Source organism: Physcomitrium patens, chromosome 9, assembly GCF_059467195.1.
Source record: "Physcomitrium patens ecotype Gransden chromosome 9, ASM5946719v1, whole genome shotgun sequence".
NCBI classification, from domain to species: Eukaryota; Viridiplantae; Streptophyta; class Bryopsida; order Funariales; family Funariaceae; genus Physcomitrium; species Physcomitrium patens.
The window spans coordinates 6,545,923-6,618,011 of NC_143418.1; the positions used below are offsets into that span (position 1 = coordinate 6,545,923).

A 72,089-nucleotide genomic window follows, 5' to 3' on the forward strand; every position below is an offset into this window, starting at 1 on the left:
GAGATATGACAACGATGAGGACACCGCTTGGATTGGTTAGAATGTGCACTCTTCCTCAAGGCGCGACCAACTCAGTTGCGTATATGATGAATGGGATGAATAAGGTATTGAGAGATTTTATTTCGGAAAAGACTATGTTTTTTCAAGATGATGTTCCTATAAAAGGGTGCAGAGAAGGAGACAAGGATGAAACTTTAGATACGAGGAGGTGTCGCAGATATGTTGTTGATCATATACAAGATTGTGAAAAGATTTTAACTTGGCTTAGAGAAGTTTATCTTACATTATCGGGTATGAAGTCCGTATTTGGAGTACGAGAAGTTGTAATTGTTGGACATTTATGTGGATCCTATGGAAGAAAACCAGATCCAACTAAAGTTGATGCAATTGGAAGGATGAAAGAGGATTGTGATTCTTTAACAGAGGTTCGCAGGTTTTTGGGTGCATGTGTATTTTATCGAATCTGGATCCCTCATTTTGCTCACATAGCGGATCCATTATATGAACTGTTACGCAAGGGTTACCGATTTGAATGGAAAGAAAGGCATATTCAAGCAATGCAAAGATTAAAGAAATTATTGATGTCACCTCCAATATTGAGGAAGGTTGATTATAAGTGCAATAGATCAGTGATTCTTACTGTGGACGCTAGTCCAATTGCCGTTGGATGGGCTGTGGGTCAAGATGATTCAAATGGGAGTAGATTTGCAGTTCGATTTGGGGCTAAAGTTTTAAGTATTTATCAGCGTGCATATTCGCAAGTCAAAAGAGAACTTTGGAGAGTCGTTTCGGCTATGAAAGCTGAAAAGGACTATTTGATTGGGACAGTAGTAGTAATTGAAACAGATTGCTTGCCATTGCTTGGAATGATTATTAACTGTTCAACGCCAGATATTGCAATGTTGAGATGGATTGCTTATATTAACTCACTAAATCCAGAATTTAAGCATATTACTGGGAAAGACAATTTAGTAGCAGACATGCTATCTCGAGCAAGATACGAGAGGGAGGACGAAATGGTTGAAGACATTGATGACGTCGAATTGAAATTCTATTCAATATCAAATCTCATCAGAGAAGACAAACTATTTCTTGAAGAATCTTATGAAGGAGAATTATTGGATATTGGTCATTACTTGAATACCTTGACTAAGCAGGGGAATTGGTCTACAGAAAAATTCAAACAAATAAGAAAAAAAGCATATGGATTTTTACTTCGAGATGGATTCTTATGGAAGAGACCGAAGAAAGGAATTGGGATGCCACAACGAGTGATAGGCAAAAGGGAAGAAAAACTAAAATTATTAAAGGAGTTTCATGATAGTTTATGAGCAGGGCATAGAGGAATCTTGGCTACTTTTGCTAAACTCAAAGAACGATATTGGTGGAAAAATATGTATCGAGATGTGCTCTCATTTGTAGAGTCATGTGAAATCTGTCAATCGTATTCTAATATCCGACATCGAGATGGTCTTCATCCTACGTATCCTCTGGCTATTCATTTTAAATGGGTTGTTGATTTGGTTATTATGCCGGTTGGGTTATGGCAGATGAGATATTTGGTTTTAGCTCGTGAAGATTTATCAAATCAAGTAGAAGGAAGAGCATTGAGGACAAAATCTACAGAAGAGATTTGTAGGTTTTTGCTTGAAGATGTCATTTGCCGTTATGGGTGCGTAGGAAAAATCACTGCAGATCATGGAGAATTAAATGCACAAGAAGTTTGTAAGTTCTTTGAAAGATGTGGAGTTAAACTATCACTGACTACTGCTTATAATCCGGAAGGGAATGCAAAAAGCGAACGCGGTCACCTGCCGATTGTGAAAGCATTGGTTAAAGCTTGTAATGGGAAAATTAAAGAGTGGCCACGGCTTTTGTCATCTATATTATGGGCTGATCGAACAACCTATACTTCGGTGACAGGATATATGCCAGTAGAACTTATGACAAGTCAAAAACCAATTATGCCGATTGAACAAAAGGTACTTACTTGGAGTATGCTACCATGGGAAGATGGATTGACAAGAGAAGAACTTCTGGCTATTAGGATTCAACAATTGGAGCACAGAACGGAAGATGTCCAGATGGCATTGGGAAGGTTAAAAAGAGCAAGGTTACAAAACAAGGCGCGATTCGATAAGCAACATCGATTGAGACCAAAAGTAATCGAGGAAGGTGACTGGGTACTTGTTTATGACAATAGTCTGGATAATCAACATAGTACTTTGCGGAAATTCTCAAAACGTTGGTTTGGACCATATGTAGTAACAACTGTTCATGATAATGCGACTTACTCATTAGGGGAGTTAGATGGTACAAAATTGAAAATACCAATTGCAGGGAAGCGAGTAAAAATATTTAAACGAAGACACGCAAAGATGAATATAAAAGACCTTAATGAAGGTATAGAGATTCTGCAGCAAGAAGATGAAAGTGATTTGGATAATGAAGGTGACGAAGACGAACTAAACAAAGACGTAGAGGATATATTCTGAATCAAACAGCAATTGGGTAAATTGGTGCATACCGAAGGATGCACAGGTTCAGAGGGGGTGGATGTCGTGTTGTAACACGAGTATACAGTGAAAATAAAAAGAAAGGGGAATTTTATTAATATTCAGTTACCTCGAATATTGGGAGCATCGACCAACTCCTGTACAAATACTGAGTGGCCAGGTTTAGTCACCCCGTTACAATCATTCGGGGCATACTGAAATGCTCCATTCAATTCCAATAACGGGAGTCAGTAGGAAGAGAAGGACCAATTCACACGACGGGTTCGAAGAGGCAATTGGATCCAATTTCGAGAATCCAATCGGGGTCCTCTTACCCAATATGAGACCTGAATTGGCCGGGCAATCCAATGTAGACCCAATTACGTGAACATCCAGGTTATTACGGGCATCTTACCCAATATGGGACCTGAATTGGTCGGGCGACTCAATGTGATCCCGATTATGGGGTTTTGATTCTGTTTCGGGCTGTCTTGTTCTCTGTGCCGTTTCAGAGAACGTTGTTTTCGGTAAAAGGATCTCTTAAAGGTAAAAACGGGGGGGGGGAGAAAGCTCTGATGACGAGAGCCAATTTCGGATCTAAGCCTTGATGGCGAGAGCCAATTCCGGATCCAAGATGGAAGATTGAAGAAATTCAGAGGATGATTTTAGGAAAGAGAGTTTTTTTTGGCAGGGGGGGTTTTTTTTTTTTTCTGGGAATCGAGGGGAGCTAGTTTTCAAGCTTTTGCAAGGTTACTAGTTTGATTTTCATTAGATAGTTTTGAAGGGGGGGATTAGAGAAGAGGGCTTCATGCTTCGGGTCGGAGAAGGAAAGACATAGAATTTGGATTTTTCTTCTTCGTAGAGTTTTGGGAAGACTGAGGCAATCGCTGCTGAAGTCAATATTGTAATGGTGAATCGGGATTTTTAATGAAGTGGGTTTGAATACTCTTGACTGTTTTGTGAAATCGAGTTACGTCTTTGATTGAAGGATTAAAAGGGTGTCTATAGGATTGAGTATGCGGAGTGAATGAAATTTATTGGGTTAATCTAACAAGACAGTCAGTGGACACAAGATCGTAAGTACAAAGCGGTATTGAAGATTAACAGTTTGGGTTGTTTGGGGTTCTCTGTAACGTCTAGAGACCTACCGGTTGGGGCAAAAAAGACTTTGACAAGCAGTCGAAGAGCATCCGTATAGATCTACGGTACATTGTTGCAGTCGTTTATATTCCAACAGTCAAAATTGATAGACTGCTTGACTATCGGTGAATCTCCATACTACCTTCTACAGCTAGACGCCCGGCGCGTTCTCGAGTAGGAAAGCATGTAATACGACACCGGGTTAATGTAGCATACAGACGTAGCCGATTCCTATTTATACGCGTGGTAAATTTAGCACCCATAAAGTCTTCCAATTTGACTGAGCCATTGGGAAAACCCTCAATGACTCTATACAGTCCATGCCACCGAATTTGAAATTTTCCTAGAAAATTTTCAAAACGACTGTCATAAAGCAGTACCAAATCATTGGGCATAAAAAATTTTGGTTTTAATTTACTATCATAATAAATTTTCTATCGCCTTTGAGTGGCCTCCTGTCTCAATATGGCATTGGTTTGTGTTTCATCCAACTGCTCCAATTATGCGAAACGAACTTGTAACGACTCCGTACCCCCCAATCGTTCCTCCAGTGCAATACACAAACTTTGAACTTCAAATTCGATAGGTAATATTGCTTCGTGACCATAAACTAATTGAAAGGGTGTGGCATTAGTCGTAACTTTATATGCAATACGGTATGCCCACAAAGCGGCAAACAATTTAGTGTCCCAATCCGTGCCTGCACCAGATATTATCTTGGTGATAATTGTACATAATATGCCGTTGATCTTTTCTGTTTGGCCATTTGCTTTGGGATGATACGGTGTTGTCTTCCGGTGTTTAATCTCATATTTAGCACTCAATGCTTCAATTGTACTATTAATGAAATGGGTTCTTCGATCACTGACCAATTCTTTTGGACAGCCAAATCGTGTAATAATATTTTCATATAAGAATGTGGCTACATCACTAGCACTATCAGATTTTGTTGCCTTCGCTTCGGCCCATTTGGTAACATAGTCCATGGCAACCAATATATACCGTTTTTGTCCATGGCGAGAGGCAGGTGCAATTGGACCCACGAAATCAATACCCCATTTTTCAAAAGGTGTCTACCAAAATTGGAACTAACGGCATTACGGATGTACCCGTAGGACGACCAATTTGCTGGCACGGGTCACAACGACGTGCAAAGTGGTGAGCATCCGCAAACAGTGTTGGCCACCAATATCCCGCCTGTAAAACTTTACGTGCTGTGCTGTCGCCTGCAAAATCTCCACCACAAGTATCCAAATGACATCCTTCCAATATAGTGCGTGCTTCATTCTGATAAACGCAACGGCGTAAAATACCGTCTTTCCCTTGTTTATATAAAGTTTTGCCAATCATAGTATAAGGTGCGCTTTTCAAAACCAATCTTCTCTTAAGCTTCTCCGTAAAATGGAAAAGAAAAGTTTGAAAAGTCAAATACTGTATCAATTTGCTATATTCCAGCGTAATTAGGTCGACAAGAAATAACTCAGCGTCAGGTAATGCATCAGGAATGGGTTCATTTTCCAATATATTGGACAGTCGCGATAGATGGTCCACATTGGCATGCGACTTCTTCGACCGTACATTAATAGTAAAATCAAATTCTTGTAAAAGCAATACCCATCTTGCGATGTGGCCACTCAACTAGGGCTTGTTAATCATATATTTTAAAGCGTCATGATCCACGTGGAAGACAAATTTATATCCAAGAAGATAATGCCGAAACTTTTGGACAGAATAAATCATTCCTAAAGCCTCTCGCTCAGTTGTAGTGTAATTCCGTTCGGCAGCCACCAACTGACGGCTTGCATAATAAATAGGATGATCGTGGCCCTTGTCATCCTTTTGGCTCAATACCAAACCAATCGCAACATTAGAAGCATCAACATAAACCTCAAAAGATTTTGTCCAATAAGGGGCAACCAATATTGGTGCAAAAATCAATTTTTGTTTTAATGTTTCAAACGCAACTGTACATTCCTTGGTCCAAATTGGTTTGAGACTGTCCGGTAGTTGTTTTTTCAACAAATTTATCAATGGAATACAGATAACAGCAAATAGATAAATAAAACGTCGATAATAGCTAACATGCCCAATAAAGGTGTGAACACCTGTCACTATATCGGGTATTTGGAGTTCTAGTATAATTTTTATTTTATCCGGATCAGTGGCGATACCTGTTTCCGATACGATATGACCCAATAATTTTCTTGAGGGTACCCCAAATTTACATTTTTTTGAATTCAAAGAAATTCTAAATTTAGTACATTTGCCTAAGCATCGGCCCAATTTGTCTAAGTGTTCTTCTCTGGTGCTAAATGTGCAGAAATCATCTAAAAAGATTTCCATTGAAACCCGTAGCTCATCTTGGAATGCTTGCATCATCACCCTTTGAAATGTAGCTGGCGCATTACAAAGTCCGAAAGGCATGACCTTATAAGCAAAAGTTTCCCAATCCGTAGTAAACGTAATCTTTAATTGATCCTCCTTTGCAATTTGTACCTGATTATATCCGAAAAAACCATCAAGAAACGAATAACATTCGTGGCCTGTTACTGCGTCTAAGATACTATCCGTAAATGGTAAAGGAAAGTAATCCTTCTTTGTAGCAGCATTCAACTTTCGAAAATCTTGGCAAATTCGGACTTTCCCGTTCTTCTTGGGAACCATAACTATCGGTGAAACCCATTCACTATGTGGTACAGGATATATAAATCCCACCTCCAGAAGCTTATCCAATTCCTCCTTTACCATCAACGAATATTTAGGATTCAGTCGATGTTGCCTTTGTCGTACTAGTGTAGCCATGTCCTCCAATTTTATTCGATACTCACAAACTTCAAGTGAAATACCCTTCAAATCTTTATAAGACTAAGCAAAAGCTGATTTATGTTTTATAAAATAATCTGTCCAAAGCTCTTTAGTTTTACTTGTTATACTATCATAAATTTGAATCAATTTGGGATTATTCTTTGTGCCTAGATTTATTGATTGACACTTTGGTCCATTAAGAGCTTCAGCGATAATCTTCTGCTCTGTTTTGGGATCTTTCATAAACTCCGACAAATTGGAGCTTTCCAATTCGGGATCTATAGCACCAACTTGATTAACATCTCTTCGCTGCATCCAGTGTGCAATCATATGATCTGAATCATCAATAACGTCTGGAGGAACAAAATATTCTCTTGGTCCTCGACAATGATAAATATTCCTATTTTGTACTGCAACTTCTCGTGCCTCGACAGCCTTTGATTTGGAAACAACTAGTTCTTCTTCTGTATATTCCTGTTCGCAGTCCAATGTATATTCTGGACTGGTAATTTGAGTTTCTCCGTAATACTGGACAGGATACATTTGGAGCACTATTTTATCCTTACTCTTTCCAATTGTTAGCGTTCCACGACCCCAATCGTTTCGAGTTTCAGCTTGATATAGCCATGGTCGACCCAACAAAATTGGATATGACAATAGTGTGCTTTGCAATCGAAATACAATATAATCAATTATGTATGTAATCCCCACAACAACTGTATCAATTCCTCGTAAAGTACCCATAGGTCGGACTCGACTTGAATCTGTCATTCGCAAAACAACCGTAGTTGGCATTAATTGGTCCAATCCCAATTCTTCCATTGTATCCACATTCATGAGGTTAACGCTAGCCCCGCCATCCACTTGTACACCTTGAACTAATACTCCATCAATTGATACATCAATAGTCGGCGCGCCTGGATCCGGATTCAAACTTACTTCACAAATTTCTTTTTGACGAGTTCTTCGTCGAATCAAAGAAGAGTTTAAGGTGTTACGGCATTCTGGTGCTACTACCAATAATTGCTTTATTGTGATTGTTGGTTGAATTGAACCTAAATCCTTCAAAATATCATAGGGTTCCATATAGGTCATGATTCCCAATGTTTTTTTTTCTTACGGATTTTGGATCCCGGTCCCCGTATATTGGTACTTCCAATATCAGGAATTGGTACTTCCTCGATTTCTGGTTGCAACTGCTCCTTGAAAATTGGATCCTTTAACTGGTGCGACTGTCCACCGTATTGGTGTAATATTGGTACTTGTGAAATTGGTGGACGCACCAATATATTGGTCAAATTGGGTTGTGACGGTGACGCTTCGTCCAATAATGGAGCAGATTTTGGTATTGGTTTGTTGACCGGGGCTGGTATCGATTTTTCCAATATTTGAATTGGTTCTTTGCCTTTTTGCTGATTTCTTGTCAATACTGCGTGAATCGCTTCCACCCGATGTACTGATGATTCCTGTGGTTTGTTTGTTTCTTCTATAATTTGCACTGTTGATGTCATGTGTTGGTCCCTACTATTTGGATTAAAAGGCACATTACATTGGTAGTTGTAATGATCAAATTGCTTATAATTTGCGCAAAGAGGTGCATATTCTTCGACAAATCTTGGGTTGTTGCAATCACTTGCATAATGACCCAATTGGCGACATCGAAAACAACAAACTGGTTTTCTTCCTGTCCCATCAGGTACATTGGGAGTCTCCGTCGGGACATACCTTCCAGGTCAGTTCCATGTTGGTGCAGTAAAGGATCCAGGTTGACTAGTTGTCGCCATTGCTGAATTGGTCTGTTGTATTGGCATCGATGGTTGATTTTCCATTTGATTTTGGCCACCATTCTGCATATTGGTCCCGTAGGACTGATTATAGTTAGGATTTTGGAAATTTTTGAAACCACGATTCACTCTATTATTTCTATTTCCATTCCATCTACCCATATTTCCTGTTTGCACTTGATTTACATCCCATACAGTTGGTTGTATCATTGTTTGTTGTCTTGGTAAGTACCAACAATTGGCAGTGTTATGCTTTCCTCCACAATACATATACTGTCCCATCTTCTGATGAGGGGAGGGGCATTCCGTATCAAAATGTCCCTGCCCTTTACAGTTGTTACACCATACATTAGGTCTCATATTAGAAGGTTTATGCCTTTTCTCTTTATCTTTAGTCATATGCACGGCTAATTCTTCCATTTTCTTCATTAGATTTAACAATAGAGTTTCATTAGAATCGTTAATTGTTACATTCATCGGTACTTCAAGTTGTCGATATGCCATCGGCGAAGGATAAGTTGCCACGTGTGGTATCGCCTGCAAAGGAGTGGCATTAACTACTCCTTGAGAATTGGGATTTTTCATACTAGGCGCAATCATTTGTGGGTAGCTCCCTATCATCGTATTGGTCATTGGAACTTGATTTCCTACACTAGGAATCATTGTGGTTCCCACCATCAACAGTTGATCATAATGGCACTCCTCCCACACCTTTGCACGTGCTAAAGAGGCAGCTACCATAACTAGTTGAGACTCCTTAACAAACATCTTCAATTCTGGGGGATGCAACCCATTCACTATTATTGACAATATAAACGTGTCTGGCATTTGATTGTTTGGCCATTTACGTAATATATCTGCAACTCGGCCATAATACGACTGCACCAATTCTCCCACAAATATTTTACTGTTCAGCAAATTTTCTCGAAGACGATCTTCGAATCCTATTTGTCAAAATGAGTTAAGAAAGCATTTTTCAATGCTTTTCAATTAGGAAATTGTCCCACTGGTTGTCGAATATACCATTCAAATGCTATATCCTTAAAAGTCGCTGGCAGCCATTGCAACCAGACATCTTCAGTTCTGCCATTATTGGCTACACACGCTGTCAAAAATTGGGACAGGTGTTGATCGGGATCAGAACCCGGCCATCCATTAAACGTGGGTAATGGAGCCACGCTGGTGGTGCGATCTCTAATTGCTCCCATCTGTACCGCTATTGGTACTGCGGGTGCTTCTTCTGCCATTGGTACTTGCGCTGGTCTTCTTGCTATATTAATATGAATTCTTCTTTTTGTTCCAATTTGATATTTGCTCACTCTTCTTTCTTGTAAACTATCGCTATTATTCAATTCTTCTGTACTTAAACTTCTTATAATTACTGAACTTGACTCTAACGCTTCGTTACTCGCGGTAATTTCTCCAATGGTATATAATGGTGCAATATTGCACTTCTTTCAGAACTTGGATATGCTCGAATATTCGCACATGCATGCAGCCACGGCTTTATCCAACTCCATCGACGTTTCTTACGTTGAATCCCTTCTTATTGTTATCGTAATAAATTTCTGAAATAAAATCGCTCCTGTCTTTCCTTTACTTGTTGATTCCTTCTGCGATTATCATAGTCGTAATCACCGCTCATACTCCTTCGATCTCGTCTTTTGTACCATCAATTCTTTAACATTTCATACTGTTGTCAATCCCCGGCAGCGGCGCCAAAAATGTAATTGTCGTTTGACTCGGAATCAAAACACCAAGATATTTAATCAGTATAGGTGGGTTCGATCTCGGAGAAAGACTCGTTGTATGAATTGGATATGTTATGTCACAATTGATTATGTATTAATTATCTAAAACTTCCAAAGTTCTCTTCTTCATCTCAATGTCACGGCCATAATCATGTAAGCTAATAATTACATATAGAAATAGGTAGAAGTAAGTAAAAGTAGATAAAAGTAAGTTAATTGTATAATATTTAATATAGAAGCTTCCTAGAAACTTCCTAGATGCTGCTTTGACTTCATAGGTATCTTTAATTGACTTTTTGGATTAGAAACGTGGTCAACAAGTTGGCCATGTGCCACACATGTTGTTAGCTTGAAGATCAAGCTAACTATGTGGCCCACACGTAGAAAAACTTGCCTTGTAAGTCAAGGCATGTGTCCTACAAAGTCAACACATATTGGAGGTCCTATAGAACGTCGCCACGTAGCCCCTAGTTAGATAGTATATATAGAGACAAGAGTGAAGGCTTCTTCACTCTTGTCAACTCCTTTCTTGCTTCTAGTCTAGTTTCAAGGGTCTCTAGTTTTCTTGTATTTTGGCAATAGCCATTCCAGTTTCTTTCTTAATATACATATTTCTATTTTGTCCTATTTCTTTTTGAGAAAAGTCTCACTTACTCTTTAGCTTTCATCGAGTTCTTGTCCTTGACAGATTGACAAGAGTACACTTACAATATCAGAGCTTTGTTTTTTCTTGAGTAAGAGTGGATTACCCCTTTCTCTTGACAAGACATAAGCGTATTAGAAGTTTGCGGATTACCCACTTCTAAACTGATATTGTTCTTAGTATCTTCTTTGTTATCAAGTCTTTCTTTTCTTTTGTCTTGAGCAATATCAAACAAATTTTTCTTCTTAGTGTCATTATGGCAGAGCTTGTTGAAATGAAGAGTGCAATGGCACAAATGCAAGAGCAAATGAGGGAGTTAATACTTGCGATGCATCAACTCAATTCACCAACATAGGAAAGAACAAGAATAGCAGAAAGTGGAGATATAGAGATGATCGGAGCTGCTTCAACATCTACAACAAATCACGTTCCTTCTCCAATTGTACAACACCCTATAAGCACTAGAGAACCAAGAATTGCCTTACCTGAGAAATTTGATGGTACGAGATCAAAGTTTCGAGGGTTCATCAATCAAGTACAATTGGCAATTGAACTTCAACCGCAAAGCTATCCAACTCCAGGATCACAAGTCAGGTTTATTGGCACTCTACTTTTTGGTTCTGCATTATCGTGGTTTTCGTCTTTTCTTGAACAACGAAATCCAATATTGGACAATTTGGAAGCTTTTTTGGCAGAGTTTCGATCTATGTATGGTGAACACGATGCAACTCGTGTTGCAACAAATAAGATCCGAATTCTGCGACAAGGAAATCGCTCAGTAACAGTGTATGCTTCACAATTTCGACAACTTGCAATTGACATCAAGTGGGATGATGCTGCACTCATCAGTCAATTTCTTTATGGATTGCAATACGAAGTAAAGAAATTGATGCTCAACTTACTTGATCCTCAAACTTTGAGTCAAGCAATCGATTTTGCGGTAAAATGTGATAATCGACTTTTTGAATTTCGATCTGAGAATCATTCTCGGGAACCTCAACGTTATTACTCAATGGCAACATCAACATCTTTGCCAAACGTACATTCGGAAGTAGAAGACATGCAAATTGACGCGGTACGTTTTAAACCTCTAACTGAGCAAGAAAAGATTCGTCGTCGTCAAGAAGGATTATGTTTATATTGCGGAGAGCCTAAGCACACTGCTCAACATTGTCCAAAGAAACGACGCAACTATAAAATGAGGGGTACGACGGTCAAAGAAGACAACATGTCGGAAAACGGATTCGTCCAGCTATAATAGGGACTGTGCAGCTGGAACCTTGTACAACTCCTAATGAAGGTCCTATCTTCTCCTCAGAACCCTCTCCTTATTTTATAATAGACTTATATTTAGGACCTAAGAATTACAAAGCCTCTGCTTTATTAGATTCGGGAGCCTCAGCATGTTTTTTAGATGAACAATTTGTTAAAAGTCGTAAAATACCCTTTGTACAGAAACCTAAACCAGTACATGTAGAAGTCATAGATGGTCGTCCCTTGTCTTCTGGAGATGTCACTCATGAAACTCATCCTATAAAAGTAACAATAGACGGTCATGATATCTACATAGCTTTTAACATAATTAAATCCCCGTCCAATCCAGTTATTTTAGGTTTATCCTGGCTAGAAAAATATAACCCTCAAATAGATTGGAATTCGCGTAAACTTGACTTTTCCAAAAGCGTTATTAATAGTTCTACAAACCAAGTAAAAAATTATAAGTCTAGTACAGTAAAACCCGTACTGATAGGTGCAAAAGCATTTATACACGCAGCAAAAGAAGGATCAACTTTTGCTATTTATGCTGCACCTATTTCTGAAAACGTAAAGACTTCAAGTGGCATTCCAAGTCAATATCAGGAGTATCAAGACGTTTTTGAGAAAAAGAATGCAGATATTCTTCCTGAGCATCGTCCATATGATTGTTCAATCGACCTCAAGGAAGGAACTCAGCCACCATTTGGACCAATTTACAGTTTATCGCAAGATGAGATGGCTGAACTCAAGACATATATTGACAAGAATTTAGCGAAGAATTTCATACACCATTCAAAATCTCCAGCAGGAGCTCCAATTCTATTCGTAAAGAAAAAAGATGGATCTTTACGAATGTGTGTTGATTATCGAGGACTCAACAAGATCACAATCAAGAACAGGTATCCATTACCTTTGATATCAGGACTCCTTGACCAGTTGAATCAAGCTAAGATCTATACAAAAATAGATCTAAGAGGAGCATATAATCTAGTACGGATCAAAGAAGGAGATGAATGGAAGACTGCGTTTCGAACCAGGTATGGACATTTCGAATATAATGTCATGCCCTTTGGACTCACGAATGCACCAGCTGCTTTTCAACATCTTATGAATGATGTATTTCGTGAATTCTTAGACAATTTTGTCGTCTGCTATCTAGACGATATCCTGATCTATTCCAAGAACATCGAAGAACATGAAATACATGTTCGTCAAGTATTACAAAAACTTAGAGACGCAGGATTGTACGCCAAGATGGAAAAGTGTGTATTTCACACTACTCAAGTTGACTTTTTAGGATACATCATTTCAAATGATGGCCTCATGATGGATTCTAAGAAAGTCCAAACAATCGTGGATTGGAAGATTCCAAGGACGGTAAGAGATGTCCAATGTTTCTTGGGATTTGCCAATTACTATCGGATCTTCATCAAAGATTTCTCACGAGTTGCAGCTCCACTTACACGCTTGACTAATAAAGATAAATTTCAATGGAATCAAGAAGCGGAAGCAGCATTTGAAGCCTTGAAGACATCGTTTGTCTCTGCACCAGTCTTATATCGTGTTGACTTTTCCAAGGCATTTTTTATGGAAACAAATGCATCAGATTTTGCCTTGGGTGCAGTTTTATCACAAATGGGAACAGATGACAAACTCCATCCGATAGCTTTTCATTCAAGAAAATTCTCAGCAGCCGAGATCAATTATGAGATCCACGATAAAGAACTTCTTGCGATCGTGGATTCCTTTCAAGAATGGCGTCATTATCTAGAAGGCACTTCTAGTCCAGTCACTGTATATACAGATCACAAGAACCTCGAGTATTTCATGTCAGCACGCGTGTTGAATCGTCGTCAAGCTCGTTGGAGTATGTCTTTGTCAAGATTCGAGTTCATTATCACTTATCGGCCAGGAAAACAACAAGGTTTATCCGATGCCCTATCTAGACGTTCTTATTTTGCACCAAAAGAAGGAGATGCAGCTTTTGAGCAACAAAGAACGGTCCTCTTGAAACCGGAGCAATTTCATCTTCGAGCAATGAAATCAACATTGACTGTTGATTCAACTTTTCTCAAGCAAATCCAGTCCAGTATGTCCTCAGACCCTCTTGTTTATGATATCGAGAATAATTCTTCCAAGTCTCATGATCCTTCTAAGTTTGAGTTCAAGAATAATCTATTATATTTTGAAGGACGCCTATATGTTCCAGAAGGAGAAGCACGTTTACGTGTTCTTCAAGCACGTCATGACTTTCCAGCAGCAGGGCACTTTGGATATAATAAGACTTTGAAATTCATATCAAGAGATTTTTGGTGGCCACAAATGTGGAAGTCAGTCAAAGACTTTGTACAATCATGTGATATTTGTTCAAGATCAAAAATTCCTCGTCATCGACCTTATGGACTTCTTCAGCCATTACCTATACCAGAACAACCATGGTCTTCTGTTTCTATGGATTTCATCACAGATCTTCCAAGCTCAAGATCTTATGATTCTATATTTGTGATAGTAGATTGTTTCACCAAGATGGCACATTTTGTGCCATGTACAAAATCTATCACAGGTGAAGAAACAGCTAAGCTTTTCATTGATAATATCTATCGCTATCATGGATTACCTAAAGATATCATATCGGATAGGAGAACTCAATTTGTGTCAAGATTTTAGAGGACCCTTTTCAAGATTTTAAAAGTGGACATAAAACTATCTTCGGCTTTCCATCCTCAAACTGATGGACAAACAGAGCGCGTAAACCAAGTCTTGGAGTAATATTTAAGGTGTACTATCAACTACCAACAAGATGATTGGACAACCCTTCTGCCATTGGCAGAGTTTGCTTATAATAATACGGTACATTCTTCCACGCAACAAACACCTTTCTTTGCCAATTATGGCTATCATCCACGACTTGATACTTTTGATTTTTCAAAAGTTGATAATCCTGCAGCAGAAGATATGGCAAATCGGTTGTCAGAGTTACATGCAATAATGAAGACACAATTGAAGGAAGCTCAAGAACGACAAAAGATAAACGCAGATCTATATCGTAAGGAGCAACCCTAAATCAACGTGGGTGATAAGGTATGGCTACTTCGTCGCAATATCAAGACTACTCGACCTTGTGACAAGTTGGACTATCGTAGGTTTGGCCCCTTTTCTGTTTCTGAACAGATCAACCCAGTTGCATATCGGTTACATCTACCGGAGTCAATGAAGATCCATCCTGTATTCCATGTATCTCTTCTTGAACCATATAAGACAGTGGATATACAAGGAAGAAGACAAATGCCACCGCCTCCTATAGAAGTAGATAATAATGAAGAATTTGAGGTGGAAGAGATATTAGACTCAAGGCGGCGCCGAAATAAGCTGGAATATCTTGTTCATTGGCGCGGATATGATATTAGTGAACGCACATGGGAGCCATCCAGAAATCTAGCAAATGCATCAGCTAAAGTCAAAGTTTTTCATCAACGACATCCATCAAAACCAAGATGAAAATCTCTCTTATAAAAGAGACAAGATTGAGGCAAGATAACATTCAATTTCCTATCCTTGTTTGTAACTTCTTTACATTTGTGACGCTAATTAGATGGAGAGCCAACAACCAGCGGATTCAACTCAAGAACCTTCGTTTGCTGACCTGCCGGACGAGACATTACGATTGTCACAACCTTCAAGACGACGCAATCGAGATGAAGATCTTCAAGAACGACATGTTCTTCCTCGAACAGATGGTGAGATACAACGCGTTTGGTATCACGATTTGGGAAGGGACTCCCGATGTTTGGTGATTTTGCTAGAGGTAGGAACAACTCCTGATGGTGTTCCGAATATTCTATTCGAAGGAAGTTATGAAGGCCTCAATAATGATCAAATAACTGGGTGGTCTTCCCGCCCTGGTATGGGACACTACCGATGGTTGAGAGGCCCTATCAATCATCTTCGAAGAGAACAGAGATCAGAGTATGTGGCGAATATAATTCGTCGCATCATAGATTTCCTCAACATATGATGACTGCTCCTCGTGGAACTCGTCTCTAGAAGGGGGGGTAATGTCATGGCCATAATCATGTAAGCTAATAATTACATATAGAAATAGGTAGAAATAAGTAAAAGTAGATAAAAGTAAGTTAATTATATAATATTTAATATAGAAGCTTCCTAGAAACTTCCTAGACGCTGCTTTGACTTCATAGGTGTCTTTAATTGACTTTTTGGATTAGAAACGTGGTCAACAAGTTGGCCATGTGCCACACATGTTGTTAGCTTGAAGATCAAGCTAACTATGTGGCCCACACGTAGAAAAACTTGCCTTGTAAGTCAAGGCATGTGTCCTACAAAGTCAACACATATTGGAGGTCCTATAGAACGTCGCCACGTAGCCCCTAGTTAGATAGTATATATAGAGACAAGAGTGAAGGCTTCTTCACTCTTGTCAACTCCTTTCTTGCTTCTAGTCTAGTTTCAAGGGTCTCTAGTTTTCTTGTATTTTGGCAATAGCCATTCCAGTTTCTTTCTTAATATACATATTTCTATTTTGTCCTATTTCTTTTTGAGAAAAGTCTCACTTACTCTTTAGCTTTCATCGAGTTCTTGTCCTTGACACTCAATTCAATCCCTTCACAATTTCTGCAATCGTTCACTGCCTTGCAGCTATTCAATATCAGTGACATTCCTGACATCTACAGGATGCTTAATCTCTTTCCACAGTACTTCAATTCTCAATTCCTTTACTTTTACTCAATCTTCTAGTGCTACTATCACAATGTAATAATCTCTATTATCACAATCACACTTTCTTTCTCCAAATTAATTAATTCGAATTCATAATTTTCTATATCTCAATCACAGTTTCAGCAATCCTTTTCTTAAATCCAATACTAAAGAAAAACACAAAAGCAAAGAAAACAAAAGGGTAGCTCCAAGCTTTACTCTGACTCACGACTATCACAGTCTGGCCCTCATTCCTTCTTCCTCAACCTCTTTATCCTACCAAAATATGAATCGTCATTCAGCAGATTCCACAGGTTGTGAAACTTTGGCTTCTTAACCACATATGTTCCTAACTTCCTACTATTAACAACTAATCGAACTAACCATTCGTCTAAATCCCAACATTACTACTATTTAACTGATAACGAACCAGAAAAGTCATTTATACATTCTACAATCCCCATATCTGCTTTCTTTGATAAGGATGTCGAAGGTTGAACTGGAGGCATTGTTGGTGGTGTTGTACATACTAGATGTTTAGGTGCTTATATTATTTTTGAAATATTGCTCCTATCCTTCCTCCTTTCTCTTTTTGCAAGCAACTCCACCGCATCTTCAACGTTCTTCCACTTTGTTGTCAATCCTTCATCTTCTTTTTTGTCTTCAAGAAGGAGTTCCAATTTTCCTTGCAATTCTCCATCAGCAGCTTGAAGAAATAGATATACTTTGTTCGACTCCAATGTCAATTTTTCTACCTTTGATAATTGAGAGTACTGCCTCTCAAATTTCCTTTGTTGCTCTGTTGCTTGCAAATTCTTGTTAGGCCGTTCAATCCATTCCAAAAACAGCTTCTTAGTAACGCGATCAGCATCTTCCAAAAAATATTCGTCTTTCAATGTATGTTAAAAAACCTCCCATGAATTCTCATAATGATCCGTAATCAATGTAATATGGTCTCTTATCTCCGGTATCATGGCAAGTTCAAATAATTCAACCATTTTCTTCTCAGAAATCCGATTTAATTTCATTTCATGAACATAACATCTTAAATACCTTGAAATATTCCTTCCATCAAATTGATCAATTTTATTGACCACTGCTTGCAATGCTTTGCTTGCCAAAGCTTCTTTTCGATCATTACTTTGCTGTTGATGCATTGATAATGAGAAGGCTTGAAACATACTAGCGAAAGTCAGATCCATGTGCATACCTTATCCTTTAGAAGAACCCCCACCAGAAACTCCTTCCAAAGATCCTTCAAAAATTTTATTTTCGTTCTCCATAAAAATAAAAATAAAATCAAATGAAATCAAATACCTTCCACCTCAAGCTTTCACATTGGATTTACCACTTATGTCGTATTACGTGCTTTCTTGCTCGAGAACGCACTGGACATCTTGCTATAGAAGATAGTATAGAGATTCGCTAATATTCAAGCAGTCTATCAGTTTTTGACTACTGGAATATAAACGATTACAAGAATATATCATAAATCTATACGGATGTCCTTCGACTGCTCATCGAAATCCTTTTTGTCCCAGCCGATAAGTCTCTAGATATTACAAAGAACCTCGAACAACCCAATCTACTAATCTTCAATATCGCTTTATACTCACGACCTTGTATCCACTAACTGTCTTGTTAGATTAACCCAAAAATTTTCATTCACTCTACATACTCAATCTTATAGATACCTTTTTAATTCTTCAATCACAGATGTAACTTCGATTTTATAAAACAATCAAGAGTAATCACACCCACTTCATTAAAACCTCGATTCACCAGTACAACACATCGATCTTTCAACATTGATCACCAGAAGTTCCTTTTTTGATTCCTATCCAAAAACCTTGTATCCTCCCTTTTTCTTAACCTCCCTAATTTCCGAATCTTTGAATCCTCTCCTCCACCCTAACCATTTCCGAATGTTTTTTTTTTTTTCCCTCTCAAATCCTAGCCTCTGAATTTCTTCAATCTTCCGTCTTGGATCCAGAATTGGCTCCACCGTCAGAGCTTTCTCCTCCATCTTTTACCTTTTAAAAGGTTCTTTTTCTGGAAACAACATTCCTTGAAACGGCACAGAGAACAGGACAGCCTGAAACAGAATCGAAATCTCCATAATCGAGACGACATTGAGTCGCCCAACCAAATCAGGTCTCATATTGGCTAAGAGGCCCGTGGTAAGACCTGGATGTTCCTGTAATTGGATCAAATTGGTCCTTCGCGTCAGGCTCGCTTAGTCATCGATTTACTCCTTTCGATTCTGTTCTCCTACTATTGAACTCGAACGGGGCATTTTATTACTGGTAAGTATGTCCTGACCGACTGTGATGGGGTGTCTGAACTGGCCCCTGAATCTTGGCATTGGAATCGGTCGTTGCTCCCAATATTTGAGGTAACTGAACATTAATAAAAATCCCCTTTCTTTACATTTTCACGGTATACTCGTGTTACAACACGACATCGTCCCTTAAACCCCAATAGAATTGACTCATCAACGCTTCTTCGTCCCAATTGATGTCGCATACTAATTGCCTGAAATTCGATGCATAAACTGATGTAGAGTGCATCCTTTGTCGTAGTGATCGGATCTTTGTTGTAGCCCATCGAACCTTATCGTGTTCACCAAATGCTTCCGCAAATGCCTCTAAAAAGGTTTCAAAGTTATTTAGTATGGACGATCGTTTCTCAAACAAAGGAGTAAACCATGATAGAGTTTGCCTTGTAAGTAAGGTTCCAACAAGCCCAACACGTGACTCCTCCGTTGGATAGCATTTAGGCTGTAAAATTGTTATCAACCTGATTTGGTTGACGAATCCTCGAAACTTGGAATGTGTACCATCGAACTTGTCCGGAAGGCTAACTCGGGGCTTCTTATGTTGTAGAACCAGCAGTGCTTGTCGAACCTGAGGCAAAGTTGTTTCTTCAAGTGCAGAAGTTTGAGGCTGGTGCAACCTAGATTGTGCCATCTCAGATCCTCTATCATTATGAAGCCTTGCCATGACTCCTTCAATCTCTGCACTTCTTTGCGATAACGTAGCGAGGGCATTCATGATAGCATCCAACTTAGACTCCGAACTTTCCATCATATTAATGTCTTGGCCCCCGGCCATTCTAAGAGAAGGACAGAAATGACTACAAGAAGACAATATTGGTTTAGAGGAGGGTACTCTACAACCTCTAAAATGCCTTAAGAGCTTCAAGAAAAGGGTAATCCACTATCTCCAAGAAGAATAAGACTCCAATGTTGTAACAAAAGAAGTATCAGTTTAGAGGAGGGTAATCAATAGCCTCTAAAATGCTAGTAGACTTCCAAGCAGAGAAGGTAGTCCACACTCTAACGATGAAGAAACTAGCTCTGATATCTGAGGTGAGTGAAGTCTCGAGAAACTGTCACGGATATAGAAATACAGACTCAAGATCTAACAAGAAGTTCAAGAAGAACTGACAAGAATTAGATTAATCAGATGAATACAAGAACAATACCAGAGACGTGAGCTAGAGTTTCAAGAGATGTGTTATCGAGACTAAAGAACTCTTCAGCCTCGATTCCAATATATACTCCTATTTAGGAAGCTTCTCAAGCAACTTCTACCAACTAGGAAGCTTCTAAAAGGTTCCAGAGACTTACTTCTAGAAGGTTCTAGAAACTTGTCTCTAGAAGGTTCTAAGGACTATGTCCCTAATATCTCTACCAACTAAAAGAAGGTTCTGGAGACTAGCTTCTAGAAGGTTCTAGAAACTTGTCTCTAGAAGGTTCTAAGGACTATGTCCCTAACAGATAATTGAAATTATGTTTGAAAAATTTATAGAAATTTTTAAAATTAAAGCTAGATTAATAGGCTATGTACGATCTACCATAGAACATTCTAAAAAGAGATTAGGATAGTTATTTAGGTAGGATCTACTATGAAACATTTTAAAAAGAGCCTTAGGTGGTTATCTAGATAGAATCTTTTATTAAGAACATTCTTGAAAGTTCTATGATAGTTAAACAAAGTATAAATAGAATTAGCTATGGCCATTTGGATATCTGATTAGGTATAATTTTAGACCTTTTTTCTTAATAAAGTTTGATTTTGTATCTTCTTCTTTATTTCTATTCTATTTTTTTATTGTAGTCTACTCTGTCTTATATTGTAATAGGATTTATGTTATTGGGAATTAGAAGGGTTTTGAATTTTGAGATAGTCCAATCATGTTTCACTTTTAATACAACTAAAGAATTCTTATACTATTAGAATCAACTATACCATTGACTTTAAAATTCAACCTAGATCAAAATCTAATATTTTAAGTAGATAAATAATAACAATATCGACATAGAAGCATTGGCGATTTGAATCTTCTAATATTGCTTAAAAAAAAACCATGATCATGGTCCACTGACCTTAATGCAAGTCAAATACTTTTCTAGCCGTAAGTTCCACTAAGTTAAAAATAGAAGAAACAATAGGAATACAATTTTGTCACCTCTTATCCTAAAAATGCCATATCTTATAATTTTTGGCATTCTAATAATACCAATTTCTGAATTGTAAAATAAAAAATAATTAGAAAATAAGAAACTTTGATCTTAAGCCAATTGATACTCTATCAATACTATTGGTATCTACACAATTAATGATAATAAAAAAATCTTCAAAAAAGTGACTACCACCTATATAGGTAACCATTGTAGAATTAAAATCAAAGAAGAATAGAATGCCACTTCATTGCCAAACACTACTACAACTCAATTTCCATAAGAGATCACTACCAAAGAAAATAAAGGTTCATTAATCCACCTTCATTGCACCATAGTAAAGAAAAAAAATAACATTGTTGCTTCTTATGTTGCAGTTCATCTTACAATCTATAGAGTTCAAAAAGAATCTAAAAATAAAAATAAAAATAAGAGAAAGAGATCCAAGCAACCGAATTTCTATTGACAAACAGGCTATCATTGTTTTTGAGGAGCCTCTTGTCATTTTTGTCATCTTCTTGTTTTCTTTTTCTTCTTCTCTCTTTCTTTTTATTTTATCTTTTTTTTCTTTTTCTCCTACTTTCTTTCTTCTATGTTTCTTGATTTTTTCTTCTTTTCTCTACTTTTTTCTAATTTTACTTCTTTCCTTATTCTCTTCTACCAGCTAATTACTTTTCTTCTTTTTATTTTATTTTTACTTTTTCTTCTATTTTTTTCTATTATTATTTTATTTTTATTTTAATTATTTTATAATTGATCAAATCTAATTTATATTTAGCTCCTAATCTAATTAAACTTTTAATAAAAAAATCTATTATAAATAATATTATAAATTTCTATTAGCTAAATTTAAAAAAAGATATGTAATTTAAAATCCCTTTTCAATGATAATTCTACAAAAAATCCATTCTAGCAACTTACATTTTATTTTTATTTTTATTTCAATTTATCTCAAAATTATTATACTAACTCATTGAACTAATAACTTTAAGCATCATTATTTGTTTTTTTTTTTACTAAATACACCAATGAACCAATTCCATAACTTACAGATAAAATCGATCAACAGAAGGTCAACATTGGATTCTTTTGTAGCAAAAATCTATACCAAATTGTTAAGATTGGGAGCTTTATATCAGATCAATGATGGACATAGAATTAGAACTAACATCCACAGTGGTATTCACCAAATTTTAGAGCAATCAATGTAAAGGTGAAGCTGAAGTGCTCAAGACTAGAAGTACTTTCTACTTATCAGGCTCAACATCAATCTTTTATAGTTGTAAGTATTTCAAAATATTATATTATATATTCTAACAAGGTTTTATGTTTAGCAAAAAAGGCATTGGCATTAAAAGTATTTATTTTTATTTAATTAATTTAAAAATCTGGAGCAACAATTATAGGTTTTGAAGATTAGACAACTTTGTACCATTTAGAATCACCAAAGAAATACAAACTAGTTGGAAAAGAAGTGTGCTTCTAATAGAAGAGACTTTGGAGGCTACCAAGGTTCTAAAGCATTATAGTTTAGCAATTGCAAGAGTTCTTATTTTTAACCATACTATTTTTTGTGAATTTTTTTTTAGATAGTATGGATTATATAAAAATCATGTTTATAAATTGAATAATTTTGAAATTATTAAATAATTCAAGGTATTTAAAAATCTTTGTTGAATGAACAAATATAATTGGATGAATTAGGATTCAAAGTAGATGAAAAATTATAAATAAAGGTTGATTGAGGTTGATGAGTTCTCATTTATAGATGAAAAGTTATTTGTGGATGAAAATTTATTTGTGGATGGAAATATTTTTTGATGAATTTTAGATTTTTGGATGATAATTAATGTTAGATAAAAATTAAATTTTTTATAAACTTAAAATAAATGACATAATTTTTTTTAAGTGTGAATTTTTATTGTATTATTTAAGTCGACGAGTTATTGTTGTGGAAGTTAAAGATGGAATTTAATTCACAAAGAATTAAAAAGTTAAAAAAAAATAGGAGAAAACTTATGCCATTAAATTGTAAGCTAAATAATAATAATAAATTAAAATAAATCACTTATTAGAAAAATTTATTTTGATCATAATTGAAGTTTTTATTAAAAAAAATAGATATTTAATCAAATAAGTAATATGAACTTGTTAGAGAATTAAGATATTTAAATCATTGTAAATTAGAATAAACTTTCAAATAATAGAGGTTTATTTGACTTCATATTTTGCTACATTTGCTAAAATTGAGGCAATTCTAACAAGATTGGATGTAATTAGAAAGATATATTGGTTGAAAATTGTGTAAAAAATTATCAAGTGGAATTCAATCTAAAAGTAGCCAAGAAGTTAGATTTTTATTATAGCTCCATATTTCCATCTTTAATTATCTTAGATAATGTGGAAATTCCAAATTATACAAAAAATTACCAAAATCATATCCAAAATCTTAAATTTGATGATCATAATCTCCAATGTTTGAATGTCCTAAAAAGAATAATCTTAATTCTTAATAAGGCATTGGTCAGCTTCTTTAAAAGCCATTGGATATGACTTTCAGCCAATAGAAATGGAGATTTTCATCACCCATCTCTATTCATCTATATGAATGACTTAACTACCTTTTTATACAAAAATATTTTTTTTAATCATTTTTCTAATAAGTTTTACATAATATGTGCTCTAAATATCAAATAAAAGAAATAAAATAAGATTTTAAGAATCACCAATGTCTAATAAAGATGGCTCTAAATATATAAAAACTATTATCAACATAAAATCAATTCAATAGTAGCCTTTTTAGACAAATTATTTCAAAGTATCAATCTAACCATATTTTATAACTAACTAAAATCTAAAAATATAGCTTTCACTTTATTGTATAATAATTTATATATTAAAAATATATATGAATTATTGTCACATGATAGCCAAACTATAAAATGGAAACAATGATTGGACTTGAGGCACATTCTAGATAGTGATGCCATTATTGAAATGAATCCGCAATTGCAAGAAGCTCCTTGCCATGGATCTCATAGCTAATTTCAACTATTGAAACTTTCTTAGAATAAAAAGCTATTTGATGGAGCTTGTTATTTGCTTCCATTTCTAACAAAATGGTACATGTTGTAATTTGGCTATTATGTAAAAATAATGTATGTATATATTTAATATATAATTTAATATACAATATAATAAAAGTCATATTGTTAGATTTTTTTTGCTTAAAAATCTAAAATTTAAAAGGGCCAATATTAAAGTTGATTTTATATTGATAATAATTTAAGTACTTAGAGCCACCTTTATTAGACATTGATGACTCCTGAAATCTTATTTTATTTCATTTATTTTATATTTATGACATATATTATGTAAATTTTATTATAAAAAAAAGATATTAGAGAAGAATTTTGGTAGCAAAAAGAATAGTTAAGGCATCCATATCGATAAATGGAGATAGATGATGAAAATCTCTATTGTTATTGGCTAAAAGGCATGTCCAATGGGCTTCAAGGAGGTTGCTTGAGGCCTTATTAGGAATTAAGATTATTCTTTTGAGGCTATAAAAACTTAAAAGGTCTTGATCAAAGAATTTAGATTTTTGGCTATAATTTTGGTACAAATTTTGGATGATTTGGAATTTTTATGAAAGAAATATAGGTACTCAAAATTAAGGTGTTGATTTTGTATCTATTATTACTCTTTTGAATATAGCATGTGCCTAAAAAAAGCAATGAAGGATCGGCAATCAAGGTTATATAAGGCACTTTTTTAGCTATACTTCTTTATATATTACTTAATGAATTCTAAGTTAAAATGAAGGAGTTATAGGAAGTTGAATTCAACACAAACAATCAAAGTGTAGTAAGTCACTTGATTCACTAGTAGTTGTAGTTTAACCTATATTTTGAGCAATTTAACAAGATTTTAGCTAAAAATTTCTAAGAATGTGTGTTTTTGTATTACTAAACTTTATTCAAAAAAATTGTAGTATTTGAATTTTGGATTTTTAAGATATGAAGAAAATGGTTTTTTGATGCTTATAAATTAGGATTTAAAGCACCTGCTAGGATTTTTAAGATGCCAAATAATCTATAATATATTTATAATTTATTTATTTTGTGGTAAAGCTCAAGAGAAATTTGAAAAAAAATTGAATAACTAGATTAAGAGATATGAATTTTTAGAGTTCAAGGAAAAAAAATCCTTTGCAAGAAAAAAATATTTTGAAAGAATTTTACTATAATTATTATATTTTATGCAAAGTAAAGGGGATTTTGGGAGCCAAGAATTTACATAAATATTAAAAATAGAGATATAAAGCTATGAAAAACTTATGATATAAAGATGGATATTTTTAAGAAGATTATGGATTTCTTTTGAATTTAAAGGAAATCAAACTCACTAGCAAATAATTGATTATAATTTGATATATTAAAGGATATTAGGGCATTTTTCGATGCTTTAGAAAGCCTTAAACTTCTAAAATATAAAAGATTTTTATTAATAAAATATCTTTTGATATTATTATATTAATTTGGCTTTTATAATAAAAATATATCAATTATTAAAACTTTTCCAATAAATTAAAGCTAAAATTTCTACAACTAGATATTCAATGTATTCTTAAATAAAAAATTATACCATATGATAATGATATCTATAGCAAAGTTTAATGTATTTATTTCCATAAAGAATGCCTTAAAAAATCAATGCAATACAATATTATTACAAAATAAATATATTTTAAGGCTTCAAAAGATGCTTTAACTTCTTTATTCTACTCAAATTTGTCTTCACATATCAAACGTATAAAAATAACCACAACTTATTAAAAAAAAAAATGAAGATCTCTTAATAATTGGCAAATCTCAAAAAAATTATATATCTTTGATTGTTTTTGAAATCTTCCAAATTATAATAGTCTAGACCTTCTTTAGATCTATCATTAGTTCTTTATTAGAAATGATGTATTGTAAGAAGTTAACTTGAATAGTGAGATTATACACTTTTTTATTTTGGCATATAATCTTGTATCTTTAAGTTTTTGTAATATATAACAAATATAAAATTCATATTATTCTATGTTTTTAAAGTAGATTAGAATTTCTTCTAAATAAAACAAAATAAAATCATTAAGAAATTCATGAAAAATAACATTCATGATATGTTAAAAAGTAATTAGTATGTTTGTGAGTTCGAAAAGAATAAAATTATATTTAAAATATCTATATCTGATTTTAAATATAATTTTCTATTCATCACCTTTTTTAATGCATATTAGATTGTATGCTCTTTGTAGATCTATTTTTATATAGAACTTTACTTAATTTAATTAATCAAGTTGTCATGAACTCAAAGATAGAAGATACAGATTTTTAATGGTGATCTTATTGATTCTTCAATAATCCAAATACATCTATAATGATAAGTCTTTTTTTTCACAAATAAGATAAAAATCCTAGTTGGAGATTTTAAATGATGTATGAAGTTATCATCTAAATTTTCATCAATATACTCTTTAAGTGCACCCAAATTTTTTTGTGATATGCTATAGAATGATTCAAAATGACAATTGAGCTCTTACTTGAAGATCAATCATACAATCATAGGAACAATATTCTTAAAAAATATCTATATTTTTTAAAAAAATATATCTTGATAATCTTAATATTTACTTAAAATATTACTTGAAATCTTTTTCTATCAATAATAGGTGTCACATATATAGTAAAAGTTGATTCTTCTTTTGCAGCATGCATAAAAGTTCTCTCACTTATTAATAATGATTTGAATACATCAATCTTATGGATTTCTGCTTGCCTAGCCGAATCTTTAGCTAAACTATGGAAAAATTTAAGATTATAAGAAATTTAATCTATCTAAGGATTATATCTTTTTAATTATAATAATCCTAAAATAATTAAATTAGAAAGAGATTTAATCACCTTAAATATTATTAAACTATAATAAGTACTAATTGCTACTTCTAAAAGAATAATTTTACATATAACATCTCCACAAGACAACAAACGACTATTTATTATTTCTACATGAATAAGTTTGATTTTCTTAAGTAAAGATATATCTTATTTTTTGATAAAGTCTTTGTTTATAAAACAGGCTGAGGCTCTTGAATCTAATAGGGCTAAGTTTTTGTGATTTTTTGGTCCTAAATAAATTTCTACTATAAAATAAGATGAGGGATCTAAAGAAAGAATAAGACCTTTATTAGAGATTATATAAGATTTCAACCGTATGGTCCCTATTATAATTAAAAAAATTCATTTTTCAATACCTTCTTCTCTTTCACAACCAAGCTCTTCATTTTATGATTATATTGCTTCTTTGGATAATGTTAAGTGATGTATTTAGATTCTCTCCAATATTGGCATAAACCTTCTTGACAATGATAAGTCTTTTCTTGATTAGTAAGAACTTTAAACCATACCATATCAATTTGCATAGGCTCTAGTTTAGACAAGTAAGCTTCCAAAAACTTAAAAGGTATTATTATGACTTGACTTGTATTTCTCCAGCCAAATCTTTATTCATTACATCTTTCAAAGAATCAATTATTGCATATAATGGCTTTACCAATAAATATCTCTAATGAATCTATTTTTGGTATTATAAACAATAAATCTTTGATATTATCTTTTAATCCATATTAAAATTGATTGATAAAGACTTTGTCATTTCAATCCATATTGCAATCAAGATTTTGGAATTCAATAACAAATGTAGTAGTTGATTGTGATCCTTGTTGTAGTGACATGAAATTGATTTTTGCTACTCTTTTTTAATTATTTTTTCCAAATGTAGTTGTAAATACTTTCAAAAATGAATTCAAATCATATAATAGTTGTGAATCTTTTTCTATCAAAGATGCAAATCAAGAGTGAACACTTTTTGATAGAAGTGTATTTATAAATCTAACTTGATTAAATCTATTGAGGTATGGATAAAGATGCAAACTTAAATAAAACTTAACTTGTTACAAAAATCCTTGAAATTTTGATCTTGTTCCATCAAACTTCTTGGGCATACTAATCTTTTCTTCTCTTATATTTGTAGAAACAAGACTTCTTAAATTTAGTTCCAAGGTTGATCTACTTGCTTCTTTCAACTGCACAACTTCTTAGTATAGATTCTTGATTTTTTCATATATGTAAGAATAGTACCTCTATCATTCATGTTAGAAATATATGTAATTTTTATTCTTAGATTTTTGACAAGCTTGTAGAGATTTGTAATAGTTGTAAATCTACTCTCACTTTTGATGAGAATAGCATCCAAAATCTATACTTCTATAGACAACTCAAACAAGCTCAAAAAATTAAATTAGAGGATGGTAATATGTAATCTCTAATATCAAATAAAAATTTCTATAAAGAAAGATTATTTACTTTATTTAAGAAAAAAATCAATTTTAAAAAACTAATTTATTTATTTAAAAATAGATAGTCCATAACCTTCAAGATATAATAATACAAGTGATATAATCTACTTATTTTTAAAACATGACAAGAACAATAAGTTAGTACTCTTATCATACTATCAAGGACATGAATCTTGAAGAAAAAAATCCTCAATAAACTCTTGTGTCACTCAAAAGAATTAAAAAATCACTTAAAGATGATATAATATTAAACTAAAATAGCTATTATTATTAATAAGAAGATTAGAGAGTCCTAAAATAAAACTAAAGACTAAAAAAGTATTTATAAGAATGAAAAAGGATTCACTCCTATCTCTATATATACTCTCTAACTAAAAGCTATATGGCAATATACTATAAGACCTCCAACACGTGTTGACTTTGCTAGACACATGTCTTAATTTATAAGGTAAGTTATTTATATATAGGCCATATAATTAGTTTGTTCCATAAACAACTAACACATTATCATGTAGTAATATGACTATATAGTAAAAAATAAAAATATGGATGTTATTATAGAAGAAATTAGTAAAAATATGTAGTAAAAAAATAAAGATAAATGATAGAATAATAATAAAATATTTACTCTTAATGTTGTCTTTTATAAAAGGATCTTTTATTTACTTTATGAAGGCATGAATGAGCCAAATCAAAGTAAATGCGATAAGATATTTATTATAGACATATCTAAAAAAAATTAATAATAGGTTAAATTAAAATTTACTTCAAATTATTAAAAATTGATACCTGGAGAGGACTTGTCAATCTAGATTGAAATCAAACCCTAAGACATAAAACTACTTATCTATGGCAATTCAAGGATTCTTTTATATATTAAAGAATAGGATTTTAGAGTAAACTTGATGAGAGATTTTTGGATATTAGTTTCATTTTATTTGGATTAATATTAATATTTTTAGGAATTTTAAAAATTAATAATTTTTTTGGTGGATTTAGATTTTGTAAAATAAAACCATGTTTACAAATTTGAAGGTTTCTTGAATTTTGTAGCATGCATACAAATGAAATTTGGAAAATTTGTTGGTGTGCTTGTTGTAAATACATATACAAAATTTAAAGTCAATCAAGAAATTAAATTGAAGCATATGAGGATTTTTGTGGAATATAGTCTCAAAAATTTGTGACTTAGGATCATTGATTGATTCTAAGTTCTAATAATATCTGCTAGTTGGATTGAAGCAAAATTTAGAGAACTTACTTAAGACTCAAATATCTACAAACGATCCAATTTTTGGAGCAATTGAACAATTCAGCAAGGAGAAGTTGATGTTGAAAGATTAGCATTCAAGTTGGAAAAGGATGGTGACCAATAACCAAGAGGTTTTGAGAACTTTTCTTATAATTGGTAAGTTTGATTTTTTTCAAACTTTGTATGCTTGTTAATTTTTTATTGGTTGAAGTCTAAATGTTTTTTATTTAAGATCTATAATTCAATTATTATTTATTGAGGTTTCAAATACATATAATAATTGATAGAAATTTATTTGGAATTTTTTTGGAATTGTTTGGGATTTTGGATTTCATTAGGATTTGATCTAAGATTTAAATAAGGTTCATTAGGATTTCAATTAGGATTTCAATTGAAATTTGATCTTAAGTTTGGTTAAGGTTCATTAGGATTTTAATTAGGGTTTTAATTAAAATTTGATCTTAAATTTGGTTAAGATTCATTAGGATTTTAATTAGGATTTTAATTGAAATTTGTTCTTAAATTTGGTTAAGATTTATTAGGATTTCAATTATGGTTAAATTACAATTAGTCAAAATTTATTTATTTTTTAATTTTTTATTTTTAGTATTTTAAAATATTCTTGATTATTTCTTTATCAAACTTTTATTTATCAATTTTTTTAAAGATTTTTTTTATTTCTTAAAGATTTTATTTTTATATTTTTTCTTGAAGTTCTTTTATTATATTTTTTTGAGGTTAAATTATGACATATTTGTGTTTCTTTTGTAAATTATTTTTATTTTATTTTGAGTGATTAAAATTTAGTTGGGATTATTAAAGATTACTTGAAGTTTATTTAAGGCTCTATCAGACTTGGTAAAATTATTGTTACATTTCTACTTACCTTCCTTTAGTTAAGTGGCCAATATTGTGATATAACATGGCTAATGAATAAAAGAGAAAAGAAAATATTATATTATAAAAGATCTTATTTTAAAATATTGTAGAAAATTATCTTAAAAATATAAACAATAGTCAAAAAGATAATAAAACTAAAATAAATTAATGATGTCTTTTTATAAAATGGGCTTCTACTTACTTTGTAGGACCATAAATAATACAAAACAAAGTAGATTAAAAAATTAAATAGTATAAGCATGTGAAGGAGAGAATTAAAAGTAGATTTTAGTAAAATTCACCTCAAGAAGGCAAGAATTAATATCCAAAGAAGACCAATTGCCAACCTAGATCAAAATCAAATCCCAAGGCACAAAACCTTGTATCTATGATGACTTAAGGATTCTTTGGTATATTAGAAAGTGAAATTTTGAGAAAAAATTTGAGGAGAGATTTTCAAGCATTAGTTTTATATCATTTAAATCAATATCAAGATTTTGAAGGATTTTTAAAATTAGTAATATTCTTGATGGGATTAAGATTTGAAAAATAAAAATATGTTTACAAATTTGAAGATTTCTTAAGTTTTGTAATGTATATATGGGTGAAATTTGGATATTATGTTGGTGTGCTAGTTGTAAATGTATATGCAAATTTTGAAGTTAATCAAATGGTTAGATTGAAATATATGAGGATAATTATATGTTGAAGTCTCAAAAATTAGAGTTTGAAGATTAATAAGTATTTCTAAGAACTTTAGCAATTTGTGAATTGAATTGAAGTGATTTTTTTTTGTATGGATACTAGACTCAATTTTCAATATTTAAGTGAAATTTAAACGCCATTCAATGGTTCAAGAAGGAGATATTGGCACTGAAAGTTTAGCATTTAGGTTGAGATAGAAGGACACCGAACATCCAATTGGATTATCTTGCATTTCTCTCAATTGGCAAGTGCAATCAATTTCATCTTTCTTGTGTTTTTTTGTAACTAAGATATCAAAAAGTGTGCAAAATTTGAGTTGATATCAATGGTTCAATCATTAGTTGTCAAAGTTCTATTTTATTATAAAGTTTGTTAAGCATTTGGTTAGGATTAGATTTTACTTAGAATTTGATTTAAAACTTAACTAGGATTTGATTAGGATTTTTCTAAGGTTTGTCTAAGGTTTGTCTAGGATTTAGGATTTCATTAGGATTTGATCTAAGATTTGATTAAGGCTCAATGAGGATTTTGATTAAGATTTGACCTAAGATTTGACCTAAGATTTGGTTAAGATTTAATTAGGATTTTAATTAGAATTATATTAGGATTTTTATTTTTAGTATTTATATAGGATTTTTATATTTCTATTTTTAGTATTTCTTTAAGATTATTATTATTTCTTTTATTTCTTTAAGATTTATTGTCATTTTTTTTTAGATTAAATCATGATTTTTTTTTCTTTTTTTTTTTGTGACTTTTTTAAATTTTATTTCAATAGGTTAAAGTTTGATTGGATTTATTAGGGATTACTTGAAGTTTATTTAAGGCTCTATTAGACTTCATAGAATTATTGTTGTATTTTTATTTACCTTCTATAACTAGGTGCCTAGTGCATTCTCAAATAAGAACACACATAATACAACAATATGCGATACATGGCTAACTTGTTGACCATGGTAAGCTAGAAACTTGGCCAGAAAATTACAATGTGTCCACAAAATAATGCATCCACCTTCATCCTCACTAGCATTCAAGCATCCTCACTAGCATTCAAGCATCCTCACTAGCATTCAAGCATCCTCACTAGCATTCAAGCATCCTCACTAGCATTCAAGCATCCTCATCGAGTCCTGAGGGTATATCATGTGTGCCTAATTTTTCACTTATTTATAGTTAAAATTGGAAAGTTTTCTTCTTTAGTAAGATTGCAACCTGCAACGTAAATTGGCAAGTTGGTCAATTGCAGGATTGACCTCAAGCTCCTTGCATGTTCTCTTCAGAAGGATCTTATTGCACGATTGAACCACATGCGAATCACTAGTCTCAAAGTGGATCCTAGTCAAGCAACTAGGTCTTGTTTCCCAAGGGCCGGTTATTCGCGGCTAGTGTTTACATCTGAAGCAAATCTGGTCGTTGCCTCCATGAGACTTGCAGCCGGTCCACCAATACTCCAGGTCACCCGTGGTGGTGGGGTTCAATAGCAGACGAGAAACTTCTCCAATGCAGAACGAAGGTATCTAACCCACTGGTGATTATGGTAGCGTTGCTGGTGTGCTAGGCGCAACAATTTTTGTTGTGAAATTCTTCAATTCTCCTCTCCCGTTTGCCTCGGTTCTGTTGTTTTCCTCACTTTGGATTCTGTTCCGGTGCGTGGTTGCTGATGACTGCCGGGTTTGTGGTTTCTCTCGAAGTTGTTGTCGTTGGGTCTGTGGGCGGTGCAGTTGGCAGTTCTTCTCTATGGAAATTTATTCGTTTTTAAATTATTAATAGTTTTTTCATTTGGGGTTTGCACGTAGGCTGATCTGAGAATTCGAATCAGTATCTGTGGTGTCGGGTTTTTGAAGTTGTTCTCTGGTGATTTACGCTGAGTGGGAGTGGTGAAAGACAGTTATATTTTCTGAGCCAGAGAGCCTGTTGGTTTGCCGCGGTTATTTGTGTTTTGAATATCTTGGTTATCTTGTTGTGGGGGAGTGAGTTTTCGCTCGTTTTAGGGCGTAGCGGCATAAGTGAATGTGCTCTGGTTGTGGCGGTGATGCAGAGGTGAAGGAGATTGCTATTTGAGTGAAAGTTGGTCAGTGTTCATTTTTTTTAATTTTTTATGTTTTCACATTTTCCGCTACGCCATAAGTGTTCAGCATAAGAGAAGGGTGAAAATGCCAGCTTCAGCAACATGGGCTCGGCCCGAAGATCTTGTGGAAGGATTAAGCTCTCTAGACAACACGGCCAGACTCAAGGCGCTGCGGGATGTGAAGAATCAAATAATTGGAAACAAGACCAAAAAGCTTTCCTACATAAAGCTGGGGGCCGTGCCGCGGGTGGTGGAGATTTTGGCAAGCGACACAGACATTCCGCTGTTGGTGCAGTCAGCTGCCGCCGTGGGAAGTTTTGCATGTGGGACTGATGCGGGAGTGAGGGCTGTCCTAGACAGCGGCGTGTTGCCACATCTGCTAAAAATGTTGCAAAATGGAGACACCAAGGTACTACTATCAACACAATCAATCTCTCATTCTTTTGTATTTTTTGGCTCACGGTTTGTACACCTTTGCTTTTGAAAACCTAAATATGTCAAACAAAGTTTTTTCAAATTTTTTTTGATGCATTGTAAGTTCTGCCATTATTTCGCAAGTATGTTGAGGGGTTTTCGTCCTGCAAGCGGTGTACGAGAAGGCTTCCTCTAACAGTGTTACCGAGTGCTCGATGAATCAATATTAGGTTTTTCGTTTTGGTCTACGCAGGATGTGCTTTACTGGGACACGATTCGGTCATTCTTTGTATAATTGAAGTTGGGAATAATCTCTACCAATTCTTTGACAATTCTATACTGCCCAGGTTGCGGAAACTTGTGCTCGCGCACTTAAAATGATCTTTCACTCGCCTTTGGCTCCAAAGAGCGATATGTTTCAAGGACATCGCATGGAACTTCTATTACAGCTTCTGAATCATGATAACGAGAGTGTATCAGAAGTTGCAGCTCGTGTTCTTGCTAGGTGTTGTGAAACCAAGGAGCACCAGCAAGCGCTTGCGGACGCTGGTGGCCTTCAGAGCCTTGTGAACCTCTTGGCAGGAACTATTAAAATTCGAGAAGCTGCTCTCGATGCATTGGCAGCGTTAACGAAATGCAATGAACAGCTGTCAGAAAAATTAATCAAGATGAACAATGGGGATTCTTTGGCTTCAATCATTAGGCTTATTAAATATAAGTCTCCTTTAACGCGATTGCTGGCATGTATGTGCTTGGCAAACGTTGGAAAGGCTTGTTCTGCTGGTTACGCTCAAGAGGCTGAAGTTCGAGCCAGTATGTTGGGCATCTTGATGAAGCTGTTGGAAGTTCCTGGTCAAGTTGGACAGGATGCTCCAGGTATTTTATGATCCAGAAAATTAACGTTTATGTGATCAAGGGTTTAGATTTTTCAAAGTTAACGTTTGGCTTGTTATGAGCTATTCATTTACATGAAGTCCAGTTTGAAAGATGCGTTATCTATAACAACACATTCAAGTAAGTTATTCAAAATTTTAGCACAGGTTTTAGGTCTCACTTTTTATCCATTGCCCCTTATAACCAATGATACAGTTGTGTCAGAATTTGCTTCAAAAATAGTGTCTATTCCCTTTTAACACTCGGTACGTGTATCAGGTGTACTAGCTGATTTAGTGGCAAATAATGAAGAGTTGCAGAAAACTGCGGCTGATCAGAATGCAGTTGAAAAATTAGCCGAATTCCTTCTTCGGGAGGAAGTTCCTTCAAAACAGCTGGAGGGAGTGCTATGGGGGCTTAGTGAACTCTGTTCTGAACTCGAGGAGAGCCGACGGCAGCTTTTGGAATTGCAGGTGAGAGTTATTACTGTACTGTTGTTAGCCCAAAGGTGTGACTGTTGTGTTGGGGTGATATTCGGAATGAGTCGAACACTGCAACGAGATTTCTTGCCTAGCCTCATTTTCTCTATTGAAACCATCCAATCATATAGACGTGTTGTATACCTCAGACTCACCCTGTTTCCACCTCCATGCTATTGTTGTATGACTCACTTGGAAGTTAAATTGGTAAATTACGTAGGAATTCGGAGTAGATGGTCGTGTAGGACTAATTAAGGTGGGGCTGGGTGGTGTTAGGTCTGGAAAGTTTAAAATCCTCGTTGGCTTTGGCTGCCCCATTGGTGCTCCGTTCATTGGTTAGTCATCCCTTTGGGTTCTTTCGTAGTGTTAGCTTATGTACTTCTAATTTGTTCCAGTTAGCTCCTTTCTACCGTCGATTTCGATTTTCTTTTTTTCTTTTGCTTCTCAAAAGCTTCTGCCCTTGGGTATATGTGACTAGATTACTCTCAGAGGTAGTTTCTTTATCACAAACCACAAGAAGTGAACTTTCAGTAGATTTGGTCGATACAATGATGTATAACTTACGGTCAAATTTGCTATGATATTTGGTAGTTCTGACTTTGAACAATGATGATGTCTTGCAGGTACAAGGGTCTCTTGTCGCAGCTTTGGTTCATCCTTGTGAAGGGGTTAAGGTGGCCGCATGTTCTTGCATTACTAGTCTCTCTCGGTCAGTCAAGGTTGGTTGTGTTACACCTATTTTAAATAAGGTTGATTCTTGATTCGGCAGGGTGTAATATAAACAGTGGTGTTTTTGATGGTTGTTAACTTGCTTCAAGTGCTCTTTTTGAGGAAACGATCAAATAAAATAAGCAGATTTGCCTCCTTCCTTTGTTTAGAATTTTTCAAATTTTAGTCGTCTTATAACAAGCAGTATCCCGAATAAAGCCAGTCCTGATGGATATTAGACACAGAGATGTTAGCATTTCAGGTATGAATCTTCGACTATTGATATTTCCAGCAGAAGCTGAGAATTTACGTGTCTCTGTGTTATGTTTGTAACAGAATCTGCGCACTAGCTTGGCAACTGAGCAATTTGTTCGGCCTTTACTTCAACTTTTGAATGATCCTTGTCCAGCAGTTCAGGTAGCACAAAGTTTGTGCGAGGTTTTCATTGAAGGACAAAAGAAAATATGTTTCCACGGAAATTGAGTTTCAAGCACATGCAGTTTTAATTCACCTTCCTTCGATACTTTGTTAGTTACGATTATCACTTATTCTTGATTCCCATCGGGAAACATCTGTTGGAGCTGTTGTGCCTCAACCAGGACTCAACGTTCTTGCTTTGCTGTTCTGCAGGTTGAAGCCTTGACTGCTGTTGGAAATGTAGTCCTTGATTTCACTCCACAAAAGTTGGTGTTCATGCAAACTAATGGCGTTACTCAGCTCATAAATCTTGCACTATCTATGGAACATACTCTCAGACGGAATGCAGTTTTGGCTTTGAAGAATTTGTTGTTCATGGCGGACATCACAATGAAGCGTCGGGTGATGGATGAGCTAACAGTTTCCACTTTGTGTGACCTAATTCGAGGTAAATCGTGATTCTCTTCGCGCATTGCTTTTGCTTTCTGAAATTCGCCGGTGTCGCTAATGTTCACCAAGAAGAAGCAAATCAGCAGATTCCCTTTAAATTCAAGGAATTTAACTGCCTAAGGTACAGCGTGAGCAAATTCTGAATATTTTCACTTTAGTTGAATGTGGCTGAAATGATTTGGCTCATGATTGTGCAGACCCCGAAGAGGAAGTGCAGGAGCAAGCAGTCTCTCTTCTGCGAAATCTTGTTCACGGGGATCCAGGTTTTGTTGATCAAATCTTTCCTGATGGAAGCATATTATTTCAGGCCATAGAGAAGCAGCTCATCAATCCTCGTCCTCAGATATCTATACAGGTTTGATTTTTTGGCGCCTTTCCCTTTATTGGTGCTGATCCTTGGCAGGTTGTTGATGAAAGTTTTGTCCATATTAGAAATTTTATGAAGGCGAAGTGGATCACCGGTGTAGATTTACCTGAAGTTGTGGCTTTATTCTGTGTCTTCGTCGAGAGATGACTAGAAAATGAGGAGTCCCTGTGGTCGAGATTAGGATGAAGGATAAGTGGCTGTATAGTCATGGTGGTGATCCTCCGTTTCTTCGTTTAGGCCCTCTATGTAATGAACAATTTAGCATGTGGAAGCGAGGTGCACAAGGAGTCGGTTCTGGCATCAATCCTTCGTTCTCAATCGGCAAACGACACTTCCTGGCTTTCTCATTTTCTGCAAGACACGAGCAACCCTCAGCTCAGAGTTGTAGCTGTGGTGTGTATCAACAACTTATTGGACCCTGCTGGAGATGGTATTAGCTCGCGTATGGTGAGGCTACGGGAAGCAGGGGTGGAGACACAGCTGCGCAAGATGGTAGATGATACATGTTTGGACGTCAAAGTAATGTTCTTGTTCATCTTGTTCTTCATCTTTTCATTGATTTTTTGGCATCGCTATTTTCTTTGAAAATCAATTCATGACAGCCTTCGAATATGTTCGAGTTTGCCTGCCGTTGATACTATATAATGTTTAATTGATTTGCAGTCGGTAGGATTGGAGTCTTATAATTAACGGTCGTTGGTTTTTCAGTATCACGTAAAAGCAGTTTTGGAATGCTTCACACCTTCCATTGTTACATTTCCGGAACATTAATTTGTGCTTACGAGGGCAGCGCTTCACGCAGCTGACGGAACTTTCAGCATCCTCCTTTACATGAATTCACTATGGAATATAGTGAGTGGTTGGCCTTTTGGGCTTTCGATGTGTGCAGTCAATCGTGTGGGTCCTTTCTCAGTTCCCCAGGTAATCCAGTTACGAAGTATATTCTAATGCTTGGAATGAGAACTTAAAGAAAGGCCGTCTACTTATCTGATGCAATGGCCATCAAGTTAATACCTAGGTGCATATTCAGTATAAGTTGGCATTTAGCGCGCTCTATTTTTATGTTTATTTCTTAAAAAATTGGTTGAATTTTGCTTCCGTCATTGGGCGGTGGGTATGATGTATGATATTTTTTAACAAGTCGTTAATGATTCTCTTTTTGCAGCTGGGGAAGGTTCATCCAGCTTTAAAAGATGGCCATGTAGGCGGAAGCTTTCAGCGGCATCAGATTAGGATTTTCAGTTTTAGAGTTTAGTGATTAGGTGAAGCTGTCGCTTTCGAAGTGTTATATAGTAGTGTCTGAGCTAAGCTTGTCTGCGGCGTAGGATTCAGAGATGCTGCAGCTTATCGTTTTGTATGGCTAAATGATTTAGTCCCACTTAGTTCATCGTCACTGTTCAGAACGAGCTTCTGAGCTTCTGCTGTTGGATTTTCAGTTTTTTATTTTTTTTCTCTGGATCAGGATCCTCCATGATCTTGTGCGTTTCAAATCCTAATGCACCTGCTGGAGTATCTAGATTTGTATTCTACAGAATCCCTGTTTTGAATTCAGGATTCATTGTTTAATTATAGCACTGTCGGACCTTCATGACATAGCATGTGCAAGGCTGGAGGCTTGCTATTTTTTTCCTACTCATAGACCTGCAGTCACATTTCGATTCGTGTAGTTAGACTCTTTCGCCTTTCGCTTTAAATGGTTCTGAAGACGGCATGTTTCAGAAACCCGTGTCATGACCAACGTCAAAAGTTCTCGAGGAAAATCATAAAAAGTGTACTAGACCCATGAGGCACTTCTGTTTGTCTTCAACTTTTGGAGGGTATTCACTGGTCGTTATTGGTCGAAGTTTCCAAATGGATTTGCAACATATCTTTTACTTGTCCCAGAGGTGTTTGAGCTCGGTGCTCTGGCCCTTACAACTGACTGGCACCCACTTTGTCCTGCTCTGAGATTGCAGCAACTGGGAAAAAGGAAAAAGGCTGTTATTACAATTTCGAACTGTAGACGATCCTTCAAGATTCCCCAGACATGTAAAAAGAGAATAAAAAAGTGCATCAAAGCGCGGTTTTAAGATGCCTGCCAGCATCCTGTCTACATTCTGCACATGCGTTAAACTTCATTGATGAGAATGGTCAAGTGGGTATTCCTTCAGTGAGATTTCTACCCCGCTAAATGCCGTAAATTGATTCATGGGTCACTTTAAAAAGGGAGAAGACAATTTTCAAGCATTACAAAAAGTTAGTCTTTTTCTTTTGTTGGAATTTAAATGTGTGAGAAAATGCATGCTTTGAAATTTTAAAAGTTGATTGTATGTCATTTTGAGAACTGTTCCTGATTTTATTATTGTATTTAAGGCTCTTTATAAAATTATGTATACCTCACTACAAAATTGTAATCTAGAAACACCAGGATCTCAAATCAAAGTCAACAAACCAAATTTCAATTCTGAATTAATATCTAAAAGCAAACATCAATATAGATAAATACATAACAGTATGTAAATTTTATGTTGAAAATATTATTTTTTATTTGAAAAACACTTGTAGAATTACAAAAGAACCAAAAGGAAATTGGATTGTGTTTTGTAGAAATTTTTTTAATCATTCTTTTTACAATACTTATAAAATAAATTATTTTGATGATTTTACATTCATTTTTTTAATATATATGTATATAGATATTATGTAAATTGTAATAAATCATAAATAAATCATACAACTTTAAAACAATTATAGCAACTACATATACATGTGTGACTTTTTTTAATGCTTATTTTAGAATCTAGTTTGGAATAATTTTAATATCATAATTTTTTATTTATAAAAAATAATCTAAATATTTTAATACAATCCTAGTTTAGAACTTAATATCTTCTCAAACAAATTAGGCGTTTTAATTTTTATAACTTAAGTAATCATTAAGTTGCCACTTATTTATTCACTTATCCAAAATTATAATTTTATTTTTATAATAAAAATTTTGTGCTCTAAATTCTTTTATTAATATTTCTATTTATTAATACTTGATACTAGCTTAGAATTGATTAACAATTTCTAAACTTAATTTCCAATAGTGAAAAGGTCATATTAAAATATTAGATTTAATCCAAGAAACATTGAATAGAAATTATAAAGTTGCAAAATAATTCTACTTGGGTTGTAACCAAAGAATATATTTCTCACATATTTACTTAATTGTATTAAAAATGCTCATTCTCCCATCATCTTTTTTTCGTCTTTTTAATATTTGAGTTTTTAAATAACCTTTATGGCACTACTATTTAATAATGTCTAATACTAGACTGATTTTAGTTGTTTTTTGAGGTCTTATTATTAATCCTTGTAATAAATAACAAAAATAAAAAATATACAGTAGACCAAAAGAAAGATTTTTTAGAATTTTGTAAGTTTAAAAAAAATTTCTACTCAAATAAAAGCTAAAAGTTGGATTAAACAAAAAAAATATAATTAAATAGAACAGTAAAATCATAAATATAAGAAGAATAGAGACTTTAACATATATGACAACTTAGATAAAATTCTACCATGCAAATGCATTATAATATTTTAATTTAAATATGCAAAAGAAAAAAAAAAAAAAAAAAAAAAAAAAACCTGAAGATCTATTGTAGAACGACATGTACAAACTTTTTACTAAAAGTACCAACTTCCTTACTTTTTTCTACAAAATGTACTAAAATCGAATGTATATTTACTTTAGACTTCAAATGGAATTAATAACTCTCAAATTCTTTTATATTTCTCTAAGCTATCTATCTTTTATAGCTAAATTTGACTACTACATTTTGTCCACATTACCACTCTCAATTGTATATAAGAACAAATAAAATAATTCAAAATATAAATAAAAAAATAGATATATATATATATATATATATATATATATAACCTCTATTATAAAAACTATTAAGAATTATTAAGTCGATATGCAAGTTAGAATGTTATATTATAATCTTTCTTTGTGCAAGATCTTAAAACATGAATTTCTAAATAATGACACAAGTGGACACATTATATTAGAAGATTTTGCTAAGATTGTTAAAGTAGTACAAAAACTCAAAAAGCACATGAAAACAAAGAAGTAGTCAAAGTGTTCTACAAGCCAATTAAGGATCTACTATTTGAGTTTAAAACATAATTTTAACACATATGTCATGACTTTACAATATATCCTACCAAACTAGATAAGAAATTTTTTTGGCATTACTTACGGGCCTTGAAACTCCAAAGAAACCAAATGGAAAATATTTTATCTTCTTGTCTTTCTATTAAATGGAAAAATGTTTAGTTTAAATCCAAAGCACAAAAAGTAACCATGCTTATGTAGCTAATTTGATATAGAGAAGTCATTGTTAACATATAGAGAGCACAATCTAACTCAAACATTCCAAAATAATAATCTCTATGCATGTCTTATAAATAATGTTTTTTAAAAAAACCTATAAAATTCTAAAAATATACTTAAAAACAAGAAATCTTTACCTAAATTCAACTACTTAGATACAATTTAAATTTTCTTTAAAAGAATAAACTAATAAACCAAAGTTATACCTTATAGTCCAAATGTGCATGATGCAACAAGTCCCTAGAAATCAACATAATTTAAATTTACAAATATATTCTATACTTTATATTTTGCTGCTATATGATCATCCATGCATATAGGGAATAAGGCCTATTACACCTTACACCTAATGTTCTATAAATCTAAAGCATGAAGCACCCCCCCCCTTTTTCAGTGTCAAAATAAAAATAAATAATACCCGCTTTGACGATTTTTGGAGCCTATTGTGGAGCCCCCTCAACAAGGGTTGAAGCCACTTTTCCCTCCCCTTTACAATTGCGCCGCCCCCATCCCACTCTAGCCAAGCAAGCAAGCAAGCAATACAATGCCTGCAAGAATGGGTTCTTCGCTGATCAGCTTTGCTGTTTCGCGGTGCCTTGTTTGATGGTGATTTGCGTGGATGGAGATTCCCCAGCTGGTTTACTGTGCTGCTGCTGCGTGGATGGATTACTAAGTTGGGAAAACGGAGCTACTGCGTTTCTGGGGGCCACCAGTTTTGTCTTAGCAGGAGGAGGATGGCGCCAGCATGGCCGCTTCCATTATGTGCGGATTCGGTGCGCCACCTGTCACCCAAGGAACAGGTCTCGCGTCCTTGCAGTAATCGAGACACATTCCGCACGCTAGCATTCTGTTGACCCACTGTGGAATTTTTATATACCAAGCAGTTTGATCCGCGAAAGTAGGGGGAAAAGCTCAACCGGCAACTAGCAATCCGAGACGGGCATTGTTTCGCTTTTCATCTCAACGAAAGTGGGGTCCGCATGGTGGAAAATCTTCGGCCTCGTGTTGTTGATTGATTCAGACTGGCGACATTGGAAAATCGTGGCATTGGGTATTAAAATTTCTTCAGTATATCTTACAAGTGATCTAGTGAGTGGCGCAAGTCGATATTTAGGTGGAGAGGAGCTCCGAAATATCACGGGGTATATCGAGATGTGAGGATCAACGAACGCTTTTATCCCTCAAAACGATGTACACCCAGGCAGGGGTCTCGAGACAAGTTTTCTCCAGAGGGACGGCTCTTCCGCACCTGCGAAAAGGTGTACCATTACCTGCCATTCAACAACTCTGGCTGATCAAAGAGAGGTCAGTAGATGTTTTAACCCTCACAAGGTCACCTAACCGCTGTACTCACTCACTACCACCACCTGACACGGAATGGTACACCAAAAACTGTTTGTATATGCAAGATCTGCCGTTGCGTTTCCGAAGGCACAAGTGTAAGAGAGAGCTCCTAAGCCAATGCATGGAACGTGATAACCTGGTTGGTAATAGACAAAACCCTCTTTCGCAAAGTATGCCGAAAGAGTGGGTGTCAGAGAAAAAACCAAGATGCTCAAAGGGACATTTGGAACTCATCTACCTATCGCAGTGATTCGACATACCACACACTTTTTGAGGGCAAAACTGAAACGTGTTTTCAAACTTCTGAAGGTGAGTCAAACCTCACCCGAAGTGGTTAGCACAATGGCAAAGCATACAGAAATTGCTGACAGCATATACAGCGTTATGTACACATGAGATCCTCTTCGCTCTTGATCAGTAGCTGGTTTAAACTCCCTTTATCTGCTCTTTCCACTTAAATGGAACGGCAGTAAGGACACCACTAGAATAAAATAAAATAAAATAAAAAAATAAACGCTCACGAGCCATGGTTTTCCAATCCTCACACCAAAAACTGATACACCTCCAGTACACGCATCTCCTTGTACTTTCACAGGTGCCCAACCCCCTACGGTCGGAGTATCTCTAAAGCCATCACAAACACCATCGCAGAGGAGCTCTTTCAAGTCTCCATCCTGGAACAAACCAGCTCTCAGATTGACCTTTTTCCCGAATTCGCTACACAAGTTGTAAACTACCACCAAATCCCAACACACTCGATCACAACCGAAGCTCCGTATCGACATCTTCGTGCATCATTTCATAGTCGCCTTCGCTAGACTTATACGTGTCGTTGAACAGCAAACTTCTCGTCACGAACTCGACCTCCGTTGCGGGGTTTAAGTTAGAGCTTGGCCGCGTGAATGTACTGAAAGCTGACTTCGAGCTCTGAGGCAACATGTGAAAGTTGTTACTGAATGTAATCTGCACAAGCATTCTAACCATGTCAGACGGAGAATTTTTATAAACAATACAGCTCCACATATACGTCACCATCAACGACAGATTTTAATCCTTTCAAAAATCAAAGGAGCAAATATTGACCTGGGAACTTGGTACAGATCCACCAGATGTTCGACAAATCAGAGAGGAAAGCCGCCCGGAAAAGTTGTCCACGGTTTTTTCCGAGTCATCGCCGTGATGCTCAGCTACGTTCATGATCTCCACAGACTGCCCGCCCGTCTTATCACATCTCGATGAAACCATCGCGGGGCCTGACATTCCCATCTCAGAGGCAGGTACTCCATTTAGCTCAAAGCCGCTGAATGGTTGCGCCTGCGGCACCACAAACTCTGCCACCCGCTGATGCTGCTGCATGGGTTGCTGATAACTCACCATCTTCGGCTGTTGAGGCTGAAATGCCACCGGTTGTGGTTGTTGAAATGGCTGCGACATGTAAAAGCGAGGCGAATTGGTCCCAACTTCGTAGCTTGGAGCCGCAGCATTGCCCACACTCCACCCTGCACCGCCAATATTCGCCCTGCCATCCTGACTAGCCTGCCAGTTCGCCTCTGTCTTGGAGCCGTAAAATTGCTCCGGAGCCTCCTCCATACTCACATGCTGGTATTGGGGCTGCTGATGGTGATGTTGATTCTGGTAGGGATAGAATCGCCCATTCGAGTAGGCAGAATGCCGTGAATCAGAATATACGGCTGAAGACACCGGAGGTGCTACAGAAGATTGCGCCATCGAAATGCTCTGCTGCTGAGCAGCCACTGGCCATGCCAAGGGATACATCTGCGATTGCATTTGGGGCGGTTGACTAGAAGACTTCTGGATCTCAGCTCTGTACCGCTCATACTGTGCAAACTTATTCACCAGTGCAATCGAAGATGGCTCATTGGGCAGTTCTTCTCTCATAACCTGGTCCTGCGTTTGCTGATGTTGGTGTTGTTGTTGTTGAGCGGCAGCGGCTGAGAATAATCGAGGACTCCATTCGGCCTGCTCCTGCTCGCCCACACCGTAACCCTGATCTTGGTCACCTCTGTTGTAAGCGTGTCTCAACTGGTCGAGCGTGGCAAGCGGCTGCTGGGACTGCTGTTTCGGCTTGGGACCCATACCTGCTAGAAAATTGGCAACTCGGTCAGAAACCTCTCGCTGCACAATCCACCGTATACATTCTCCGCTTTCATGCACGGAGAAGAGAGCAACAAAATGACACCAGAGGAAGGTGGAAATAATCTTAAGAGCATTCATCCAGCTGACCTGTGCTTCTCATGTTGTTCAGCAGCTGCGCTTGCAACATGATCTGGTGGGACAAGTCACTGTTCAACGGAACCTGGCTCTGGAGGAAGAGATGGTCGAAGTTCAGGGGCGTAGTTGGACTCCCGATGTGACCGTAAGGACTGTGAGACCTGCTCTTGTTCGCCAGGTGACGCTGATCAAAATCGTTCATCATAACCACATCCATCCCTGCACGAGACAAACGACACCGCTGGTGAGAATTGTGAGCCAAGGCAGCAGGAAGCAACTCTTTCGCGAACTAAATGTCCCTACGAAGTCCCACTCAAGTGAACCTGACACCAGCCCCCGGATACTCAAGAATGTAGGTATGATAAGAGGACTCAAGACTCAAATGCTGTAGGTGGCGAATTGATTCTCTACGTAAATAATGTGATGACCAGCCCACAGTGCAAGACAAGGTGGAAGTACTGGATTTCGGGATATGATGAGCCACATGAGCAATCACGAAGAATCTGTCCGTATAGAAAGATAAACTACTCGACATGATCACCTTTGGCACTCGATTTGGTGGTTACAGCAGTCGGCGAATTCCGGGTTACAAGCGTTCCGGGATTAATAGTCATCTTCCCTCCAGATCGCAATATCCTTGTAGCTGCGGACAGCCTCTTACGCAGGCAACTCAAAGGTTTCTGACTTGGTGTTAAGAGCTTCTCCAGTCCTCCCGTGGATTACACAGTATTTTAAGGAGAGCAACCTGCGGTCACCGCAAGGTAAAACGAGTCGTCATTTCGCCGCACATCTACCGCTCTGTAAGGTCGGTTATGTATTTCCAACTACTACCGCTTTCATCGAAGTTGACGCGAGGTGATTGCTACGGGACCTTACTCGGTGGACAAGGTCGTAGTATACGCAAATTAGTGTAGTGTGTCTTGACGAAGCTCTCAGTATGTGGGATGTTCTGCAGGAGAGATATGATCTCTTCCTCCAGCGCCAATTCTAACCGCTCGCTGCACCACTTGAGCGCGCAAGCCACAGTAACTCACTTGAAACAGCGGGCACGTTTCTCTAAGTGATTGCTTCTCTTTCCAGAAGGAGACATAATTGTTCCAGAATTCATACTAATGACGATTCACCTATTCACGATAGGTAAGTTCCGACATTCTAAACCAAATTCTTGCGCGAAGCATCCAATTGCTCAAGTCAGGAAACTCAGATGATTCCGGAATGATAGATCTCTTTTCCAGAGGCACTCGAAGTTGTGAGACTTAGAACCAGCTGGATTTCAAGCGTGGAAGAGAGACTTGTCTTCGGATCTGATGGGAAAAAAACGCCAGTCTGTGCAGATTCTAGCATCACCCAAGGATAGAACTCCAGAGAAGCTGTATAGTAATTTTGCAACCTGCGAAAGCTCCGCTCCATAGACAACACTCGAGAGTACTCAGAGGGGATAACAATCCACAGAAGAGAAGGACTGGGCTAATGCGTCGAGGATGTTGTACACATTGGGGGCCCAAATGAACCAAAATTAACAGGTCTGTTCCTACAGCGTTGTAAGAAAATCTTCCACAACATCCCAACCTTGGTCAAACGAGAACCGGGATGTGACGCACAACTCGAAGCACGAAACTACGCTCTACCCCAATCTGTTGGGCAGACGATCTCAGCAAACATAGTGATCGCTAGCAACGAGAAACTTAAACGACAAGATGCTCTGTAAATCGGGGGACAGATGGACACGCTGCTACGGAAAAAGTCACGAGGAACGAAGCGATTCGGACCGATCTGAGGTTTCCTGCGATTCTGGGGGATGCTTTCAGCGAGCACTGAAACTGCGACACACCGCTACTCTCAGCTTCATTCTCTCAATGGGAAACTCCATCCTGATCTCCAATCTCCAAGTATCTGCTGGTGCGCACACTTCACACTACCAATACAATCATCCGCTGCCGTATACGATGTTCTACCAATCCAAATGTGTTGACCCCTTTCACAAGGACCTGTTCAGCGTATTTGGCACAGAACACTCACTTCCGCACCTACTCACCACCGCCAAATCTCACAGCTCCCAAACCGCGCTCACTCAACAATCCAGGCAGGCACAGATCTGGGCGGCGAGCCTCGCTAGCTCCTCTTCAGACACGAGTCCAAGTCCACTCACATATCTTTCTCCCAAAAAAGCAAGCGGATGTATCAAAGAAGGACACCACGATAGCCAATCCACCAAGATGACGACGACGTGTTCAGCCTTTTGAGAAGGCTCCAGCACTGCACCGACCAACAATGAACGCAAAGCACCCGTTCGAATACAGCCAACCAAATCTATCTCGCAAACACTCCCAAACGCCACCGGCTCCACAAAAACACCATGCAATGTGCGTGGGGAAAAGAAAGAAAGAAAGAAAGAAAGAAAGAAAGGAAAAAAAAAACACACGCACAATGGTCTGAGTCCAAGCAGGTCGCCCTGTTTCACCAAAGCTCTAGCAAATGGAAAGTCAGCAACTCACTAGCTAGCGATCCGCGCACCAGAGAAGCCGGGAGGCATCGAGGAGCGGAGCGGGGAGGAAAGAAGAGGATAGAGGAGGAGGAGAAAGAAGAGAATAGCAATAGGGGCACTGCAAAGGCACGACATTGAGATGTGGGCAAACGCTGGCAGAGGCTGCTGCTGGCTTTGCCTGCCTGACTGCCTGCCTGCCTGCCTACCTGCCTGCGTGCTTGTTGAGGGGGAGTAATAGAAAAGTCGACTACTGACCGGAAAAGCATTGTGGATAGTCTAAGTCGTCCGTCAGTTCCTGGCATGGGCCGGACACGACAAACGCGGGCTTGCAATAAAGAACTCCTGGTTTGTCGTATGGGGCCGGGCCCCGCCCTCTGCATCACTTTCCTTTCTTTTCGCACCTCTCTCTCTGTGCCACGCCCCTTTTGCACTCCCCCCTCCCCTTCATCGCCACCACCACGTCCACCACCACCGTCGTCGGCTTTACTGCCAGTCCAGCATAAACAATAACCCCGTCCTCCCGGATTCATAACTCGGATCCCATTAGCGCATTTCATGCCACATCGTTTACACGGGATTCTCACATGCACTCACTCTCACATAATCTTTTTGTTACATGGCAGAGGGTGGTGCACTCCTGTTTTATCAGTGTGTTATTTTCCTGTGTTTTCCCCCATGAGCATACAGTTGTTTCGTGTGAAAAAACTGGTGTGAAAACCCACTTACAATGATATCACATGAAGCACAGTAATGTCTGTTAGCTGACCAACAGGGAGACCACCACACAAACGTAGCTCTTGTCTTCAGAGCCTACTTCATCATCATCATCATCCCTGAGCTAACTCTATGTCCGCTACTATTATAATAGTAATAATATTATTAATACTATTATTCTTATTGGTATGGTTATTATGAAGAAGAAGAATAACAATCTATTACCAATACCGCCCGTCTCGAGATCGTAACCGATCTGCATCTGTGTTGGGTCAAATTCCTGTCAAGAAATTAATGTCGCATTGATGTTGCACTTTCCTTTGTGTTATTGAGTTGGTATTGTTCAACTAAAACCCATTCCTTCATTTACACCCACCTTAGTAGTAGGGCTGGAGGTGACAATGAAGTGGAATTTAGGTTTTACTGTGGGCAGCCTGCCCGGAGTGAAATAGTGTGGTTCAAGGACATGAAGTGAAGTGGGTATGTGCTGAGTTTGGGTGGGGAACGGTTGGGAACAATAGCAGTGGCAGCAACGAATTTACATAATTAGACAAAAATGTTTTTATTTTTACTTTTTAATATGAGGTTATCCCTTTATGGGTCCCCCCTTTCCATGGAGGTGGAAGCACGAGGGGTGATTGTAGAAGTGAGCTCATTGGATGGATATAAATATATTTTCATCACCTATTGTTGACAAAATTATTCTTCGTTGTTCCCTGTTTCTAGATTAATTTTTATTCTAATTTTTGTGTGTTTTCTTTTTCTTTTTCTTTTAGAAACCATGAAACGCAGATACAATTTTTATAAGGTTTACAAATGCATAAATTGATGAACTTTGAAGAGGCAATGGCTAAATTCCTCTAATTAGATATATTCAATTAGAGGTTGTTGAACCCACTTCATTACTTCCTTTCCATCACATATATATATATATATATATATATATGTGTATGTACTATTTCTAAATGCAAGACTCTGGAGCCCCACAATTGGATAGGTTGCTTTAAATATAGGGTGGAAATAACTTTGCTTGTTGTCTCTCAACTCCATGACCAATCTATGATATTTGACATTGACACTCACATGGAGTTTTATTACATGGACAATCAATCTCATGTACTCTCTGGAGATAAAGATGTATCCCCACACTATGGTAATAAACTAACTGTAGATAAGTTTTTGTTTTCTTTTTATTTCTCTTCTTCTTCTTCTTCTTCTTCAGTTGAAGAGATTTCCAAGAATAGTTTTGAAACAAAACTTTTGTGGGTTTCAAACACAGTCAAGGCTCTTCACCATGTCTAGAAATATTAAGCATCAGAAAATTATTGTGAAAATAAAAATAAAGCCACTTTTCATTGAAAAATGTATGCCTCTATGTTGGTTCAGCAGTACCATGGGAAAATTGCACTATGTGCTTTCAAAAATAGAGAACACATTACAAATACCAATTGCATGACAGTTTTACACAAATTACATAAAACAAATTGCTAGTAGAGTTGTTTGTAATAATTGAACTCAACATAGTGACATTTACACATAAATCACGTAACTTTGTATGGCATCAAACAAACAAACACACAAAACGAGCTGAATTATTCAACATTAAAAATACGCAAGGTCATGAATCTCAAAAAATGTTGAGATGTACTTTCGACCGTCATTAGAAACGTAATATTATTTTTTTGAGGTTTATTTTCAAAGCTCGAAGAATAGAGTTTGAACTGGGAGTTCGATGGTTTGCATGCTTAAAATTAGCTGCTACTGCAGGTCAGGATATAGCAAATATTGCATTGCCTTATCAGGGCAGCAAACGAAATAGAAGATTTGTGGGTGTGGCCATCGCCGCCCGCAGACTGCAAAACTTGCCTCCCGCGGCGAAGATCACCGTAAGATGAGTTCCTTATCTCTCAGTCTCACTTGCCCCCGTCCCGCAAAACCCCAAGAGGGGAATCCCAAGAGCATGGATGATGATAACGTTGCAGGAAAGCTTACAGTGGACTGATCGATAGACTGCCATGGCGACGGAGGGTAAAGAATTCAAGGCAAGGTAGGCGGTGATCGCACACCAGACAGCAGCTACAAAGGAGGGAAAGCGGGAGAAGTATTGTGCCTAATTTGGTGTGGATCCGGCAGGGCCCCACAAACCAACCCCCGCGCGCGAAGAGGTGCGGAGCTGGAACGCATTTAGACAAGCACATGGTTTCCGGTAGGGACCCACCACCATGGTCACCCTGTCGTCTTTCTCTCTTTCACAATCTCACAATCTCTTGCCAGCACCTAAAAGGCGCAACCAGCCAATGGCTTGTGCGAAAGAGTGGGGAGCAGCCACCAAACGAGACCTTGTTGTCAGGGATTTGTGCCACGCGGAGACTGAGATCAGTCCCACGCACACACACTCACAGACCTACACACTTATCTGGCAGGGCAAATAGTCCCCCTCCCACTCTCCCTCCGTGATGGTAGTGTTTTCGCGTTGTGTTTGTTTTGATGTTTGTCACCCATTCCGGCCTGATTCCATCCCATTTGTATTGACAAAAACATGAATGAATCGGTCCAATCTGGGCTTGTCTTTTTACCTATTGACAAAATTTGACTAGACGCGAGTTGCTTGTGTGCAAGTTCCTGGTAGTTCGGAATTGGCAAGCCATCGAACTTCATCCAACTTGCATTTATAATTGTTTTGTTGTTGTCGTCGTTGTGTATGTATATGTGGACATACATCCATATTGTGCGATGATATACATAAAAAACCTATGTCTAGGTGAATCAGTTTGGTTACGAAAGTAATTGTTTGACAGTATTCATGTTACTGCACACACATGAACACGTGAGTGAGTGCGTATGTTTATTTATTTATTTATTTATTTTTAAATCTAATTCGCATCTACAGAAATACTGATTAAAACTATTTTAAAGTCTTTTCTTGTTTAACTAGAGAAATTTAGTACGTGAAGAAGACATTCTCCCTAACCATATGAAAGTGTTAAGGTAGCAAACTAGCGTAACACTTTAGAATATGCAGCAACAAAACTTAATATGATTGTAGATATAATTGAATTTGTTCCCACTCGCATTCAGGTTCATACGTGATATATTCTACATCAAATTGTGAGACCTCTGTCAGCACTCACGTTTCAATTTCAAAGAGGCTCGCCTCTGAAAATGAATATATATACAAATGGATTTAATGTGCCTCCGACAGATTATAAAAAAAGCATATAGGTTAATGTTTAATCATCTAATTCAACAGCATTTTTTGTAATATATTCTGAAGTACCAAATAACTACTAATCAACAAAATAATAAATAATAAAAATAAATCAATCAATCAATAAAATTCATTTTTAGATTTTAATATTTTCTCTTTTTTTATATTATTAATTTGGATATTTCCTGATGAAGAAATTAAATCACATGGAATTCATCTCAGAACTGATATTGAAGTTATGCAATTTGTTGTTATTTTACTAATATTTCTTAGATATTTGATTGATTCTTAAAAGAATCAGGTTGCTATTTGGCAAATAGGAATAAACAATTGGAATCTATAAATGCTCAATTGACAAAACATATAGTGTGGTATGTCTTTTAAGACTGTTAGATTGCATTCAAAAAATTGTTTACTAAATGTGCAATGAGCGAAACATTGAACAGAACACAAAAATAGAATGCAAACCAAAAATCAAGTAACAAAACAAAACAAATAACAGAGGAATAAAAGCATCTCTCATAAAAATCATAAACAAATAACATTATATTTCAAATTGGTTGTAACTTTTGATTGTTGTGAGCATCAACTATCTGTTGTATGCTCCCTTGATAAACTTCTACAACAACTAGTATATTTCTTAGATAAATATGTAAATAACCAAAAGCCAAGGTATAACCCATTTGCCACCTCTGGTATGTGAAGTTGAATTAAAACAATTATTTAAGAATTTGACACAAGGATTTCATGAAAAGTATACCCATTATTCAGCAAGTATGTTACTTCCACAGAATGTCAAATAGCATGTCAAAATTTATGCAAATGTCAAAGGTACATCAATTATATACATCAATATGCAATTTTAAATAAAAATAATACTAAAGCCAATCCAGGCAACCACTTTCTTGGAATGCTACATTCCCAAGCATTTGAATTAGACAAAATTAGTAATAAATATAACTTGCTAGATTTTGTATCTTAGAAAGATAATGATTTTTGTAATGTTTAAACAGTTTTGATGAACCTGTGAAACCTTTATAACTATGAACCATACACCAGTTTTTAAAGTTTATGTTTCATAACAAAAATAAACATCAAAGTATATGAATGATTTAATAATAATGAAACTAGTGCCAAAACCTTTTGAAAACTGGTGTGCTTATTTGTGTAACTCTAGACAATTCAAATACTATTCGTTAATGATTTTTAAGTTGCAAGTTCTTTTCAAATTAAATAAATTTTATAAATGTTTTTGATTGAGTTATATATATATATATATATATTTGTATATGTATATGCTTTTGTTTATATATCATACATATCAAAAAATAATTCAAGTCATGGGGTAAGTTGTGGTATGATATTATCGTGTCAAAATGTGATTGTGATAAGCAAACATTTACAAGATTATCATGGTACACAACACAAGTACTTTATTAATAAATTTTATATTAGAAATATTTTTGGAATAACAACTAAATTGTAGTATATAAATAAAAAAACATTCATTTGTCAATTTTGAAGACGTGCAAGAATCATATATTCAACTTATTATATATATATATATATATATATATATGTATTGTGGTATCTTTTGTAAAAATTGAATTAGACATGAAATAAAACTTACAAGGAGAAGACGTCTTTAATATTCCAGGTATCTTAATAGTAGATTTGGATATCTTTTTACTTTTTCAAGTCGTTGATTGGTATTTGCCAGCCAACCCAAACAACTTGGCTTTTCATACTGAAACCTCAATTCTAAACTCTTCTCAAATTTGTAATATATTCATAAAAATTTATACATACATACATACATGTTTGCATACCTGCAAGTATTCTACGATCTCAGCACCTTATACGATCTCATGGAGTAATTGAAAATACAAATACGAGTACAAAATAAAAAAGAAAAGACAGACAGACTGTCAGGCAGTAACTTGCTCCCACCATTGCCTCTGCTTTTGCTTCCGTAGTATGAAATATGTTATACCATACATATAATTACATTTAATACACGAAAATGTTATTGTAAAGAGTGGAGGAGGAGCAAGCTGGCATGACATGATGGATGGATGAGTTTAGGTCGTTGAAGCGGATGAATGTGTAAGTGGATGAACAGATACAGCGGGGGAAATCGTTCACACCTCCCAAGAAGGATCGGGCTCTGCTTCTGCTGCTGCCAACGTGGCTTCAGCCTCCTCTTCTTCACCAGTGTGAATGGGGTCGTCCGAGGCTTGCTGGATAATGGGGTCTACTTTTACTTTTAGACACAATGTTTGTTTGTTTGTTTGTTTGTTTGTTTGCTTTTTTTTATTTTTTATTTTTTTTTTAAAATTAAAATTTAAATTTTTCACGTTGTTGGGTGATGCTCAGGCCTCTTTAAACTAGTGCTTTCCCTGAAATATCTAATTTACCTTATTTTAGGGTTGTGGCTAGATTATACTTTAGGCAAATTAAGAATGGTAAATTCATTCATAGAATTGTCCAAAAACATCCATCCTTGTCGAATTCGACAAACTCTATCAAATTGTTTAAAGTGCAAAATACTTTCAACCAGAAGTCTATGAAGCACTCTTAATACTTCTCCTTCTCCCACTTGATCACATAGAAGTTAGATTTGACAATGCTTGTGCAAAAAAAAAAATGAAAACTAGCCTACCACAAAATTCTTGAAATTGTGGAAACAAGCCATTGCAATGAGCCCATCCAATGTGAAATTATGTTTGCAAATTGGAACACTTATTAATAACATCATTGAAGGTCATATCTTTACAATGGACATACACCATGGCTTGGTGGTCATTCTTAATATCATTAATAGATTGAGCATCCCACCCAATTGATTCCAATTGTAGCTTATGCCAATGGATGGAAACGCACAACAAAGACGCTTATAGTGCATAAAAATTATGGAGCATCACTTTTGATATGTCCTTGTTGCTAACATTGTTGTTGCAATCATGTTGGACAATAATAGATGCAATACCATTCACAAGTCGAATAAATAAAATTGCCCCATTATGAATCATGGCCTCGACCTTGATTGTAGGTGACAAAGCAATGAGATTTATCACGAAGATGCCTTGATCTTGAATGAAAGCCTCAACACTTGTCAAAGTCACACACCAAGATTTTGTTAGGGACATAGTCCTTAGAACCTTATAGAAGCAAGTCTCTGGAACCTTCTACAAGTTTCTTAATTGATAGAAGATGTTAGGGACATAGTCCTTAGAACTTTCTAGAGATAAGTTTCGAGAACCTTCTAGAACAAGTCTCTGGAATTTCTAGAAGCTTCCTAGTTGGTAGAAGTTGCTTGAGAAGCTTCTTAAATAGGAGTATATATTGGAATCGAGGCTGAAGAGTTCTTCAGTCTCGACAGCATATCTCTTGGAGCTCTAGCTCACATCTTTGGTGATGTTCTGTATTCATCTGATTAATCTAGTTCTTGCCAATTCTTGTTGAACTTCTTCTTAGATCTCGAGTCTGTACTTCTTTGTCTATGACAATTTCTCGAGACTTCATTCACCTCAGATATCAGAATTACTTTCTTTCTCGTTAGAGTCCGGATTACCCCTCTGCTTGGAAGTATACTAGCATTTTAGAGGTTGCGGATTACCCTCCTCTGAACTGATATTTCTTTTGTTACAATATTCGAGTCTTATTCTTCTTGGAGAGAGTGGATTACCCCTTTTCTTGAAGCTCTTAAGGCATTTTAGAGGTTGTGGAGTACCCTCCTCTAAACCAATATTGTGTTCTTGTAGAGTCATTTCTGTCCTTCTCTTAGAATGGCCCGAGGCGAAGATATTAGTATGACGAAAAGTTTAGAGTCCAAGTAGGATGCTATCATGAATGCCCTCGCTACGTTATCGCAAAGAACTGCAGAGATTGAAGGAGTCGAGGCAAGGCTTTATAATGATGGAGCATCTAGGATGGCACAATCTAGATTGCACCAGCCCCAAACTTTTGTACTTGGAGAAGTAATTGTGCCTCAGGTTGGACAAGCACCGCTGATTCTACAACATAACGAGCCCCGACTTAGCCTTCGGGATAAATTCGATGGTACGTGTTCCAAGTTTCAAGGATTCGTCAATCAAATCAGGTTGATAACAGTTTTACAGCCCGAACGCTATCTAATGGAGGAGTCACGTGTTGGGCTTCTTGAAACCTTACTTATAGGGCAAGCTCTATCATGGTTTGCTCCTTTGTTTGAGAAACGATCGTCCATATTAAACAACTTTGAAACCTTTTTGGATGTGTTTGCGAAAGCATTTGGTGAACACGACAAGGTTCGATGGACTACAACAAAGATCTGGTCACTATGACAAGGGATGCGCTCTACATCAGTCTATGCATTGGACTTCAAGCAATTAGCATGCAACATCAATTGGGATGAAGAAGCGTTGATGAGTCAATCCTATTAGGATTTAAGGGATGATGTGAAGGATTTTTTGTTAACTCTACCTCATCCACAAATGCTCAACGAAGCTATTAGCCAAGTTGTGAAGTACGATAATCGCCTATTCTAACGTCGCCAAGACCAACGTTTAAGATGACATACGGTTCGCCATGCCTCAACTATGTCGGCAAGCAGCGTGAATTCACATTCAAAGGTAGAAAACATGCAAAATGATGCGATACGTGTCAAATTCTTTAGCCAAGAAGAAAAAAAAGTAGCATATGGAAGAAGGTCTATGCTTGTATTGCGGTGAAGAAGGCCACAAAGTTGGAAACTACCCCAAGAAGCAAAATTGACATATTGTCAAGACTAGAGGCACGTTTGTTCAGGAAAACGAGGATGCGCAGCCACAATAGAAATCGTGCGGCTGGACAGTGAAATATCGCAACAACAACCAAGTTCCTTTCATTCCGCTCAACCTGCCCTTTGCTTTACAATTCCTTTGCTTATTGGCCCTCAAAAACTCACAACCTTAGTATTATTAGATTCAGGAGCATCTGCCTGTTTTATAGACGAAGAATTTACGAAGTGTCATAAGATCCCTTTAGTACAAAAATCCAAACTTGTTCACGTTGAGGTCATAGATGGACGACCTTTATTGTCTGGTAGTGTCACCCATGAATCAAAACCTATAGAAGTCATGTTTAAGGGCCATAGTAGTCATATTATTTTTAATATTATTAGAACCCCATCAAACCCTAATATTCTTGGTCTTTTCTGGTTGGAAAAGCATAACCCATTCATAGATTGGATGTTGCGGAAGATGACCTTTCCCACAAAACCACCCAAGAGCAAGCCTAGTAGAAAATCCCAAATAGAAATTCATTAGAGCAAGAGCATTTATAAGATCGTCTAAGGAAGGCACATCTATTGTTATTTATGCGGCTCCAACTACCGGGGAGAAGATCTCGACAACAAGTATACCTGAGAATTATAAGGATTTTAAAGTCGTGTTTCAAAAGAAGAATGCCGACATGCTACCGGAACACCGACCATATGATTGTACCATAGACTTGTCGGAAGGAGCATAACCGCCTTTTTGTTCAATCTACAATCTATCGCAGATGGAGTTGGCAGAGTTGCGAAAGTACACCAATGAGAATCTAGCCAAGTACTTCATCAGTCATTCAGAATCGTCAGCTGGAGCACCCATCTTATTTGTGAAGAAGAAAGATGGCTCGTTGCGGATGTGCGTGGACTATCGAGGCCTCAACAAGGTAAGAAAGAAGAATTGTTATCCGTTATCCTTGATTTCTGGTCTCTTAGAACAACTTGGACGTGCAAGGATCTTTACAAAAATTGATCTAAGGGGAGCTTACAACCTCGTACAAATCAAGGAAGGAGATGAGTGGAAGACAACGTTCCGTACAAGGTATGGCCATTTTGAGTATAATGTCATGCCCTTTGGTCTTACCAATGCTCCAACGATCTTTCAACATATGATGAATGACATTTTTTGAGAGCACCTTGACGATTTTGTTGTCATCTATTTAGATGATATTTTGATATTCTCCAAAAATGAGGAAGAACATGAAAAGCACGTTCGTTTGGTCTTAGAGAAACTACGCAGGTGAGGACTATATGCCAAGTTGGAGAAGGGTTTATTTCACCAAATAGAGATGGAGTTTCTGGGATTCGTTGCGACTCCAGAAGGCTTGAAGATGGATTCCAAGAAGGTGGAAGCAATCGTGTCCTGGGAGGTTCTGAAGATGGTTAGAGACATACAATGCTTTCTTGGTTTTGCCAACTTCTATCAGATCTTCATCAAGAATTATTCTCAAGTTACTGCTCCTCTTATTCGGTTGACATGCAATGATAAGTTGGAATAGAGACCTCTAGTAGAGAAGGCGTTTCAAGACCTGAAGACCGCATTTACTATGGCTCCAATCTTGGTACATCCAGACTTTACAAAGGCCTTTTATTTAGAAATTGATGCTTCGGATTTTGCTTTGAGAGCTGTACTTTCACAAATGGAAGAAGACAAGAAGCTCCATCTGATTGCATTCTATTCTGGAAAGTTCTCTACTACTGAAATCAATTATGAGATCTACGATAAGGAACTTCTTGCTATAGTGGATTCTTTTCAAGAATGGCATCATTTTCTTGAAGGAGCTAGACATCCAGTGACCGTATACACAGATTACAAGAATTTGGAGTATTTCATGTCGGCTTGAGTTCTAAATCGACGTCAAGCTCGGTGGAGTATGTTGCTATCTAGGTTCGATTTTGTTATCACTTATCGACCCGAAAAGCAACAAAGACTATCTGATGCCTTATCGAGGAGATCGTATCTTGTACCAAAGGCTGGAGAAGCTGCATTTGATCAATAATGTACGACATTGTTGAAGCCAGTGCAATTTCAGCTTTGCGCTACTATTGTGCCAATTGATACTGACTTTGTGAATTAGGTATGTGTTGTGACCATTGAAGATTCAGTAGCCATTGATATTAAGCAACGTGCCAATGACGATAAGTTCAAGGTCGAAGGAGATCTTTTATACTTTGAGGAGTGGTTATATATCCCAAAAAGACCAGCACGACTTTGAGTTCTTCAATCTCGCCACGATTTTTCAACTGCGGGATATTTTGGATTCAACAAGACCTTGGAGCTTATTTCTCGAGATTTTTGGTGGCTGTCACGGACATACATATAATTACCTATATGAATAGATAAAAGTATGTAAAAGTAGGTTAATTGTGTAATATCTTCTAGAGAAGCTTCTTAGAAGCTTCATAGACGCTGCTTTGACTTTATAGGAGTCTATAGTTGACTTTTAGGTTAGAAACTTGGTCAACAAGTTAGCCATGTGCCACGCATGTTGGAAGCTTAAAGAACAAGCTAACTACGTGGTCCATCCATAGAAAACTTGCCTTGCAAGCAAAGGCATGTGGCCTAGAAAGTCAACATATATTAGAGGTCTTATAGAACATCGCCACGTGGCTTCTAGTTAGATAGTATATATAGAGGCAAGAGTGAAGCCCTCTTCACTCTTGTCAACTCCTTTCTTGCTTCTAGTCTAGATTCAAGAGTCTTTAGTTTCTTGTCTTGTGGCAATAGCCATTCCAGTTTCCTTTTAATATACCTACTTGTTTATATTTTGACTTATTATATCGAGATAGCCTTTTTGTGTATATTTTCTCTCATCGAGTCTTTGTCCTTGACAGATTGACAAGAGTACACTTACAATATCAGAGCTTTGTCTTTTCTTGATTAAGAGTGGATTACCCCTTTTTCTTGATAAGACATAAGCGCATTAGAAGTTGCGGATTACCCTCTTTTAAACTGATATTGTTCTTAGTATTTTCTTTGTTATCAATTCCTCTCTTCTATTTGTTTTGAGCGTTGTTAGACATCTTCTCTTTTCTAAGTGCTACTATGGCAGAGCTTGTTGAAATGAAGAGTGCAATGGCACAGATGCAAGAACAATTGAGGGAGTTAATGCTTGCGATGCATCAACTCAATTTACCACCACAAGGAGCAACAAGAATGGTAGGAAGTGAAGATATAGAGATGATTGGGGCTGCTTCAACATCTGCACCAAACCATGTCCCTTCTCTCAGAATGGAACACCCTTCGAGTGTTAGAGAACCGAGAGTTGCCTTGCCCGAGAAGTTTGATGGTACCAGATCCAAGTTTCGAGGATTCATCAATCAGGTCCAACTAGTGATTGAACTTCAACCCCAGAGCTATCCAACTCCAGGGTCACAAGTAAGATTCATTGGTACACTTCTTTCAGGTTCAGCATTGTCATGGTTTTCATCTTTTCTTGAACGACGAGATCCAATATTGGATAATCTGGAGGCTTTTTTGGCGGAGTTTCGATCCATGTTTGGAGAACATGATGCAATTCGTGTTGCAACCAACAAGATCCGTATTTTGCGACAAGGCAATCGATCAGTAACATTATATGCTTCGCAATTTCGACAACTTGCAACTAATATCAAGTGGGATGATGCCGCACTTGTGAGTCAATTTCTCTACGGATTACAATATGAGGTAAAGAAATTGATGCTTAATTTACCTGATCCTCAAACATTGAGTCAAGCAATTGGCTTTGCTGTGAAGTGCGACAATCGACTTTTTGAATTTCGATCCGAGAGTGGCACAAGTGGGCCTCAACGTTACTACAATTCAATGGCAACACCGACGTCTCCTCAACACATACCTTCGGAAGTAGAGGATATGCAAATTGATGCGGTACGTTTCAAACCTCTTACTGAGCAAGAAAAGTCTCGTCGTCGACAAGAAGGATTGTGCTTATATTGTGGAGAACCTAAGCACACTGCTCAACATTGTCCAAAGAAGCGACGTAACTACAAAATGAGGAGTACGGCTGTCAAAGAAGATAGTATGTCGGAAAACGAGTACGTCCAGCTACAATAGGGACCGTGCGGCTGGAATCGTGTACAACTTCTAATAAAGGTCCTATCCTCTCCTCAAAACCATCTCCTTGTTTTATAATAGATGTGCGTTTAGGACCTAATAATTATAAAGCCTCTGCCTTGGTAGATTCAGGAGCCTCATCTTGTTTTTTAGATGAAGAATTTGCTAGATGTCATAGAATATCATTAATACAAAAAACTAAACCTGTACACGTAGAAGTCATAGATGGTCGTCCGTTGTCTTCTGGAGATGTAACTCACGAAACACTTCCTGTAGATGTATTAATAAATGGTCATAGTAGTTGCGTAATTTTTAATATAATTAGATCTCCCTCTAATCCAGTAATTTTAGGCTTATCGTGGTTAGAAAAGTATAATCCTCGAATAGATTGGATTTCTCGTAAACTTGATTTTTCTCAGAGCATTAGTAACAGTTCTATTAACCAAGTAAAAAACCATGAGTTTAGTATAGTAAAACTCACACCTATAAGTGCAAAAGCATTTATACACGCAGCAAAAGAAGGATCAACTTTTGCTATTTATGCTGCACCTATTTCTGAAAGCGTAAAGACTTCAAGTGGCATTCCAAGTCAATATCAGGATTATCAAGACGTTTTTGAGAAAAAGAATGCAGATATTCTTCCTGAGCATCGCCCATACGATTGTTCAATCGATCTCAAGGAAAGAACTCAGCCACCATTTGGACCAATTTACAGTTTATCGCAAGATGAGTTGGCTGAACTCAAGACATATATTGACGAGAATTTAGCGAAGAATTTCATACGCCATTCAAAATCTCCAGCAGGAGCTCCAATTTTATTCCTAAAGAAAAAAGATGGATCTTTACGAATGTGTGTTGACTATCGAGGACTCAACAAGATCACAATCAAGAACAGGTATCCATTACCTTTGATATCAGGACTCCTTGATCAGTTAAATCAAGCTAAGATCTATACAAAAATAGATCTAAGAGGAGCATATAATCTAGTACGGATCAAAGAAGGAGATGAATGGAAGACTGCGTTTCGAACCAGGTACGGGCATTTTGAATATAATGTCATGCCTTTTGGACTCACGAATGCACCAGCTGCTTTTCAACATCTCATGAATGATGTATTTCGTGAATTCTTAGACAATTTTGTCGTCTGCTACCTAGACGATATCCTGATTTATTCTAAGAATGTTGAAGAACATGAAATACATGTTCGTCAAGTATTACAAAAACTCAGAGATGCAGGATTGTACGCCAAGATGGAAAAGTGTGTATTTCACACTACTCAAGTTGACTTTTTAGGATACATCATTTCAAATGATGGTCTTATGATGGATTCTAAGAAAGTCCAAACAATCATGGATTGGAAGATTCCAAAGACTGTGAGAGATGTCCAATGTTTCTTGGGATTTGCCAATTACTATCGGATCTTCATCAAAGACTTCTCACGAGTTGCAGCTCCACTTACACGCTTGACTAGTAAAGATAAATTCCAATGGAATCAAGAAGCGGAAGCAGCATTTGAAGCCTTGAAGACATCGTTTGTCTCTGCACCAGTCTTATATCGTGTTGATTTTTCCAAGGCATTTTTTATGGAAACAGACGCATCGGATTTTGCCTTGGGTGCAGTTTTATCACAAATGGGAACAGATGACAAACTTCATCCGATAGCTTTTCATTCAAGAAAATTCTCAGCAGCCGAGATCAATTATAAGATCCACGATAAAGAACTTCTTGCAATCGTGGATTCCTTTCAAGAATGGCGTCATTATCTAGAAGGTGCTTCTAGTCCAGTCACTGTGTATACAGATCACAAGAACCTCGAGTATTTCATGTCAGCACGCCTGTTGAATCGTCGTCAAGCTCGTTGGAGTATGTCTTTGTCAAGATTCGAGTTCATTATCACTTATCGGCCAGGAAAACAACAAGGTTTGTCCGATGCCCTATCTAGACGTTCTTATTTTGCACCAGAAGAAGGAGATGCAACTTTTGAGCAACAAAGAACGGTCCTCTTGAAACCGGAGCAATTTCATCTCCGAGCAGTGAAATCAACATTGACTGTTGATTCAACTTTTCTCAAGCAAATCCAGTCCAGTATGTCCTCAGACCCTCTTGTTTATGATATCGAGAATAATTCTTCCAAGTCTCATGATTCTTCTAAGTTCGAGTTCAAGAATAATCTATTATATTTTGAAGGACGCCTATATGTTCCAGAAAGAAAAGCACGTTTGCGTGTTCTTCAAGCACGTCATGACTTTCCAGCAGCAGGGCACTTTGGATATAATAAGACTCTGGAACTCATATCAAGAGATTTTTGGTGGCCACAAATGTGGAAGTCAGTCAAAGACTTTGTACAATCATGTGATATTTGTTCAAGATCAAAAATTCCTCGACATCGACCTTACGGACTTCTTCAGCCATTACCTATACCAGAACAACCATGGTCTTCTGTTTCTATGGATTTCATCACAGATCTTCCAAGCTCAAGATCTTATGATTCTATATTTGTGATAGTAGATTGTTTCACCAAGATGGCACATTTTGTGCCATGTACAAAATCTATCACAGGTGAAGAAACAGCTAAGCTTTTCATTGATAATATCTATCGCTATCATGGATTACCTAAAGATATCATATCGGATAGGGGAACTCAATTTGTGTCGAGATTCTGGAGGACTCTTTTCAAGATTTTAAAAGTGGACATAAAGCTATCTTCAGCTTTCCATCCTCAAACTGATGGACAAACAGAGCGCGTAAATCAAGTCTTGGAACAGTATTTAAGGTGTACCATCAACTACCAACAAGATGATTGGACAAACCTTCTGCCATTGGCAGAGTTTGCTTATAATAATACGGTACATTCCTCCACGCAACAAACACCTTTCTTTACCAATTATGGCTATCATCCACGACTTGATACTTTTGATTTTTCAAAAGTTGATAATCCTGCAGCAGAAGATATGGCAAATCGGTTGTCAGAGTTACATGCAATAATGAAGGCGCAGTTGAAGAAAGCTCAAGAACGACAAAAGATAAATGCAGATGTATATCGTAAAGAGCAACCACAACTCAACGTGGGTGATAAGGTATGGCTACTTCGTCGCAATATCAAGACCACTCGACCTTGTGACAAATTGGACTATCGTAGGCTTGGCCCCTTTTCTGTTTCTGAACAGATCAACCCAGTTGCATATCGGTTACATCTACCGGAGTCAATGAAGATCCATCCTGTATTCCACGTGTCTCTTCTTGAACCATATAAGACAGTGGATATACAAGGAAGAAGACAAATGCCACCGCTTCCTATAGAAGTAGATAATAATGAAGAATTTGAGGTGGAAGAGATATTAGACTCAAGGCGGCGCCGAAATAAGCTGGAATATCTTGTTCATTGGTGCGGATATGATATTAGTGAGCGCACATGGGAGCCATCCAGGAATCTAGTAAATGCATCAGCTAAAGTCAAAGTTTTTCATCAACGACATCCATCAAAACCAAGATGAAAACCTCTCTTATAAAAGAGACAAGATTGAGGCAAGATAACATTCAATTTCCTATCCTTGTTTGTAACTTCTTTGCATTTTGTGACGCTAATTAGATGGAGAGCCAACAACCAGCGGATTCAACTCAAGAACCTTTGTTTGCTGACTTACCGGATGAGACATTGCGATTGTCACAACCTTCAAGACGACGCAACCGAAATGAAGACCCTCAAGAACGACATGTTCTTCCTCGAATAGATGGTGAAATACAACGCGTTTGGTATCACGACCTTGGAAGAGATTCTCGATGTTTGGTGATATTATTGGAGATAGGAACGACTCCTGATGGTCTTTCAAATGTATTATTTGAAGGAAGTTATGAAGGCCTCAACAGTGATCAAATATCAGGGTGGTCTTCTCGCCCTGGAATGGGACACTATCGATGGCTAAGAGGACCCATCAACTATCTTCGAAGAGAACAAAGATCAGAGTATGTAGCAAATACAATTCGCCGCATATTAGATTTTCCCAATATATAATCACCGCTCCTCGTGGAACTCGTCCCTAGAAGGGGGGGTAATGTCACGGACATACATATAATTACCTATATGAATAGATAAAAGTATGTAAAAGTAGGTTAATTGTGTAATATCTTCTAGAGAAGCTTCTTAGAAGCTTCATAGACGCTGCTTTGACTTTATAGGAGTCTATAGTTGACTTTTAGGTTAGAAACTTGGTCAACAAGTTAGCCATGTGCCACGCATGTTGGAAGCTTAAAGAACAAGCTAACTACGTGGTCCATCCATAGAAAACTTGCCTTGCAAGCAAAGGCATGTGGCCTAGAAAGTCAACATATATTAGAGGTCTTATAGAACATCGCCACGTGGCTTCTAGTTAGATAGTATATATAGAGGCAAGAGTGAAGCCCTCTTCACTCTTGTCAACTCCTTTCTTGCTTCTAGTCTAGATTCAAGAGTCTTTAGTTTCTTGTCTTGTGGCAATAGCCATTCTAGTTTCCTTTTAATATACCTACTTGTTTATATTTTGACTTATTATATCGAGATAGCCTTTTTGTGTATATTTTCTCTCATCGAGTCTTTGTCCTTGACAGTGGCCCCAAATGTGAAAGGATGTGAAAGATTTTGTCCTCTATTGCGACATTTGTTGAAGATCCAAAAATCCTCGACATCGCCTTTATGGACTCCTACAACCATTGTCGATTCCACGTCGACCATGGTCTTTAATTTCCATGGACTTCATCACGGACTTGCCATTGTCGAACTCATTTGACAGCATCTTTGTCGTGATAGATCAGCTTACAAAGATGGCACACTTTATCCCTTGCAAGAAGACATCATTTAGTGAAGTCACAGCAAGGCTCTTTCTCGATAATGTGTATCGATATCATGGACTACTAGATGATATTGTATCAGATTGAGGAACCCAGTTTGTATCAAAGTTTTGGAGATCTCTCTTTGAGATACGAAAGGTGGATATCAAGCTTTTTTCGGCTTTTCATCCTAAAACTGATGGCCAAACAGAATGGGTGAATTAAGTCTTGGAACAATACTTACGATGCAACATCAACCATCAACAAGACGATTGGACCACATATCTGTCGCTAGCCGAGTTTGCATATAACAACACCCTCCATACGTCGACTCAATTCACACCATTCTTTTCCAACTATGGGTATCATCCGAAGCTTGATTTATTGAGTCGGTCAACAAATAACAATCTAGCAACGAAAGGATTTATGAAACAACTATCAGAGCTTCAAAATATGTTGAAGCTTCAATTACAATCCGCTCAAGAATCCTATAAGGCGTCTGTAGATAGATTTCGGAATCAAGCACCTACTTTCAAAATTGGAGATAAAGCATGGCTTCTTCAACGGAATATCATGATCAAGCGACCATGTGATAAGTTAGACTATCAAAGATTGGGACCATTTATCATCCAGAAGCAAATCAATCCAGTGGCATACCGTCTAGAATTACCGGCTTCTATGAAGGTACATCCAGTCTTTCATGTTTCTCTGTTGGAGCCTTATCGAGAGTCATTTTTTCCTGGAAGAGTGCAATGTCCACGACATAGTATTGAGATCGAGCACCATGAGGAATACGATGTTGAAAAGGTGCTAGATTCATGGCGAAGGTGGAGCAAGTTGGAGTATCTTGTTCATTGGTGAGACTACGACATTAATGAGCGAACGTGGGAGCCAACTGAAAATCTTGCCAATGCGTCGCAAAAGGTACAGGAGTTTCATCAACAACATCCTCACAAACCTAAGCCAGTTTGACGATAGCTTCCTTCTAAAGCTTGCTCACCCAAGAATATAAGAAAGGGGGAGAGCACCACCAAAATTCGCAGTTCATGTAGTTATTATCTCCAAGATAAAGTAGAATTTTTTCAGTAGCCATACTTTGGTCTTCTGATATGTATAGCCAAGAGATAGATACTATGCTAGTCAGATTATCTCAACCGACTAGCTCACGAAGGTGACCCCGAGATGAAGAACTGCCTACACTATGACGAAGACGGAAGATACAGAGTAACCAATGACTAGTGATTGTATTCGAATTTGAGCCTGCTTACGATGGTCAGCCAGAAGGCGTATTTGTAGGATAATTTCACAATGAGGATACGGAAGTTTATGGTTGGTCAGAAGTTGAAGGAGTGGGCCACTACCATTGGCTTCAAGGGTCGATGAACCACTTGCCTCGTGAACAATAATTGGAGTTCATAGCAGATGTTATACGATAGATCTTCATTTTCTTGCGTTGGTACTGATTAACAACAATATTGCTTCTCAGAGACCTCGAAGTTAAAAGAAGGGGTGATGTTAGGGAAATAATCTTTAGAACCTTCTAGAAACAAGTTTCTAGAACCTTCTAGAAGCAAGTCTCTAGAACCTTCTAGAAGCTTCTTAGTTGATAGAAGATGTTAGGGACATAGTCCTTAGAACCTTCTAGAGATAAGTTTCTAGAACCTTGTAGAAGCAAGTCTCTGGAATCTTCTAGAAGCTTCCTAGTTGGTAGAAGTTGCTTGAGAAGCTTCTTAAATAGGAGTATATATTGGAATCGAGGCTGAAGAGTTCTTCAATCTCGACAACACATCTCTTGGAGCTCTAGCTCACCTCTTTGGTGTTGTTCTTGTATTCATCATATTAATCTAGTTCTTGCTAGTTCTTGTTGAACTTCTTCTTAGATCTCGAGTCTGTATTTCTCTGTCCGTGACAGATTTGTAGATGATTAGATTTAGAGCATCATAAGCCATAGTTAAAGATTGTGCACTATGTGGACCTTGTACTTTACATAAATCCACCAAAGATTGAATCAAGCCTTTGAACTAGGCTTTTTATTGATTCCAAAAGATGTTCAATCTTTGCAAGCCTATGATGACAATAGACATTATCTTTGCAATGTTGTCAGATGTGAGTAGTACCACCTATTAAGAAGAAAGAAGAGTACAGACGAGTAGCTTCTACATGTAGTACTCCTAGATCATTGCACGCCTTTGCCACAAAAATCCACTCAATTTTTTCATGGATGACATTAGCATGTCCATGAATTTTGGGCATATACAAGCCATCTTCCAGATGAGATTGTACTATTAACGAAGGTAAGAAATAAGGTCAGTCAAAATATTTATGAACTAGTTATTATACATCTTGATGTACTCAACTTAGATAAGGAGATCAAGTTGCTATAGAAAACACCACAAATGTACAATTCCATCACCAACCACCTCAACTATCCTCATTATGATGTCAAATAATTGCCCAATCATCATTAGCTTGCCATTTGCGCTTATTCAACCAATTATGTCCTCTATTTAGAAGCAATGACATCCAAAAGTTTTGCACCGTAATAAAGATTATTTCAGTTGTCTTCTGATTAAAAAGTAAAATGACAAGAATGTAGAGGTTGTGCAACTTTGATTGATACTTGAATCAAACTGGAAAGTCAAGATGAGAGATATCTTCTTTTGAGTCAACATCAAGATTGATCAAAAATGCCCACTACATAAGGAAGAGCTTGGTGATCTTTTATAAGCTCACAATACAAACCACCTTCACAAATGAAGTTGCATGGTTATCACTACACACATTGAAGCAGCCCATATGTGACACAATTTTTATGACATCCATAAGACATGTTGTTATTTAGAATAAGCCTCTACAAGAAATGAAGCTAATTACAAGACAAAACAACTACAAAGAATAGATTTCCACCTTACATGCTTTGTGATTTAGATCTTATTCTCCATCAAGCTCAACTTAGTGATTGTTTGCATATTTGAAAAATTTAAAATTTGAGAATATCCATTCACGAGTTGGTACACATTCCTCGTCATCCACATTGAATAATATGTTACTAATAACCACATCTATAATGTCTCAATTGCTTATGAACATGAGTACCTTTTTAACCTCAAAATGAATTATAAGGATGTTTTTGAAATTCACTTGATCAAAGAATTGTTTCTTTGAGGCATTTGGAAGGCCATTATATTCTATCCATGCTTTGGTATGCTATAACTTCATATGCACTATAATAATGTTTACACAAAAAAAATTGAAAATGTTTTCACATTCACCATCTACTTTGCTTATGCCTTGTGAGATTGACCTCTTTACAACCAAGCTGCTCACAAAACAAGCATTGTGTCAATAGAACTTGGTTGGAGTTCTCATCTCATGGGTTTGATATAAGGTTGAACTTCATCTCCTTAGAGGATTTCCAAGGGCTCTGCAACTCCTTCACTATGGTGAATTCAACGTGCATACCCTAATGTGACTATTGTTATTGCAAATCAGTATTCCTTCGCACAAATTTCATCATGTAATGCCTCCCCCAACTCTGCAAAGAAATACCATTGGGGCCTTATTTTAGAGCATCTTGCTAAGTTTATTCTAGAAGAATTAGAGTTTTTAAATGGCTGGGTGATGCTTGTTGAATGGTCATGGACCCATTCTCCTTGCCTACCTAGAGTAAAGAGATTTTATTCTTATGTATATATATATATATATATATAGGAATGTATTGTACATTTGTGCATGAAAAGTGTCTAATATATAGTATTACAACCACCATGTGTGTGTATATATATAGAGAGAGATAAATTTATATTTATATTTATGTGTCCCCATCTTTCTTTTCTTTTTTCTTTTTTTCCAATAATTCACTACTTATTATTATTTTTTGTGCATGCACAATGCAACTGACTGTTGATAGTCTCCTTCCTGTCCAATTCAAGCTTCTGCAATATCCATTGAATGATTGCCACCACCTCCATTGTGGGCAACAAAAAGCTTCTTTTTTGTTTTATTTATTTCTCCCATCATCATCTTCTTCTTCTTCTTCTTATTTATTTTTATTCTTCTGTCTTAGTCTCTGACTCCCTTCATTCCCTTCTACATTATTCTAAGCAACCTCCCCCTATAAAACCCCACCATATCCTGTGCCACCCACTCTGTACATAAATAAATAATTAAATAAATGAAATTTTACTTTTCAGAAGAAGACAGATGAATCCTCAGTAACATGGGACATTATTCCTTATCGTAACACGGTTATAAAAGCTGAAAAAAACATACATTAAAAAAAAAATTAAGAATAGAGAAAAGTAAATGGGTAGTGATCATAAGTAGTTCTATGCACTGATGGGAACAAGTCTCCTGAAACACAGTAATTAAAAACCCTAAAAGAAGGAAGGAAGACAACGGAGAATGCTATGATGCAAGTTCCCCCAACAATATCCTCAATCTCCTTCTTCATGCCCTAGTGCAATTCTGGACCCACAAAAGGGGGGCAATGGTTCCCCATGTTCTCGTGTTATATGAGAACATTGCCTTTATTCCACAAAGCTTTTGTAGATGGGTATATGTTTTAGCATGGGCCCATTCACACCCTCACCCATATGCAATAGCATGGGGGATAGATTTTTCTCTTTACAGGAATGGGAGAAAGGTCTTCTATATTTAGCATTAATATTGGCTCCTTAACAGAATTGGAACCCTAATTTGCATGGATGAAAGACCCAATCAACAAGACACATAGTTGAATTAAATATTGTGAACATTTCAAATTGGGTGGCCTTGGGTTGGTTGGTTGGTATATGTTTGTTCCTAAACTTGGATACATGGTTACAACATCAATAAATTCATCAAAGGAAACTATATATATATATATATATATATATATACATGTAGATACATATGAATGAAAGTGGGTGTCTCTCTCTATCATTAAAGAATTACTTTTTTTTTCAATATTGAAAAAACATAAACACCAAAGTAAATAATCATGAAAGTGAAACTAAAGCATAAAATTGTATGCCTTGTCATTCTTTAAATTGTGAACAAATGATCATAAAACAACAAATTGAAGATGAGTACATGATACAATTTTAAATTGTCTTTTTATCTTTTCATATTAAATTTTATTTTATTCTAATTTTCAGTTTTTGTTTTGTTTTTGTATTTTGTGATACAAGAGTAGCTTTGTAAAAATTTTATGTATTTTACTTTAGTTGTTTTTTTCTTGCCAATGAATATGTATGCAGTGAATTAAGCAAACAGTATTTGTCAATTTAGTTATTAAAAGACTCAAAGTTACTTCACATGAACAAATCTTAGAAATAGAATGATTCTAGATATGTTTTGACATACTAATGTTATTTGACAATTTACACTGCACCATGAAATTGAATGAGAAACATGACAACTTTGATGCTGCAAGCATATGCATGAATTACATATTTATTGCATTTAAAAAATATATATTTATTCAACTTTTTCAACTTTTTCAAATTTTTTTTAAGAAATTCAAATAAGTCTATTATTAGTTGAGGAATGATGAAGTAATATCCTTTCAAATCAGTACTTCCATTATTTTGATAGATTTTTCTGAGAACTAAGGTGGTGATAGCAGATAAAGTTTTTTATGCTTATTTTTGTAAGGAATAAAAGCTCTTTTTAACGTGCCATGTACAATATATATATATATTTGATTTATAAATTTCAACCGAACATGTGAAAACTTTGTGTATTTGCTGAGCAATGTGTATCGTTTTTACTCACTTCTTGTTTTTAAACTGTAGTTGTTAATTGCATTCCAAGTAATTTTAGTATGTGGTCAAATATTTCAACCATTTAATATGTAAGGAATGATTAAAAGCTTCATTTAACATTCAAGTATTGTGATTTTATTTCTCTGTGTTAGTTATTTATATGTCCATTTCAACAACACAACCCATCTTTTTAACAACTTTGACAATTTGAAAAACATAACCTCTCTGACTTGTCTATTTAAATATATGTATATATATACACACAATAATAAAATAAAAGATGTTGGATGGTAGATAAAAATCCGTTGTATTTTTATTTATTGCTTAGTATCTTATAAAATCTACAGACTAGATATATTTATCTTGTTTCTGTTCCTTTCAAAAACTTTGAATACTAATTTTCCATAAGTACTTCAATAAGGTTTTACATATTTAAAACTAAACACTTTCATACCAAGTTTAACATTTTTTTAAACTGCTTTATATTATATCACTGAGTACTACAATAATAAATCATGATTTTGAAACAACTTATTTAGGTACAATCAATGCGTGATTTCAATGACATTTAAAAATTTGTAATTCAATCTTTTGGATTAAACGTATTTTTGTACTTAAACTTCTTTTGTAAAGTCAGCTTTTTTTTTTTTTTTTCTTATTATTATTATATTTATTTTTCTTTTTTTCCTTTTGACAAAAAATTACACAAAGCTTGACTTTCAAGCTGTTTCAGTGTGCTTTAACTATATTATTTTGTACACAAAGGACAAGGCCTCACTTATACCTCTTTTCTTTCTTCTCTTCTTCTAATGTACATCGTACTAAAAAAATGATAAATATTGTAAATGACTTATTAAAAATAAAGTAAGTTCAAACAAATATCATACCCAATTAAAGTATGTGTTTTATTGCACCGTTTGCGTGCTTGGTGATTTTAGGTGAGGATAGAGGCACACTTTTTATTGAATTTAAGTTGTGTAGAAGTCACATGGAGTGTAGTGTTTATTATTGAGTTTCCAAATTAAATATTTTTCTGATATAAAATGATTATTTTTCATTTTTGAAAGTTTTTTTTTATCCGTAATTTTGTGTTTGTATGTAATTTTGAATTTTATCAATTCTGATGATAAAAGTTAAACTGTTTCAACATCGATGGATATATATTTTGTCTGGTGGCTAAATCTAGAGGTGAAGTTTGATTCTGTATTTTTAAGTATCAAGAAACAACAATCAGTTTAATATTCTTCATCCCTTCCTTCCTTTGTTGTTTCTTTTGT

At 36.2% G+C, this 72,089-nt stretch overlaps 2 protein-coding genes across 15 annotated transcripts; one reads left to right on the forward strand and one right to left on the reverse strand.

The window, feature by feature from the left end:
• The first annotated feature begins 32,668 nt into the window (after positions 1-32,668).
• LOC112286962 (uncharacterized) lies at positions 32,669-38,666 on the forward strand. Of its 5 annotated transcripts, none has more exons than XM_024529457.3 (11): positions 32,669-32,810; positions 33,336-33,774; positions 34,127-34,655; positions 34,932-35,125; positions 35,755-35,850; positions 36,176-36,256; positions 36,470-36,704; positions 36,904-37,061; positions 37,311-37,592; positions 37,782-37,994; positions 38,239-38,666. In XM_024529457.3, the coding sequence occupies exons 2-10, from the start codon at positions 33,451-33,453 to the stop codon at positions 37,842-37,844; spliced, it is 1,962 nt and encodes a 653-aa protein (XP_024385225.1). In that variant the 5' UTR covers positions 32,669-32,810; positions 33,336-33,450; the 3' UTR covers positions 37,845-37,994; positions 38,239-38,666. The 5 variants fall into 5 exon arrangements, with proteins under 5 accessions (XP_024385225.1, XP_090109150.1, XP_024385226.1 ...); XM_090253024.1 differs by having other exon boundaries at positions 37,876-37,994; XM_024529458.3 differs by having other exon boundaries at positions 32,803-32,943.
• Positions 38,667-43,070: 4,404 nt separating this feature from the next.
• On the reverse strand, positions 43,071-47,737 carry LOC112286802 (uncharacterized). 10 transcript variants are annotated; one of them, XM_090253026.1, is made up of 5 exons: positions 47,508-47,737; positions 45,554-45,757; positions 45,025-45,231; positions 43,864-44,879; positions 43,071-43,743 (listed from the first exon to the last, which is right to left on the reverse strand). In XM_090253026.1, the coding sequence occupies exons 2-5, from the start codon at positions 45,624-45,626 to the stop codon at positions 43,540-43,542; spliced, it is 1,500 nt and encodes a 499-aa protein (XP_090109152.1). In that variant the 5' UTR covers positions 45,627-45,757; positions 47,508-47,737; the 3' UTR covers positions 43,071-43,539. The 10 variants fall into 10 exon arrangements, with proteins under 10 accessions (XP_090109152.1, XP_024384851.1, XP_090109151.1 ...); XM_024529083.3 differs by having other exon boundaries at positions 47,439-47,661; XM_090253025.1 differs by having other exon boundaries at positions 47,032-47,633.
• Between the last annotated feature and the right edge of the window lie 24,352 nt (positions 47,738-72,089).

Bases quoted from the DNA above. Each gene is read 5' to 3' on its own strand.
- LOC112286962 (XM_024529457.3), top strand. From the start codon at position 33,451: ATGCCAGCTTCAGCAACATGGGCTCGGCCCGAAGATCTTGTGGAAGGA. The intron at 37,062-37,310 runs GTTTGATTTTTT...TTCTTCGTTTAG, and splicing joins GTCCTCAGATATCTATACAG to GCCCTCTATGTAATGAACAA. The intron at 37,593-37,781 runs GTAATGTTCTTG...TTGGTTTTTCAG, and splicing joins ATACATGTTTGGACGTCAAA to TATCACGTAAAAGCAGTTTT.
- LOC112286802 (XM_090253026.1), bottom strand. From the start codon at position 45,626: ATGACTATTAATCCCGGAACGCTTGTAACCCGGAATTCGCCGACTGCT. The intron at 45,232-45,553 runs GTGATCATGTCG...TGTCTCGTGCAG, and splicing joins CACCAAATCGAGTGCCAAAG to GGATGGATGTGGTTATGATG. The intron at 43,744-43,863 runs GTCAATATTTGC...ATGCTTGTGCAG, and splicing joins GATCTGTACCAAGTTCCCAG to ATTACATTCAGTAACAACTT.